At 47.7% G+C, this 72089-nt stretch overlaps 1 protein-coding gene across 4 annotated transcripts; it reads left to right on the plus strand.

The window, feature by feature from the left end:
• Positions 1 to 6734: 6734 nt before the first annotated feature.
• On the plus strand, positions 6735 to 45595 carry LOC143781275 (uncharacterized). Of its 4 annotated transcripts, none has more exons than XM_077267787.1 (7): positions 6735 to 6885; positions 24826 to 24989; positions 25487 to 25585; positions 26472 to 27945; positions 37900 to 38034; positions 38270 to 38450; positions 42833 to 45595. In XM_077267787.1, the coding sequence occupies exons 2-7, from the start codon at positions 24826 to 24828 to the stop codon at positions 43072 to 43074; spliced, it is 2295 nt and encodes a 764-aa protein (XP_077123902.1). In that variant the 5' UTR covers positions 6735 to 6885; the 3' UTR covers positions 43075 to 45595. The 4 variants fall into 4 exon arrangements, with proteins under 4 accessions (XP_077123902.1, XP_077123901.1, XP_077123900.1 ...); XM_077267786.1 differs by having other exon boundaries at positions 6755 to 6963; XM_077267785.1 differs by lacking the exon at positions 6735 to 6885 and adding an exon at positions 6910 to 6955.
• The last annotated feature ends 26494 nt before the right edge of the window (positions 45596 to 72089 follow it).

Here is a 72089-nt window from a genome sequence, read left to right on the forward strand (position 1 = left end):
AACACAAAAGAGAATTAAGCGAAAAGCAAAACATTGATCATTTCACACAAAACTCCAAAAATGGGCCAGACAAAAGTATTGGCACCCTCAGCCTAATACTTGGTTGCACAACCTTTAGCCAAAATAACTGAGACCAACCGCTTCCGGTAACCATTAATGAGTTTCTTACAATGCTCTGCTGGAATTTTAGACCATTCTTCTTTGGCAAACTGCTCCAGGACCCTGATATTTGAAGGGTGCCTTCTCCAAACTGCCATTTTTAGATCTCTCCACAGGTGTTCTATGGGATTCAGGTCTGGACTCATTGCTGGCCACCTTAGAAGTCTCCAGTGCTTTCTCTCAAACCATTTTCTAGTGCTTTTTGAAGTTTGTTTTGGGTCATTGTCCTGCTGGAAGACCCATTACCTCTGAAGGAGATGCAGCTTTCTCACACTGGGCCCTACATTATGCTGCAAAATTTGTTGGTAGTCTTCAGACTTCATAATGCCATGCACACGGTCAAGCAGTCCAGTGCCAGAGGCAGCAAAGCAACCCCAAAAATCAGGGAACCTCCGCCATGTTTGACTGTAGGGACCGTGTTCTTTGAATGCCTCTTTTTTTCTCCTGTACACTCTATGTTGATGCCTTTGCCCAAAAAGCTCTACTTTTGTCTCTTCTGACCAGAGAACATTCTTTCAAAACGTTTTAGGCTTTTTCAGTTAAGTTTTGGCAAACTCCAGCCTGGCTTTTTTATGTCTCGGGGTAAGAAGTGGGGTCTTCCTGGGTCTCCTACCATACAGTCCCTTTTCATTCAGACACCGACGGATAGTACGGGTTGACACTGTTGTACCCTCGGACTGCAGGGCAGCTTGAACTTGTTTGGATGTTAGTCGAGGTTCTTTATCCAACATCCGCACAATCTTGCGTTGAAATCTCTAGTCAATTTTTCTTTTCCGTCCACATCTAGGGGTTAGCCACAGTGCCATTGGCTTTAAACTTCTTGATGACACTGCGCACGGTAGACACAGGAACATTCAGGTCTTTGGAGATGGACTTGTAGCCTTGAGATTGCTCATGCTTCCTGACAATTTGGTTTCTCAAGTCCTCAGACAGTTCTTTGGTCTTCTTTCTTTTCTCCATGCTCAATGTGGTACACGCAAGGACACAGGATGAGTCAACTTTAATCCATGTCAACTGGCTGCAAGTGTGATTTAGTTATTGCCAACACCTGTTAGGTGCCACAGGGTAAGTTACAGGTGCTGTTAATTACACTAATTAGAGAAGCATCACATCATTTTTCGAACAGTGCCAATACTTTTGTCCACCCCCTTTTTTATGTTTGGTGTGGAATTATATCCAATTTGGCTTTAGGACAATTCTTTTTGTGTTTTTTCATTTAAGACAAATTAAATGAAGATAATAACAAAGAATTTGTGTTTGCAATCATTTTCAGGAAGAAACTGAGTATTATCTGACAGAATTGCAGGGGTGTCAATACTTTTGGCCATGACTGTATATACTTAACAAAAAAGTGTGAAACAACTGAAATTATGTCTTATATTCTAGGTTCTTCAAAGTAGCCACCTTTTGCTTTGATGACTGCTTTGCACACTCTTGGCATTCTCTTGATCAGCTTCAAGAGGTAGTTACCGGGAATGGTTTTCACTTCACAGGTGTGCCCTGTCAGGTTTAATAAGTGGGATTTCTTGCCTTATAAATGGGGATGGGACCATCAGTTGTGTTATGCAGAAGTCTGGTGGATACACAGCTGATAGTCCTACTGAATAGACTGTTAGAATTTGTATTATGGCAAGAAAAAAGCAGCTAAGTAAAGAAAAACAAGTGGCTATCATTACTTTAAGAAATGAAGGTCAGTCAGTCCGAAAAATTGGGAAAACTTTGACAGTGTCCCCAAGTGCAGTGGCAAAAACCATCAAGTGCTACAAAGAAACTGGCTCACATGAGGACCGCCCCAGGAAAGGAAGACCAAGAGTCACCTCTGCTTCTGAGGATAAGTTTATCCTGGTCAATTATTGATGGGTTCTGGTCTAGGGCACAGTACTCAGGGTGGTCCACACAGATGATGGGTTGTGGTCCAGGGCTCAGTACTGAGGGTCTGCACAGATGATGGGTTCTGGTCCAGGGCCTAGTACTGAGGGTCCACACAGATGATGGCTGCTTGTCCAGGGCTCAGTACTGAGGGTCCGCACAGATGGTTTCTGGTCCAGGGCTCAGTACTGAGGGTCCACACAGATGATGGGTTCTGGTACAGGGTCAGTACTGAGGGTCCACACAGATGATGAGTGCTGGTCCAGGGCTCAGTACTGAGGGTCCACACAGATGATGGGTTCTGGTCCAGGGCTCAGTACTGAGGGTCCGCACAGATGATAGGTTCTGGTACAGGGCTCAGTACTGTGGGTCCACACAGATGATGGGTTCTGGTCCAGGGCTCAGTACTGAGGGTCCACACAGTTGATGGCTTCAGGTACAGGGCTCAGTACTGTGGGTCCACACAGATGATGGGTTCTGGTCCAGGGCTCAGTACTGAGGGTCCACACAGATGATGGGTTCTGGTACAGGGCTTAGTACTGAGGGACCGCACAGATGATGGGTTCTGGTCCAGGGCCCAGTACTGAGGGTCCACACAGATGATGGGTGCTGGTCCAGAGCTCAGTACTGAGGGTCCTCACAGATGATGGGTGCTGGTCCAGGGCTCAGTACTGAGGGTCCGCACAGATGATGGCTGCTGGTCCAGGGCTCAGTACTGAGGGTCCGCACAGATGATGGGTTCTGGTCCAGGGCTCAGTACTGAGAGTCCGCACAGATGATGGGTGCTGGTCCAGGACTCAGTACTGAGGGTCCGCACAGATGATGGGTGCTGGTCCAGGGCTCAGTACTGAGGGTCCGCACAGATGATGGGTGCTGGTCCAGGGCTCAGTACTGAGGGTCCGCACAGATGATGGGTGCTGGTCCAGGGCATAGTACGGAGGGTCCGCACAGATGATGGGTGCTGGTCCAGAACTCAGTACTGAGGGTCCTCATAGATGATGGGTGCTGGTCCAGGTCTCAGTACTGAGGGTCCTCAGAGATGATGGCTGCTGGTCCAGGGCTCAGTACTGAGGGTCCTCACAGATGATGGGTGCTGGTCCAGGGCTCAGTACTGAGGGTCCGCACAGATAATGGGTGCTGGTCCAGGGCTCAGTACTGAGGGTCCGCACAGATGATGGGTGCTGGTCCAGGGCTCAGTACTGAGGGCCCGCACAAATGATGGGTGCTGGTCCAGGGCTCAGTACTGAGGGTCCGCACAGATGATGGGTTCTGGTCCAGGGCCTTGTACTGAGGGTCCGCACAGATGATGGGTGCTGGTCCAGGGCTCAGTACTGATGGTCCGCACAGATTATGGGTGCTGGTCCAGAGCTCAGCACTGAGGGTCCTCACAGATGATGGGTGCTGGTCCAGGGCTCAGTACTGAGGGTCCGCACAGATGATGGGTGCTGATCCAGGGCTCAGTACTGAGGGTCCGCACAGATGATGGCTGCTGGTCCAGGGCTCAGTACTGAGGGTCCGCACAGATAATGGCTGCTGATCCAGGGCTCAGTACTGAGGGTCCGCACAGATAATGGCTGCTGGTCCAGGGCTCAGCACTGAGGGTCCTCACAAATGATGGGTGCTGGTCCAGGGCTCAGTACTGAGGGTCAGCAGAGATGATGGCTCTTGGGGTCTCCATTCTTGGGGTTATGGTGGTTGCCCTCACTGGACGCTGGGGGTTGTGTGGTGCTCGCCCTCACTGGACGCTGGGGGTTGTGTGGTGCTCGCCCTCACTGGACGCTGGGGGTTGTGGTGCTCGCCCTCACTGGACGCTGGGGGTTGTGTGGTGCTCGCCTTCACTGGACGCTGGGGGTTGTGTGGTGTGGTGCTCGCCCTCACTGGACGCTGGGGGTTGTGTGGTGCTCGCCCTCACTGGACGCTGGGGGTTGTGTGGTGTGGTGCTCGCCCTCACTGGACGCTGGGGGTTGTGTGGTGCTCGCCCTCACTGGACGCTGGGGGTTGTGTGGTGTGGTGCTCGCCCTCACTGGACGCTGGGGGTTGTGTGGTGTGGTGCTCGCCCTCACTGGACGCTGGGGGTTGTGGTGCTCGCCCTCACTGGACGCTGGGGGTTGTGTGGTGCTCGCCCTCACTGGGCGCTGGGGGTTGTGTGGTGTGGTGCTCGCCCTCACTGGACGCTGGGGGTTGTGTGGTGCTCGCCCTCACTGGACGCTGGGGGTTGTGTGGTGCTCGCCCTCACTGGACGCTGGGGGTTGTGTGGTGCTCGCCCTCACTGGACGCTGGGGGTTGTGGTGCTCGCCCTCACTGGACGCTGGGGGTTGTGGTGGTCGCCCTCATGGTCGCTGGGGGTTGTGGTGCTCGCCCTCACTGGTCGCTGGGGGTTGTGGTGCTCGCCCTCACTGGACGCTGGGGGTTGGGTGGTGCTCGCCCTCACTGGACGCTGGGGGTTGTGTGGTGTGGTGCTCGCCCTCACTGGACGCTGGGGGTTGTGTGGTGCTCGCCCTCACTGGACGCTGGGGGTTGTGTGGTGTGGTGCTCGCCCTCACAGGACGCTGGGGGTTGTGGTGCTCGCCCTCACTGGTCGCTGGGGGTTGTGGTGCTCGCCCTCACTGGACGCTGGGGGTTGGGTGGTGTGGTGCTTGCCCTCACTGGACGCTGGGGGTTGTGTGGTGCTCGCCCTCACTGGACGCTGGGGGTTGTGTGGTGTGGTGCTCGCCCTCACTGGACGCTGGGGGTTGTGTGGTGCTCGCCCTCACTGGACGCTGGGGGTTGGGTGGTGTGGTGCTCGCCCTCACTGGACGCTGGGGGTTGTGTGGTGCTCGCCCTCACTGGACGCTGGGGGTTGTGTGGTGTGGTGCTCGCCCTCACTGGACGCTGGGGGTTGTGGTGGTCGCCCTCACTGGACGCTGGGGGTTGTGGTGCTCGCCCTCACTGGACGCTGGGGGTTGTGTGGTGCTCGCCCTCACTGGACGCTGGGGGTTGTGTGGTGCTCGCCCTCACTGGACGCTGGGGGTTGTGGTGCTCGCCCTCACTGGACGCTGGGGGTTGTGGTGCTCGCCCTCACTGGACGCTGGGGGTTGTGGTGCTCGCCCTCACTGGACGCAAGGGGTTGTGTGGTGCTCGCCCTCACTGGACGCTGGGGGTTGTGTGGTGCTCGCCCTCACTGGACGCTGGGGGTTGGGTGGTGTGGTGCTCGCCCTCACTGGACGCTGGGGGTTGTGTGGTGCTCGCCCTCACTGGACGCTGGGGGTTGTGTGGTGCTCGCCCTCACAGGACGCTGGGGGTTGTGGTGCTCGCCCTCACTGGTCGCTGGGGGTTGTGGTGCTCGCCCTCACTGGACGCTGGGGGTTGTGGTGCTCGCCCTCACTGGACGCTGGGGGTTGTGGTGCTCGCCCTCACTGGACGCTGGGGGTTGTGGTGCTCGCCCTCACTGGGCGCTGGGGGTTGTGTGGTGTGGTGCTCGCCCTCACTGGACGCTGGGGGTTGTGTGGTGCTCGCCCTCACTGGACGCTGGGGGTTGTGTGGTGTGGTGCTCGCCCTCACTGGACGCTGGGGGTTGTGGTGCTTGCCCTCACTGGACGCTGGGGGTTGTGGTGGTCGCCCTCATGGTCGCTGGGGGTTGTGGTGCTCGCCCTCACTGGACGCTGGGGGTTGTGTGGTGCTCGCCCTCACTGGACGCTGGGGGTTGTGTGGTGTGGTGCTCGCCCTCACAGGACGCTGGGGGTTGTGGTGGTCGCCCTCACTGGACGCTGGGGGTTGTGGTGCTCGCCCTCACTGGACGCTCACGCTGGGGGTTGTGGTGCTCGCCCTCACTGGACGCTGGGGGTTGTGGTGCTCGCCCTCACTGGACGCTGGGGGTTGTGGTGCTCGCCCTCACTGGACGCTGGGGGTTGTGGTGCTCGCCCTCACTGGACGCTGGGGGTTGTGGTGCTCGCCCTCACTGGGCGCTGGGGGTTGTGTGGTGTGGTGCTCGCCCTCACTGGACGCTGGGGGTTGTGTGGTGCTCGCCCTCACTGGACGCTGGGGGTTGTGTGGTGTGGTGCTCGCCCTCACTGGACGCTGGGGGTTGTGGTGCTTGCCCTCACTGGACGCTGGGGGTTGTGGTGGTCGCCCTCATGGTCGCTGGGGGTTGTGGTGCTCGCCCTCACTGGACGCTGGGGGTTGTGTGGTGCTCGCCCTCACTGGACGCTGGGGGTTGTGTGGTGTGGTGCTCGCCCTCACAGGACGCTGGGGGTTGTGGTGGTCGCCCTCACTGGACGCTGGGGGTTGTGGTGCTCGCCCTCACTGGACGCTCACGCTGGGGGTTGTGGTGCTCGCCCTCACTGGACGCTGGGGGTTGTGGTGCTCGCCCTCACTGGACGCTGGGGGTTGTGGTGCTCGCCCTCACTGGACGCTCACGCTGGGGGTTGTGGTGCTCGCCCTCACTAGACGCTGGGGGTTGTGTGGTGCTCGCCCTCACTGGACGCTCACGCTGGGGGTTGTGGTGCTCGCCCTCACTGGACGCTGGGGGTTGTGGTGCTCGCCCTCACTGGACGCTCACGCTGGGGGTTGTGGTGCTCGCCCTCACTGGACGCTCACGCTGGGGGTTGTCCTCCTCGCCCTCACTGGCTCCTCCCTCCACCTCTGAGCTCAGCTGTCACTGGTTTGCTCTGAGGCTGGCCGACCCGCGCTTTCTTTCTAATCTGCATAGCCCCGCCCAGTCACATGACCAAGCTGCTGTCAGTCAGCTCCGAACAGCGGGAACACTGGGCAGCGCGGAGGGAGCCGGTCACGTGTGCTGTGCGGATCCGCCCCTGGTGGCGCCACGGGAGACCCTGTGAAGGGCGGAGCCAGAGCTGCTGTCAGTCAGGACACCCGGAGGTGGGCGTGGCAAGAGAACGTTACAATGTGAGGGAAAATATCCGGGCGTGAGATGGACCGGGAACAGGAGGTCAGAGGGTGAGAGAGTGAGGGGACCCTGGCGGTGTGGAGATGGGGCGATAATATCTATAATAATATTGGGGCGATTATATATATCTACTATATAATTAAGGGTCACTTCCGTCTGTCCTTCTGTCTGTCACGGATATTCATTGGTCGCGGCCTCTGTCTGTCATGGAATCCAAGTTGCTGATTGGTCGTGGCAAAACGCCCACGACCAATCAGCGACACGCACAGTCCGGAAGAAAATGGCCGCTCCTTACTCCCTGCAGTCACTGCCCGGCGCCCGCATACTCCCCTCCGGTCACCGCTCACACAGGGTTAATGCCGGCGGTAACGGACCACGTTATGCCGCAGGTAACTCACTCCGTTACCGCCGCTATTAACCCTGTGTGACCACCTTTTTACTATTGATGCTGTCTATGCAGCGTCAATAGTAAAAACATCTAATGTTAAAAATAATAAAAAAAAAAAAATAAATTATATACTCACCTACGCCGCCTTTCCCGCTCCTCACGATGCACGCGGCACGTTCCGGTGGCACAAATGGTCTGGCAGAAGGACTTGCCATGACGTCACGGTCATGTGACCGCTACACGGTCATGTGACCGCGACGTCATCACACCCTGGGACCGGAAGCTGCCGCCTGCACCGCACACAGGCGACAGAGCTACAACGCGCCTGCGGAAGGTGAGTATATGGTTATTTTTTAACCTGTGTCATACATGGCTGGGCAATATACTACGTGGCTCTGTGCTGTATACTACGTGGGCTGTGCAATGTACTACGTCACTGGGCAATATACTACGTGGGCTGTGCAATGTACTACGTCACTGGGCAATATACTACGTGGCTCTGTGCTGTATACTATGTAACTGGGCAATATACTACGTCACTGGGCAATATACTACGTCACTCTGCAATATACTACGTCACTCAGCAATATACTACGTCACTGGACAATATACTACATGGGTGGGCAATATACTACGTGGCTCTGTGCTGTATACTACGTGGGCTGGGCAATATACTACGTGACTGTGCAATATACTACGTCACTGGGCAATATACTACGTCACTGGGCAATATACTACGTCACTGGGCAATATACTACGTGGCTCTGTGCTGTATACTACGTGGGCTGTGCAATGTACTACGTCACTGGGCAATATACTACGTGGCTCTGTGCTGTATACTACGTGGGCTGGGCAATATAGTACATAACTGGGCAATATACTACGTCACTGGGCAATATACTATGTAACTGGGCAATATACTACGTCACTCAGCAATATACTACGTCACTGGACAATATACTACATGGGTGGGCAATATACTACATGGCTCTGTGCTGTATACTACGTGGGCTGGGCAATATACTACGTCACTGTGCAATATACTACGTCACTGGGCAATATACTACGTCACTGGGCAATATACTACTGTCACTGGGCAATATACTACTGTCACTGGGCAATATACTACGTCACTGGGCAATATACTACGTGGCTGGGCAATATACTACGTCACTGGGCAATATACTACGTCACTGGGCAATATACTACGTAACTGGGCAATATACTATGTAACTGGGCAATATACTACGTCACTGTGCAATATACTACGTCACTGGGCAATATACTACGTCACTGGGCAATATACTACGTCACTGGGCAATATACTATGTAACTGGGCAATTGTTGTGATCCGCTTTTTGGGCTCCCCTAGTGGTGGCTGGTGGTACTGGAGACTTGTGTGTGCTTTTCTGCCTCAGCTCACCTGCTTCCATCAGTTTTGGGAGTTCCCTATTTAGCCTTGCTCTCCAGTCACTTCCTTGCCGGTCATCATTGTAACCTGAGTCTTTCAGTTGCATGTTCCTGCTACCAGTCTGCTGATCAGCTAAGTGGACTCTTGTCCTTTTGTTTTGTATTTTTTGTCCAGTTTACAGTTTGTCAGTTCCTGTTACTGGAAGCTCTTGTGGACTGAAATTGCCACTCCTGTGTCATGAGTTGACACAGGAGTCTTAAAGTAATTTCAGGATGGGTTTTTGAAAGGGTTTTTCAGCTGACCGTGAAGTCCTCTTTTGTATCCTTCCTCTATCTAGTAAGTGGACCTCGCTTTGCTAAATCTACCTTCATACTGTGTATGTCTTTTCCTCTGAACTCACCGTTAATATATGTGGGGGGCTGCTATCATCTTTGGGGAATTTCACTAGAGGTAAGCCAAGTCTGTTCCTTCCTCTTCCAGGCGTAGTTAGTTCTCCGGCTGGCGCATGGCATCTAGGCAGCCGTAGGAATGCTTCCTGGCTACTGTTAGTTGTGTGGTAGATTTAGGTCACGGTCAGCTTGAGTTTCCATCACCCGAGGGCTAGTCTGTTATTTTTGTGTTTCTGATGTTCCCATGCCATTGGGGAATCATGACAGTATGACCGGCCACTGTTAAAGTAATTGGCAGAAGAAAGGAGAGTAAAAGAAGTCTGTAGATTTTTTTTTTTTTTTCCTCACATGTTTGCTACTTAGTTGGCTCAGTTGTATTTCTGCTCTATTTACAGCCTTGCCTTTCTCTCCTTCTAATCCTTGAATGGCTCTGATCTCTCCGGTGTAAGGATGGACTCTCAGAGTTTGGCTGCAGGTTTAAATAATCTTGCTACGAAGGTTCAGAATTTACAAGATTATGTTATATGTACTCCTATTTCTGAACCTAAGATTCCTACACCAGAGGTATTTTCCGGAGATAGATCTCGGTTTCAGAATTTCAAATGTAATTGTAAATTATTCCTTTCTCTCAGACCTCACTCCTCTGGAGATCCTGTTCAGCAGGTTAAGATTGTGATTTCTTTGCTGCGGGGTGACCCTCAAAATTGGGCATTTTCATTGACACCAGGGGATCCTGCATTGCTCAATGTGGATGCGTTTTTTCTGGCTTTAGGGTTGCTGTATGAGGAACCTAATTTGGAGATTCAAGCTGAAAAAGCTTTAATAGCCCTGTCTCAAGGGCAAGATGAAGCCGAGATATACTGCCAAAAATTTCGTAAATGGTCTGTGCTTACTCAGTGGAATGAGTGTGCCCTAGCGGCAATTTTCAGAGAAGGCCTTTCTGATGCCGTTAAGGATGTCATGGTGGGGTTTCCTACGCCCACAGGTCTGAATGAGTCCATCACAATGGCGATTCAGATTGATCGGCGTTTGCGGGAGCGCAAACCCGTGCACCATTTGGCGGTATCTTCTGAAGGGACGCCAGAGAAAATGCAATGTGACAGAATTCTGTCAAGAAGCGAGCGGCAGAATTATAGGCGCAAAAATGGCTTGTGCTTCTACTGTGGTGATTCCGCGCATGTTATATCAGCATGCTCTAAACGTACTAGGAAGGTTGACAAGTCTGTTTCTATTGGCACTTTACAGTCTAAATTTCTTCTGTCTGTAACTCTGATTTGTTCATTATCAGTTATTACCGTGGATGCCTATGTGGACTCTGGCGCCGCTCTGAGTCTCATGGATTGGTCCTTCGCCAGGCGCTGTGGGTTTGATTTGGAGCCTCTGGAAGTTCCTATACCTCTGAAGGGTATTGATTCTACACCTCTGGCTTGTAATAGACCACAGTTCTGGACGCAAGTGACTATGCGTATGACTCCAGACCATCAGGAGATGATTCGCTTCCTCGTGTTGCATAATTTACATGATGTGTTAGTGCTTGGATTACCATGGTTACAATCTCATAACCCAGTACTGGACTGGAAAACTATGTCTGTGTTAAGCTGGGGATGTCGGGGGGCTCATGGGGACATACCTTTGGTTTCTATCTCGTCATCTATTCCCTCTGAGGTTCCGGCATTTTTGTCGGATTTTGGGGATATTTTTGAAGAGCCTAAAATTGGTTCTCTCCCTCCCCACAGAGAGTGTGATTGCGCCATAGATCTGATTCCAGGCAGTAAATTTCCAAAGGGTCGTTTGTTTAACCTATCTGTACCTGAGCATGCTGCCATGCGAGAGTATGTTAAGGAGTCCCTGGAAAAGGGACATATTCGTCCTTCTTCATCACCTTTAGGAGCTGGGTTTTTCTTTGTCTCTAAAAAGGATGGCTCGCTGAGGCCTTGTATTGATTATCGACTCCTGAATAAAATTACTGTCAAATATCAGTATCCGTTGCCGCTGCTTACTGATTTGTTTGCTCGCATAAGGGGGGCTAAGTGGTTCTCCAAGATTGATCTCCGTGGGGCGTATAATTTGGTGCGAATTAAGCAGGGGGATGAGTGGAAAACCGCATTTAATACGCCTGAGGGCCACTTTGAGTATTTAGTAATGCCCTTCGGCCTTTCTAATGCACCTTCAGTTTTTCAGTCCTTTATGCATGATATTTTCCGTGAATATCTGGATAAATTTATGATTGTGTATTTGGACGATATTTTGATTTTTTCTGAGGACTGGGAGTCTCATGTTCAGCAGGTCAGGAGGGTTTTTCAGGTCTTGCGGGAGAATTCTCTGTGTGTAAAGGGTTCTAAGTGTGTTTTTGGGGTTCAAAAGATTTCCTTTTTGGGGTACATTTTTTCCCCTTCTTCTGTTGAGATGGACCCTGTCAAGGTTCGGGCTATTTGTGACTGGACGCAGCCTACTTCTCTAAAGGGTCTTCAGAAGTTCTTGGGCTTTGCTAATTTTTATCGTCGATTTATAACTGGTTTTTCTGGTGTTGCTAAGCCTCTTACGGATTTGACTAAGAAGGGTGCTGATGTTGCCAATTGGTCCTCTGCCGCTGTGGAGGCCTTTCGGGAACTTAAGCGCCACTTTTCGTCTGCCCCTGTGTTGCGCCAGCCTGATGTCTCTCTCCCCTTTCAGGTTGAGGTCGATGCTTCCGAGATCGGAGCGGGGGCGGTTTTGTCGCAGAAAAGTTCCGATTGCTCAGTGATGAGACCTTGTGCGTTCTTTTCTCGAAAATTTTCTGCCGCCGAAAGAAATTATGATGTCGGTAATCGGGAGCTTTTGGCCATGAAGTGGGCATTTGAGGAGTGGCGTCATTGGCTTGAGGGTGCTAGACATCAGGTGGTGGTTTTGACTGATCACAAGAATCTGATTTATCTTGAGTCTGCCAGGCGCCTGAATCCTAGACAGGCGCGCTGGTCGTTGTTTTTCTCTCGGTTTAATTTTGTGGTCTCATATCTACCAGGTTCTAAGAATGTGAAGGCAGATGCCCTTTCTAGGAGTTTTGAGCCTGATTCCCCTGGTGATTCGGAACCTACAGGTATCCTTAAGGATGGGGTGATATTATCCGCTATTTCCCCAGATCTGCGACGTGCTTTGCAAGAGTTTCAGGCGGATAGACCTGATCGCTGTCCACCTGGTAGACTGTTTGTTCCTGATGATTGGACCAGTAGAGTCATCTCGGAGGTTCATTCTTCTACGCTGGCGGGTCATCCTGGAATTTTTGGTACCAGGGATTTGGTGGCTAGATCCTTCTGGTGGCCATCTCTGTCTCGAGATGTGCGTGTTTTTGTGCAGTCTTGTGATGTGTGTGCTCGGGCCAAGCCTTGTTGTTCTAGGGCTAGCGGGTTGTTGTTGCCCTTGCCTATTCCGAAGAGGCCTTGGACGCACATCTCGATGGACTTTATTTCTGATCTTCCTGTCTCTCAGAGGATGTCTGTTATCTGGGTGGTGTGTGACCGTTTTTCTAAGATGGTTCATTTGGTGCCATTGCCGAAGTTGCCTTCTTCGTCTGAGTTTGTTCATTTGTTTTTTCAAAATTTGGTTCGCTTGCATGGTATTCCTGAAAATATCGTTTCTGATAGGGGTACCCAGTTCGTTTCTAGATTTTGGCGGGCATTCTGTGCCAGGTTGGGCATTGATTTGTCTTTTTCGTCTGCCTTCCATCCTCAGACTAATGGCCAGACGGAGCGAACTAATCAGACTTTGGAGACGTATTTGAGGTGTTTTGTGTCTGCGGATCAGGATGATTGGGTTGCCTTTTTGCCGTTGGCGGAGTTTGCTCTTAATAATCGGGCTAGTTCGGCCACTTTGGTTTCCCCTTTCTTTTGCAATTCGGGGTTTCATCCCCGTTTTTCTTCTGGTCAGGCGGAGTCTTCGGATTGTCCTGGAGTAGATGCTGTGGTGGATCGGTTGTATCGGATTTGGGAACAAGTGGTGGACAATTTGAATTTGTCCCAGGAGAGGACTCAGCGGTTTGCTAACCGCCAGCGTCGGGTTGGTCCTCGCCTTCGTGTTGGGGACTTGGTGTGGTTGTCTTCCCGTTTTGTCCCAATGAGGGTTTCTTCTCCTAAATTTAAGCCTCGGTTCATCGGTCCCTATAGGATTTTGGAGATTATTAACCCTGTTTCCTTTCGTTTGGACCTCCCGGCATCTTTCGCTGTCCATAATGTGTTCCATCGGTCGTTGTTGCGGAGATACCAGGTGCAGGTGGTTCCTTCTGCTGAGCCTCCTGCTCCTGTGCTGGTTGAGGGTGAATTGGAGTACGTTATAGAGAAGATCTTGGACTCCCGTATTTCCAGGCGGAGACTCCAGTATCTGGTTAAATGGAAGGGCTATGGTCAGGAAGATAATTCTTGGGTAACTGCCTCTGATGTTCATGCCTCGGATTTGGTTCGTGCCTTTCATAGGGCTCATCCAGGTCGCCCTGGCGGTTCTTGTGAGGGTTCGGTGCCCCCTCCTTAAGGGGGGGTACTGTTGTGATCCGCTTTTTGGGCTCCCCTAGTGGTGGCTGGTGGTACTGGAGACTTGTGTGTTCTTTTCTGCCTCAGCTCACCTGCTTCCATCAGTTTTGGGAGTTCCCTATTTAGCCTTGCTCTCCAGTCACTTCCTTGCCGGTCATCATTGTAACCTGAGTCTTTCAGTTGCATGTTCCTGCTACCAGTCTGCTGATCAGCTAAGTGGACTCTTGTCCTTTTTGTTTTGTATTTTTTGTCCAGTTTACAGTTTGTCATTTCCTGTTACTGGAAGCTCTTGTGGACTGAAATTGCCACTCCTGTGTCATGAGTTGACACAGGAGTCTTAAAGTAATTTCAGGATGGGTTTTTGAAAGGGTTTTTCAGCTGACCGTGAAGTCCTCTTTTGTATCCTTCCTCTATCTAGTAAGTGGACCTCGCTTTGCTAAATCTACCTTCATACTGTGTATGTCTTTTCCTCTGAACTCACCGTTAATATATGTGGGGGCTACTATCATCTTTGGGGAATTTCACTAGAGGTAAGCCAGGTCTGTTCCTTCCTCTTCCAGGTGTAGTTAGTTCTCCGGCTGGCGCATGGCATCTAGGCAGCCGTAGGAATGCTTCCTGGCTACTGTTAGTTGTGTGGTAGATTTAGGTCACGGTCAGCTTGAGTTTCCATCACCCGAGGGCTAGTCTGTTATTTTGTGTTTCTGATGTTCCCATGCCATTGGGGAATCATGACAGGCAATATACTATGTAACTGGGCAATATACTATGTAACTGGGCAATATACTATGTAACTGGGCAATATACTACGTCACTGGGCAATATACTACGTGGCTGGGCAATATACTACGTCACTGGGCAATATACTACATAACTGGACAATATACTACGTCACTGGGCAATATACTACGTCACTGGGCAATATAGTACGTCACTGGACAATATACTATGTAACTGGGCAATATACTACGTGGCTGGGCAATATACTACGTCACTGGGCAATATACTACATAACTGGACAATATACTACGTCACTGGGCAATATACTACGTCACTGGGCAATATAGTACGTCACTGGACAATATACTATGTAACTGGGCAATATAGTACGTCACTGGGCAATATACTATGTAACTGGGCAATATACTATGTAACTGGGCAATATAGTACGTCACTGGGCAATATACTATGTAACTGGGCAATATAGTACGTCACTGGGCAATATACTATGTAACTGGGCAATATACTATGTAACTGGGCAATATATACATCACTGGGCAATATACTACGTCACTGGGCAATATACTACGTCACTGGGCAATATACTATGTAACTGGGCAATATACTACGTCACTGGGCAATATACTACGTCACTGGGCAATATACTACTTGGCTGGGCAATATACTACGTAGACATACATATTCTAGAATACCCGATGCGTTAGAATCGGGCCACCATCTAGTATATAATATTGGGGCAATTATATATAATATTGGAGTGATTATATATATAATAATGGGCAATTATACAGTACAGACCAAAAGTTTGGACACATCTTCTCATTTAAAGATTTTTCTGTATTTTCATGACTATGAAAATTGTACATTCACACTGAAGACATCAAAACTATGAATTAACACATGTGGAATTATATACTTAACCCCTTCCCGACCTGTGACGCCACGTAGGCGTCATGAAAGTCGGTGCCAATCCGACCTGTGACGCCTATGTGGCGTCATGGAGGGATCGCGTCCCTGCAGATCGGGTGAAAGGGTTAACTCCAATTTCACCCAACCTACAGGGACAGGGGGAGTGGTACCCCCGTGGCTACGATCACTCTGATTGGCTGTTGAAAGTGAAACAGCCAATCAGAGCAATTTGAAATATTTCACCTATGAAAAGTGGTGAAATATTACAATCCAGCCATGGCCGATGCTGCAATATTATCGGTCATGGCTGGAAACCCTGATGTGCCCACCACCACCGATCTCCTCCCCAGTCCTCCGTTCTGTGCTCCGCTCCCCTCCATCCCCCTGTCCGCTCCCCCGTCCTCCTGTCTGCTCCCCCTGTGCTCCGATCCCACCCCCGTGCTCCGATCCACCCCCCGTGCTCCGATCCACCTCCCCGTGCTTTGATCCACCTCCCCGTGCTCCGATCCCACCCCGTGCTCCGATCCACCCCCCGTGCTCCAATCCCACCCCCCGTGCTCCGATCCCACCCCCCGTGCTCCGATCCCACCCCCCATGCTCCGATCCCACCCCCCGTGCTCCGATCCACCCCCTGTGCTCCGATCCCACCCCCCCGTGCTCCGATCCACCCCCCGTGCTCCGATCCACCCCCTGTGCTCCGATCCCCCCCGTGCTCTGATCCCACCCCCTCATACTTACCGAGCCTCCCGGTGTCCGTCCGTCTTCTCCATGGGCGCCGCCATCTTCCAAAATGGCAGGCACACGCGCAATGCGCCCGCCGAATCTGCCGGCTGACAGATTTGTTCCAGGTACATTTTGATCACTGATAAAACCTGGCTATCACAGTGATCAAAATAAAAAAAATAGTAAATGAACCCCCCCTTTATCACCTCCATAGGTAGGGACAATAATAAAATGAAGAAAACATTTTTTTTTTTCCTCCACAAGGGTTAGGGCTAGGGTTAGAATTACGGTTAGAACTAGGGTTAGAATTAGGCTCTGTGCACACGTTGTGGATTGGCCGCTGTGGATTCGTAGCAGTTTTCTATCAGGTTTACAGCACCATGTATACCTATGGAAAACCAAATCCGCTGTGCCCATGGTGCGGAAAATACAGCGCGGAAACGCTGTGTTGTATTTTCCACAGCATGTCAATTCTTTGTGCGGATTCTGCAGCTATTTACACCTGTTCTCCAATAGGAATCCGCAGGTGAAATCCACACAAAAAACACTGGAAATCCGCGGTAAATCCGCAGGTAAAATGCAGTGCCTTTTACCTGCGGATTTTTCAAAAATGGTGTGGAAAAATCTCACACGAATCCACAACGTGGGCACATAGCCTTAGGGTTGGAATTAGTTAGGGTTGGAATTAGGGCTAGGGTTGGAAATAGAGTTAAGATTAGGCTTGTGGTTATGGTTAGGGTTAGGGGTGTGTTGGGGTTAGGGTTGGGATTAGGGTTAGGGTTGGGATTAGGGTTAGGGGTGTGTTGGGGTTAGGGTTGTGGTTAGGGTTGGGATTAGGGTTAGGGTTGGGATTAGAGTTAGGGGTGTGTTGGGGTTAGGGCTGTGATTAGGGTTATGGCTAGAGTTGGGGTTAAGGGTGTGTTGGGGTTAGTGTTGGAGTTAGAATTGAGGGGTTTTCACTATTTAGGCACATCAGGGGTCTCCAAACGCAACATGGCGCCACCATTGATTCCAGCCAATCTTGCGTTCAAAAGGTCAAATGGTGCTCGCTCCCTTCCGAGCCCCGACGTGCGCCCAAACAGTGGTTTACCCCCACATATGGGGTACCAGCATACTCAGAACAAACTAGGCAACAATTATTGGGGTCCAATTTCTCCTGTTACCCTTGCGAAAATAAAAAATTGCTTGCTAAAACATAATTTTAGAGGAATGAAAAATTATTTTTTATTTTCACGGCTCTGCGTTGTAAACTTCTGTGACGTACTTGGGGGTTCAAAGTGCTCAGCACACATCTAGATGAGTTCCTTGGGGGGTCTAGTTTCTAAAATGGGGTCACCTGTGGGGTGTTTCTACTGTTTAGGCACATCTGGAGCTCTGCAAATGCAACGTGACGCCCGCAGGCCATTCCATCAAAGTCTGCATTTCAAAAGTCACTACTTCCCTTCCGAGCCCCGACGTGTGCCCAAACAGTGGTTCCCCCCCACATATGGGGTATCAGCGTACTCAGGACAAACTGGACAACAATGTTTGGGGTCCAATTTCTCCTGTTACTCTTGTGAAAATAAAAAATTGCGGGCTAAAAAATAATTTTTGAGGAAAGAAAAATGATTTTTTATTTTCACAGCTCTGCGTTATAAACTTCTGTGAAGCACTTGGAGGTTTAAAGTGGTCACCGAACATCTAGATAAGCTCCTTCAGGGGTCTAGTTTCCAAAATGGGGTCATATGTAGGGGAGCTCCAATGTTTAGGCACACAGGGGCACTCCAAATGCGACATAGTGTCCGCTAACGATTGGAGCTAATTTTTCATTCAAAAAGTCAAATGGCGCTCCTTCCCTTCCGAGTCCTGCCGTGTGCCCAAACAGTGGTTTACCCCCACATGTGAGGTATCAGTGTACTCAGGAGAAATTGCCCAATAAATTTTAGGATCCATTTTATCCTGTTGCCCATGTGGAAATGAACAAATTGAGGCTAAAAGAATTTTTTTGTGAAAAAAAAGTACTTTTTCATTTTTACGGATCAATTTGTGAAGCACCTGGGGGTTTAAAGTGCTCACTGTGCATCTAGATAAGTTCCTTGGGGGGTCTAGTTTCCAAAATGGGGTCACTTGTGGGGGAGCTCCAATGTTTAGGCACACAGGGGCTCTCCAAACGCGACATGGTGTCCGCTAACGGAGCTAATTTTTCATTCAAAAGTCAAATGGCGCTCCTTCCCTTCCGAGCCCTGCTATGCGCCCAAACAGTGGTTTACCCCCACATGTGAGGTATCAGTGTACTCAGGAGAAATTACCCAACACATTTTAGGTCCATTTTATCCTGTTGCCCATGTGAAAATGAAAAAATTGAGGCTAAAAGAAATTTTTTGTGAAAAAAAGTACTTTTTCATTTTTACGGATCATTTGGTGAAGCACCTGGGGGTTCAAAGTGCTCACTATGCATCTAGATAAGTTCCTTGGGGGGTCTAGTTTTTAAAATGGGGTCACCTGTGGGGGAACTCCACTGTTTAGGCACACAGGGGCTCTCCAAACGTGACATGGTGTCGGCTAAAGATTGGAGCCAATTTTTCATTGAAAAAGTCATATGGCGCTCCTTCCCTTCCGAGCCCTGTCGTGCGCCCAAACAGTGATTCCCCCCCATATATGAGGTATCGGCGTACTCAGGACAAATTGTACAATAACTTTTGGGGTCCAGTTTCTCTTTTTACCCTTGGAAAAATAAAAAAATTGTTGCTAAAAGATCATTTTTGTGACTAAAACGTTAAATGTTAATTTTTTCCTTCCATGTTGCTTCTGCTGCTGTGAAGCACCTGAAGGGTTAATAAAACGTGGTTTTGAGCACCTTGAGGGGTGCAGTTTTTGGAATGGTGTCACTTTTGGGTATTTTCAACCATATAGAACCCTCAAACTGACTTCAAATGTGAGGTGGTCCCTAAAAAAAATGGTTTTGTAAATTTAGTTTTTTTGTTTCCAAAATTGTGCTGATGTAAAGTAGACATGTGGGAAATGTTATTTATTAACTATTTTGTGTCACATAACTCTCTGGTTTAACAGAATAAAAATTCAAAATTTGAAAATTGCGAAATTTTCAAAATTTTAGCCCAATTTCCATTTTTTTCACAAATAAGCACAAAAATTATCGACCTAAATATACCACTAACATGAAGCCCAATATGTCACGAAAAAACAGTCTCAGAACCGCTAGGATCCGTTGAAGCGTTCCTGAGTTATTACCTCATAAAGGGACACTGGTCAGAATTGCAAAAAACGGCCAGGTCATTAAGGTCAAAATAGGCTGGGTCATGAAGGGGTTAACTAAAAAGTGTGAAAGAACTGAAATTATGTCTTATATTCTAGGTTCTTCAAAGTAGCCACCTTTTGCTTTGATGACTGCTTTGCACACTCTTGGCATTCTCTTGATGAACTTCAAGAGGTAGTCACCGGGAATGGTTTTCACTTCACAGGTGTGCCCTGTCAGGTTTAATAAGTGGGATTTCTTGCCTTATAAATGGTGTTGGGACCATCAGTTGTGTTGTGCAGAAGTCTGGTGGATACACAGCTGATAGTCCTACTGAATAGACTGTTAGAATTTGTATTATGGCAAGAAAAAAGCAGCTAAGTAAAGAAAAACGAGTGGCCATCATTACTTTAAGAAATGAAGGTCAGTCAGTCCGAAAAATTGGGCAAATTTTGAAAGTGTCCCCAAGTGCAGTGGCAAAAACCATCAAGCGCTACAAAGAAACTGGCTCACATGAGGACCGCCCCAGGAAAGGAAGACCAAGAGTCACCTCTGCTTCTGAGAATAAGTTTATCCGAGTCACCAGCCTCAGAAATCGCAGGTTAACAGCAGCTCAGATTAGAGACCAGGTCAATGCCACACAGAGTTCTAGCAGCAGACACATCTCTACAACAACTCTTAAGAGGAGACTTTGTGCAGCCGGCCTTCATGGTAAAATAGCTGCTAGGAAACCACTGCTAAGGACAGGCAACAAGCAGAAGAGACTTGTTTGGGCTAAAGGACACAAGGAATGGACATTAGACCAGTGGAAATCTGTGCTTTGGTCTGAGGAGTCCAAATTTTAGATCTTTGGTTCCAACCACCGTGTCTTTGTGCGACGCAGAAAAGGTGAAGGATGGACTCTACATGCCTGGTTCCCACCGTGAAGCATGGAGGAGGAGGTGTGATGGTGTGGGGGTGCTTTGCTGGTGACACTGTTGGGGATTTATTCAAAATTTAAGGCATACTGAACCAGCATGGCTACCACAGCATCTTGCAGCGGCATGCCATTCCATCCGGTTTGCGTTTAGTTGGACCATCATTTATTTTTCAACAGGACAATGACCCCAAACACACCTCCAGGCTGTGTAAGGGCTATTTGACCAAGAAGAGTGATGGAGTGCTACGCCAGATGACCTGGCCTCCACAGTCACCAGACCTGAACCCAATCGAGATGGTTTGGGGTGAGCTGGACCGCAGAGTGAAGGCAAAAGGGCCAACAAGTGCTAAGCATCTCTGGGAACTCCTTCAAGATTGTTGGAAGACCATTCCCAGTGACTACCTCTTGAAGCTCATCAAGAGAATGCCAAGAGTGTGCAAAGCAGTCATCAAAGCAAAAGGTGGCTACTTTGAAGAACCTAGAATATGACATAATTTCAGTTGTTTCACACTTTTTTGTTAAGTATATAATTCCACATGTGTTAATTCATAGTTTTGATGCCTTCAGTGTGAATGTACAATTTTCATAGTCATGAAAATACAGAAAAATCTTTAAATGAGAAGGTGTGTCCAAACTTTTGCTCTGCACTGTATATACACTTTGTGAGTGATACCAGCCCCTCTCATACACTCCAGCGCTGATAGAACCTCTACCTTGTAAGAGGGGCCTGTCTCTTTAATAGATTGTGATTTGCTGCCACCCAGTGGTCTTGTGGAGAGTTGCATTGTTGTATTTTTTACTCTGTCTCCACGCGAGAATACGGCCCCCATCCTCCGCCGAGTGACATCAGAGCCTGGACATGGCCGAGGTCGGCAGATGGGAATCACTGACCGTGTAAGCTCCTCTGGTCCTGAGCTATGAGTGGGACTTTTTACTTTGTGGCCACTAGGAGAAGTCAGGGGTCTGCAGGCCGCAGGCGTTGGTGTCGGAATTTCCTGGCAGATGGATGCAGCCTCTGCAGTGAGGCCCATAGTCCTGGGGTATCTCGTGGCTGTGGCGCTGTTGGACCGTGTCGCTATCACTCTTCTCTGCTGACTTACGTCCTGGTCTTAGCCGGGGTGGGGACCGTGGCGTCTACACCTTCCTAATCACTTAGCAACACCTTGTATACGCTGCCCCATGCTGGGAGCGTGTGTGCAGCTCTGCTACTCCTCCTGTCATATCAGTTCTAGTTCATGTTATTCCTCCTGTCAGGGCTAGTCAGTGTCGCTCCCCATGACTCTGTCGCTCCGTGTGTTGTTGTCCCTCTGTGTCATTGTCGCTCCCCATGACTGTCGCTCTGTGTGTTGTTGTCCCTCTGTGTCATTGTCGCTCCCCATGACTGTCGCTCCGTGTGTTGTTGTCCCTCTGTGTCATTGTCGCTCCCCATGACTCTGTCGCTCCGTGTGTTGTTGTCCCTCTGTGTCATTGTCGCTCCCCATGACTCTGTCACTCCGTGTGTTGTCCCTCAGTGTCATTGTCGCTCCCCATGACTCTGTCGCTCCGTGTGTTGTTGTCCCTCTGTGTCATTGTCGCTCCCCATGACTGTCGCTCCGTGTGTTGTTGTCCCTCTGTGTCATTGTCGCTCCCCATGACTGTCGCTCCGTGTGTTGTTGTCCCTCTGTGTCATTGTCGCTCCCCATGACTGTCGCTCCGTGTGTCGTTGTCCCTCTGTCATTGTCGCTCCCCATGACTGTCGCTCCGTGTGTTGTTGTCCCTCTGTGTCATTGTCGCTCCCCATGACTGTCGCTCCGTGTGTTGTTGTCCCTCTGTGTCATTGTCGCTCCCCATGACTGTCGCTCCGTGTGTCGTTGTCCCTCTGTGTCATTGTCGCTCCCCATGACTCTGTCGCTCCGTGTGTTGTTGTCCCTCTGTGTCATTGTCGCTCCCCATGACTCTGTCACTCCGTGTGTTGTCCCTCAGTGTCATTGTCGCTCCCCATGACTCTGTCGCTCCGTGTGTTGTTGTCCCTCTGTGTCATTGTCGCTCCCCATGACTGTCGCTCCGTGTGTTGTTGTCCCTCTGTGTCAGTCGCTCCCCATGACTGTCGCTCCGTGTGTTGTTGTCCCTCTGTGTCATTGTCGCTCCCCATGACTGTCGCTCCGTGTGTCGTTGTCCCTCTGTGTCATTGTCGCTCCCCATGACTGTCGCTCCGTGTGTTGTTGTCCCTCTGTGTCATTGTCGCTCCCCATGACTGTCGCTCCGTGTGTTGTTGTCCCTCTGTGTCATTGTCGCTCCCCATGACTGTCGCTCCGTGTGTTGTTGTCCCTCTGTGTCATTGTCGCTCCCCATGACTCTGTCGCTCCGTGTGTTGTTGTCCCTCTGTGTCATTGTTGCTCCCCATGACCGTCGCTCCGTGTGTTGTTGTCCCTCAGTGTCATTGTCGCTCCCCATGACTGTCGCTCCGTGTGTTGTTGTTCCTCTGTGTCATTGTCGCTCCCCATGACTCTGTCGCTCCGTGTGTTGTTGTCCCTCTGTGTCATTGTCGCTCCCCATGACTGTCGCTCCGTGTGTTGTTGTTCCTCTGTGTCATTGTCGCTCCCCATGACTCTGTCGCTCCGTGTGTTGTTGTCCCTCTGTGTCATTGTCGCTCCCCATGACTGTCGCTCCGTGTGTTGTTGTCCCTCAGTGTCATTGTCGCTCCCCATGACTGTCGCTCCGTGTGTTGTTGTCCCTCAGTGTCATTGTCGCTCCCCATGACTGTCGCTCCGTGTGTTGTCCCTCTGTGTCATTGTCGCTCCCCATGACTCTGTCGCTCCGTGTGTTGTCCCTCTGTGTCATTGTCGCTCCCCATGACTGTCGCTCCCTGTGTTGTTGTCCCTCTGTGTCATTGTCGCTCCCCATGACTCTGTCGCTCCGTGTGTTGTCCCTCTGTGTCATTGTCGCTCCCCATGACTGTCGCTCTGTGTGTTGTTGTCCCTCTGTGTCAGTCGCTCCCCATGACTGTCGCTCCGTGTGTTGTTGTCCCTCAGTGTCATTGTCGCTCCCCATGACTGTCGCTCCGTGTGTTGTTGTCCCTCTGTGTCATTGTCGCTCCCCATGACTCTGTCGCTCCGAATGTCGTTGTCGCTCCCCATGTTGTCGCTCCCCATGTCGCTGTCGCTCGCCGTGTTGCTGTCGCTCCCTGTGCCGTTGTTGCTCTGTGTCATTGTCACTCACCGTGTTGCTACCGCTCCCCGTGTTGTTGTTGCTCCTCTTGTTGTTGTCGCTCCCCGTGTCGTTGTCACTCCCCATGTTATTGTAGCTGTCAGTGTCTCTGCCCATTTCGTTGTTGCTGGCCGTGTAGGTGTCCCTCCCCGTGTCGTTGTCGATCCCCTTGTGGTTGTTGCTCCTGTTGTCATTGTCACTGCCGGTGTCATTGCCGCTCCTCTTGTCATTGTCGCTTCCCGTGTCGTTGTCGCTCCTCTTGTCGTTGTCGCTCCTCTTGTCATTTTCCCTCCCCGTGTCGTTGTCTCTGATCATGTCGGTGTCGCTGCCCTTGTCGGTGTCCCTTCCCGTGTCATTGCCGCTGTCACTGAAGCTCCCTGTCTCGCCCGTGTCCTTGTCACTGTCGGTAGCGTTGTCCTTGTCACTGTTGGTGGTGCTGTCCGTGTCGTTGTCGCTGCCCATGTTGTTGTCGCTGCCCGTGTTGTCCCTCCCCTTGTCGTTGTCGATCCCCTTGTCGTTGTTGCTCCTTTTGTCGTTGTCCATCCCCTTGTCGTTGTCGCTCCTCTTGTGATTGTTTCTCCCTGTGTCCTTGTCGCTCCTCTTGTGATTGTTTTTGTGTCGTTGTTGCCCCTCTTGTCATTGTCGCTCCCCATGTCGTTGTCGCTCCTCTTGTCGTTGTACCTCTCTGTCGTTGTCTCTGATCGTGTCAGTGTCGCTACCCTTGTTGTAGCTGTCGTTGTCACTCCCCGTGTCATTGTAGCTGTCCGTGTCGCTCCCTGTATCATGGTAGCTTTCGTTAACGCTCTCCGTGTCGTTTTCACTGCCCGTGTCATCACTCCCCGTGTTGCTGTCACTGCCCATGTCTTTGTCGCTGCTGTCTCGTCTTTGTCACTTGTCGTGTCATTGTAGCTGTCGTTGACGCTCCTCATGTCGGTGTCGCTCCCCATGTCGCGGTTGCTGCCTGTGTCGTCATTCCCCATGTCGGTGTCGCTGTTAGTGTCCCACCCTGTGTCATTGTAGCAGTCGGTGTCGCTCCCTGTGTCATTGTAGCTGTCCTTGATGCTCCCCTTGACTTTGTAGCTGTCGTTAAAGCTACCTGTCTTGCCCTTGTCACTGTCGATGGTGCTGTCCGTGTCGTTGTCTCTGCTCGTGTCATTGTCACTGTCCATGTCGTTGTCGCTGCTGTATCGTCGTTCCCTGTGTCTTTGTCGCTGCCCGTGTCTTTGTCCCTGCCCGTGTCGTTGACGCTGCCCATGTCGTTGTCGCTGCCCGTGTTGTTGTCGCTGCCTGTGTCGGTGTTACTGCCCTTATCGGTGTCGCTTCTCATGTCAGTGTTGTTGCCCGTGTCACAGTTGCAGGGGTTTCTGTGATGATTGTGGGCACAGGGTGTGAGATTGCTTGTTTCTGCCACTATCTCTGATAGATTCTGTACTGTGCTTGCAGAAATCCTGGGAGTTGTACTGCATAGTAGTTTTCTGAGTGTCCACCATACTTTACACTTCTCACTTCTCTCTGCAGATGGAGCTCATGATTCGGAGGATGGACGCTCCTCTGCTCACCCAATTTATCACTGAGATTCCCAGTGCAGCTGCGACGGTTCCTCAGTCCAAGTTATACAGCAGCTGGTCTGTATGTGTGGATGATGCCGGGGCCCCCAGCACCTGGGGCCATAAGGACGAAAGGTACCGCGGGGGAAAACGGGGTCATTATATCACTGTATGTGGGGGACATTGTTGTTATATCACTGTATGGGGAGCTGGGTCATTCTATCACTGTATAGGGGAATGGGGACGTATATCACTGTGTGGTGGTACAGGGTCATTAAATCGCTATGGGGGATGGAGTCGTATATCACTGTACTGGGGGACGGGGTCATTATATCACTGTGTGGGGGTCGTTGTATCACTGTATGAGGGGACGGGGTCGTATATCACTGTGTGGGGACGGGGTCATTATATCACTGTGTGGGGACGGGGTCATTATATCACTGTGGGGACGGGGTCATTATATCACTGTGTGGGGGTCGTTGTATCACTGTATGGGGGGACAGGGTCGTATTATTCTGTATGGAGGTCGTATCACTGTATGGGGGAAACCTTGTGGAGGGTCCTCCAGGCCTATGAATGTTTTTTGTCTGTCTCTTTATCTAATGACATTAACCCTTCCTTTATTCGCATAGTTCGCCTGTAGCTTTCTCAGAGGAGCCGCGTTCCAGTGTGATTGGGTCAGAGTCACGATTTCTGGAAGAGGATAATGACAGGGATGGAGTTACAGACTGGTGAGTAAAGAGCAGAGGGGACGCCGGCGCTTAGTGATCGGGGGTGACATATATGTCATGATGGAGCTGGTTGTCATGTCTGTGTCTGCTGATCCTCAATTATGCTGCACTGCTAATGGGGGAGTTGGACATTGCTGCTGATAATGGCGGACGGGAGTCAGATGTTGCTGCCAATAACGGCAAGGTCTGGGCGGAAGTCGGACATTGCTGCCGATTACGTGACAGGGGAGTCGGACATTTGTTTCTTATCACGGGGGAGTCAGACCTTGCTGCTGATGACCGGGGGAGTCAGACGTTGCTGTGATAACGGATTTGGACTTTAGTGCTTGTACCGGGGGAGTCGGACATTGCTGCTGATAACGGAGGAGTTGGATGTTGGTGCTTGTATCGGGGGAGTCGGACCTTGCTGCTGATGACCGGGGGAGTCGGACGTTGCTGCTGATAATGGGGGAGTCGGACGTTGCTGCTGATAACGGAGGAGTTGGACGTTGGTGCTTGTACCGGGGGAGTCGGACGTTGCTGCTGATGACCGGGGGAGTCGGACGTTGCTGCTGATAATGGGGGAGTCGGACGTTGCTGCTGAAAATGGGGGAGTCGGACGTTGCTGCTGATAATGGGGGAGGCGGACCTTGCTGCTGATAATGGGGGAGTCGGACCTTGCTGCTGATAACAGGGGAGTCGGACATTGCTGCTGATAACTGGGGAGTCGGACCTTGCTGCTGATAACGGGGGAGTCGGACCTTGCTGCTGATAACGGGGGAGGCGGACGTTGCTGCTGATAACGGGGGAGTGGGGCTGGGTTGAGTGCGGCACTTCTCACGTACGTTCTTTAGGGTGCAGTCACATCTTTATCCTCCTTTCTCACTAATGTGCTTGGGATTTTCAGGAATTCACTCTCTAGACTGTTCCCTCCTCTCTGGGCCACTGCCGACCATCATCACCTTTCTGAGTCTACTCCCAGTATGGCTTCAGGACGTCCAGACTTTCCCAGTGTACTCAGCCCTCCGCTCTATGAGGAGTCAGGGAGGAAGCTGCCGGACATGGAGTCTCTTCACAGAGGGTTTGAGGACCTCGGCTTGCTGGACAATTGGATTTCCAGCCCAAAAGCCTGTAGTGCTCAAGTGGAAGATTTCCTGAAGGATCTCTACATCGAAAATCCAGCACTAGATCTCAGTACTTCTTTACAGCCGATGGAGAGAACTGACCAGTGCATGGACCGTCTGAACCCCTCAGCTAACGCTCAGTCCCAGAAGGGACCTCAGGAATATGCAGGTGTCCATAGACCCTGGTGCAGAGATGACAAGACAAAGGGAAGATTCATGAAGCAGACTCCAGTGGGTCCAAAGAACCGTTCAGGTATGAGGGACTCCTGGGATAAAGACTTGTATGGAAGGTCTGCCGGTGACTTCACACCTCTGAGCGTCCACACACCAGCGTACTACAATCCTAGAGAGTCTACGCACAGGATGCCCTACAGCGGAGCTCCCGACAGCTTCAGCACCTTTCTTAAGGTTGACAACTTTAATTATCGAGAGACGCCGCTCCTACCAAGTGAAGGGTTTCACCAGAAATGGTTAGAAATGGAGACGGCTAGAAACGAAAATCAAGCGAGCAGCCCTTTACCATCACCCGTGGGCTCCACGATGTCCGATGGATCACCTACTCATCATCCCGGACATTTCTCTGGTATACCCTTGGCCAAAAAAGAGGGGCAACAAAATGGCCCACCTTACCAAGAAAATCGAAGGAAGGCCTTCAGTCATCTGTCTCCCAGTAAGGAGGGAGTGTATTGTAACACGCCACAAAACTACCCACCCAACTGGTCCCCTCCACAGCAGACGTCTGCCCCTGGCCGCCCTGAGAGATATGCCAAAAAACCAAGCTCGCCCATTACTAATACAGAGAGAAGGGGGAGGCGAGGGTGGAACCCCCAATATGGGAAGCCGATCCCACCCATCTATAGTGGGTTCCAGAGGAAGCAGGACCCTAGCGTGGGAAATATGTCAGACTTCATCAACGCTTCCTTCCTGCCCTCCTTTTCATTAATGGCCGACCTCAAGCAAAGCCAGAACCTCCCTTTTAACCACCCATCGTTTTCTCCTCCCAGCAGCCTCCCTTTTCCTCCTCCCTTCCCATACTCTGACCTCATCGATCTGTTCCACTGTGATGATCTCGGCCCCTTTCCCCCATTTATCAGTGACTTGTTCTGCAGTGATGCTCCTCCGCCGTTTCTCCCCTTTCCTGCTCCATTCAACAAATATCGCCCATCGAGGAATCGTAGCGGCCCCGCTAATGAGCTCCACATGCAGCTGGAGGAGTGCTGCGAGCAGTGGAGAGTGCTGGAGAAGGAGAGGAAAAAGGTAACGGCATAGTAAGGAGCCCATAGCGGCAGACGCTTGGTAACTTGTATAGAAACAACACCTTGCTACCTCCTTGTCAGTAGAGGATTAAAAGGGATTTTCCAAGAACAAAAGTTGTGTTTAATCAATAGATCTTGGAATAATAAAAATTTCCACAATTGGATATGATAAATAAAATGTTCCTGTACTGATGTAATCTTATAAATGTCCCCTGCTGTACTGTGTAATGGTCGTGTCTGACCATACAGGAACATGGTCTGATCATACCACAGCTCCTGGGCAGGGGAGGAAGCACAAGAGAGTATACAGACATTACAGCATGGGATCAAAGCTGATACTTTCTTTGAGGTGAAATATTGATTAAAAACAGGCAGTCAAATGTTTTACCTCACAGAAAGAGTCAGCTGTGATCCCATACTGTAATGTGTGTATAGTCTTCTGCTTCCTCCCCCGCCCAGGAGCTGTGGTCAGACCATGTTCCTGCACGCTCAGACACCACCATTACACAGTACAGCATTTTATTGAACATAAACCTTAGAGCAGATATGACATAATAATGCTCGTTTTGCCATATTGCAGTAACTTCCCCCCATGGAGACCGTTCCCAGGGCAAACAACACTTCGTCCGTTATTAACACTTATCCAACAATATTACGGTGTACCGTGAGTTTTGTGCTACAGTAGTACAATCCTATCCAACCACGCCCGCCATAGTTTATGGAAGTGTTCCTGGTTATTCCTCTCGGTGTACATACTTCTTTCCAGTATTTCTATGGTTCGTTTGAGCAATAAATTTGCGTCTGGACGGCGGCTCCTCTCTAATCCAATATTTTACAATCGATTTTCTGGCAATAAACAATAATCTCACAATTGCTATTTTGGTCATGTTGTGTGGTGTTATTTCCTCCACACACCCTAATGTACATGTCAGTGGGTCCCTAGGGACAATGCACCCATCCACTGCTCCAATACGGCTCAACAGGGGACATTTATAAGATTATCTCGGCACAGGAACATTTTATTTAATCACAACCAATTGTGTTAATTATTATTATTCCAAGACTTATTGGTTAAAATGAACTTTTGATGGTGGGAAAACATTTTTAATGAAAGTCTTAGGACTACTGTTATGCTGAGGACAAGAGAAACAGTGAAGGGCAGGTTATATGGGGAGGCCTGGTGATGTCACACAGTGAGGGGCGGGTTATATGGGGAGGCCTGGTGATGTCACACAGTGAGGGGCGGGTTATATGGGGAGGCCTGGTGATGTCTCACAGTGAGGGGCGGGTTATATGGGGAGGCCTGGTGATGTCACACAGTGAGGGGTGGGTTATATGGGGAGGCCTGGTGATGTCACACAGTGAGGGGTGGGTTATATGGGGAGGCCTGGTGATGTCACACAGTGAGGGGCGGGTTATATGGGGAGGCCTGGTGATGTCACACAGTGAGGGGCGGGTTATATGGGGAGGCCTGGTGATGTCACACAGTGAGGGGCGGGTTATATGGGGAGGCCTGGTGATGTCACACAGTGAGGGGCGGATTATATGGGGAGGCCTGGTGATGTCTCACAGTGAGGGGCGGGTTATATGGGGAGGCCTGGTGATGTCACACAGTGAGGGGCGGGTTATATGGGGAGGCCTGGTGATGTCTCACAGTGAGGGGCGGGTTATATGGGGAGGCCTGGTGATGTCACACAGTGAGGGGTGGGTTATATGGGGAGGCCTGGTGATGTCACACAGTGAGGGGTGGGTTATATGGGGAGGCCTGGTGATGTCACACAGTGAGGGGCGGGTTATATGGGGAGGCCTGGTGATGTCACACAGTGAGGGGCGGGTTATATGGGGAGGCCTGGTGATGTCACACAGTGAGGGGCGGGTTATATGGGGAGGCCTGGTGATGTCACACAGTGAGGGGCGGATTATATGGGGAGGCCTGGTGATGTCACACAGTGAGGGGCGGGTTATATGGAGAGGCCTGGTGATGTCACACAGTGAGGGGCGGGTTATATGGGGAGGCCTGGTGATGTCACACAGTGAGGGGCGGATTATATGGGGAGGCCTGGTGATGTCACACAGTGAGGGGCGGGTTATATATGGAGGCCTGGTGATGTCACACAGTGAGGGGCGGGTTATATGGAGAGGCCTGGTGATGTCACACAGTGAGGGGCGGGTTATATGGGGAGGCCTGGTGATGTCACACAGTGAGGGGCGGGTTATATGGGGAGGCCTGGTGATGTCACACAGTGAGGGGCGGATTATATGGGGAGGCCTGGTGATGTCACACAGTGGGGGGCGGGTTATATGGGGAGGCCTGGTGATGTCACACAGTGAGGGGCGGGTTATATGGGGAGGCCTGGTGATGTCACACAGTGAGGGGCGGGTTATATGGGGAGGCCTGGTGATGTCTCACAGTGAGGGGCGGGTTATATGGGGAGGCCTGGTGATGTCACACAGTGAGGGGCGGGTTATATGGGGAGGCCTGGTGATGTCACACAGTGAGGGGCGGGTTATATGGGGAGGCCTGGTGATGTCACACAGTGAGGGGCGGGTTATATGGGGAGGCCTAGTGATGTCTCACAGTGAGGGGCGGGTTATATGGGGAGGCCTGGTGATGTCACACAGTGAGGGGCGGGTTATATGGGGAGGCCTGGTGATGTCTCACAGTGAGGGGCGGCTTATATGGGGAGGCCTGGTGATGTCACACAGTGAGGGGCGGGTTATATGGGGAGGCCTGGTGATGTCACACAGTGAGGGGCGGGTTATATGGGGAGGCCTGGTGATGTCACACAGTGAGGGGCGGGTTATATGGGGAGGCCTGGTGATTCCCTCAGATGCTTTTAAAATCTGGTAGAAATACCAGAAGAGTGGGAGTTGTTTGATCAGCAGAGAAGCGAATTCATATTAATGTCTATGGATGTAGATGAGGACAGAGAAGCCCCCGGAGGTGGATGTGGGGGGCACATACTTCCTCCATATTAATGTCTATGGATGTAGATGAGGACAGAGAAGCCCCCGGAGGAGGATGTGGGGGGCACATACTTTCTCTATATTAATATCTATGGATGTAGATGAAGACAGAGAAGCCCCCCAGAGGTGGATGTGGGGGGCACATACTTTCTCCATATTAATGTCTATGGATGTAGATGAGGACAGAGAAGCCCCCGGAGGTGGATGTGGGGGGCACATACTTCCTCCATATTAATGTCTATGGATGTAGATGAGGACAGAGAAGCCCCCGGAGGAGGATGTGGGGGGCACATACTTTCTCTATATTAATATCTATGGATGTAGATGAAGACAGAGAAGCCCCCCAGAGGTGGATGTGGGGGGCACATACTTTTCTCCATATTAATGCCTGGATGTAGATGAGGACAGCGAAGCCTCAGAGGTGCATATGGGGGGGCACATACTTTTCTACATATTAATGTCTATTGCACCATTACGCACAGTATTGTACCTGTCACGAGTCCCGAGTATTATTGCTGTGGGAAACGCTGCACACAGCAGCAAGGGAGCTGAGCAAAGCCCCGGGTTACTAACCAGGTACAAACAGGACCTGAACCATGTGACAGAGTAGGAGGTGATCGGGGGCAGAGACAGACACCAGGGAACAGAGAAAGGATAAACTCAAGAGAGTATTTGAACAAGCTAAGATCGGAGCCAGGAGATCACGAAGTGCCAAAGGGGTGAGACGGGATTGTCAGAAGTGAAGCCAGAGGTCAGAAATCCAGAAGAACAAACAGAGTAACCCACAGAGAGCAAGGAACACCATTGCAAACCTAGCACACATTCTAGAGGTCAGGCACACAGACTAGAACAGAAAGTATAGCTGACAGCGAATCCTAGTCTGGAGTGAGTATAAATACCCCTCCCAGATCGAAAGGGATTCAAAATTAACCCTGAGAGAACAGGACATTAACCATGACAAATTCCCCCTCTTAACGGGGGGCCACTGGACCCCCAGGCTTCTCAGGGTACCTGGCATGAAAAGCCCGCCCGCACCAGTCGATCAGCGTGCACAGAACTGGCCGGAACCCATGACCGATCCTCAATGGAATATCCCTTCCAGTCGATTAGGTACTGAAGCCTCCGGCGCACCCACCGTGAATCAGTGATGCGCCCTATCTCGTACTCCAGCTGACCTTCTACCAACACTGGCGGAACATTGGATGAAGAATCTTCTCTAACCTTCCCCACAGGTTTTAATAGGGACCTGTGGAAGGCATTAGATATTTTTAAGGAAGTGGGCAAGTGTAATCTGTAGGCCACCGGGTTGATCACCTCTATAATCTTGTATGGACCTAAAATGTGGGGCCCAACTTCATAGAGGGTATCTAAAGTTTGATGTTACGGGTAGACAACCACACCTCCCCCACAGCCAACACAGGAGCTGACCCCCTCCTCCTGTCCTCAAAATATTTGTACCTCTTCTGGGCTTTGGAGATGTTCCCCTGAGCCTCCCTCCAAAGGGTTCTTAACTGTTGCACCAAACCCTCAGCATCAGGACAACCAGAATCCATGCGGGAAAATTCTGCAAACTGCGGAACAAACCCATAATTGACCTGAAAAGGAGATTTGCCAATAGACTGATTAATACAACAATTGAACGCAAATTCTGCCATGGGCAATACCTCACACCAGTCCTCCTGTCTGGAAGAGGCGAGGCATCTCAAAATTTGTTTCAACGACTGGTTGGTGCGTTTAATCTGTCCGTTAGATTCCGGGTGATAAGCAGAGGAGAATGACAATGTAACCCCAACTTCTTACAAAAAGCCCTCCAAAACCTGGCCACAAATTGCACACCCCTGTCAGACACAATATTCACAGGTACCGCATGCAACCGAACTATGTGCTGTATAAACAAAGCGAGCCAAGGTTTCAGCAGAAGGTAACGACACAAAGTGGGCTTGCTTCAAAAATCTATCAACCACTACCCATACTACTGAGTTACCTTTGGAAGATGGAAGATTAGTGATAAAGTCCATGGACAGATGTGTCCATGGTTTATCCGGAATTGGCAAAGGTACCAATTCCCCGGCCGGACCAGAGAGCTCTTGGAGCGACCCCCCACGTATTTACAAATCTTTTGATACCAGTACCCATAGAGGGCCACCAAATACTAGCTACTGCACCCCGGGTAGCTGCAATCCCAGGGTGTGCACTCAACACAGAATCATGAAATTCTTGCAGGAGTGTGAGACTGAAATGTTTGGGTACAAACAATTTACCTGGGGGTTTATTCCTGGGAACTTGTGCTGCCAGAATCTCTCTCTGTAACTCATATGAGACTTCTGCCACAACCACTCCTGGTTGAAGAATGGAGGAAGGAGGTTCTGGAGGGGACACAGAATCAAAACTTTGGGATAAAACATCCGCCTTACATTTTTAGACCCTGGTCGGAACGTAATGGTAAAATGAAACCGAGAAAAAAAAGTGCCCATCGATCCTGTCTGGGAGTCAGTCTCTTAGCTGACTCGATATAGGCCAGGTTTTTATGATCAGTGATGACCATAACAGGATGAACAGCCCCCTCCATTCTTCGAAGGCCAGTTTAACCACCAACAATTCCCTGTTGCCGACCTCATAATTTCTCGGCCGATGACAATTTTTTAGAGAAAAAGGCACAGGGATTAAGGTTAGTAAGGGTGGTCAGACCCTGGGACAACACTGCTCCCACCCCCACCTCCGAAGCGTCGATCTCCACGATAAAAGGTCTTAACGTATCGGGTTGTATCAACACGGGTGCTGAAGTAAAGCATTTCTTCAGTGTCTGGAAGGAATTTTTTGCGGCCAAGGACCAATTTTTGAATCCATCCCTTTTGAGGTTGAGGATCGTCAAGGGTTTCACCACCTGCGAAAACCCTTTAATGAACTTCCTATAGAAGTTAGCGAAGCCCAGGAATCGTTGCAATCCCTTCAGGTCATGAGGTTGCACCCAATCAGAAATGGCCTGAACCTTCCCCGGATCCATTCGGAATCCCTCCCATGATACAATTAAACCCAGAAAAGACAGTTCTTGCATAAAGAATGAACACTTCTCCAGCTTAGCGTATAAATGGTTCTCCCCGAGTCTCACAAGAACCGTACGTAGATGGTATAAGTGTGACTGAGTGTCCTCTGAGTATATCAAGATGTCATCCAGGTAATTGACAACGTAGCGCCCAGTCAGGTCAGAAAAAACAACATTAATGAAATTCTGGAAAACAGCAGGGGCGTTAGTAAGACCGAAGGGCATAGCCAAATTTTCAATTAAGCCCTCGGTCGTCAGAAATGCTGTTTTCCATTCATCTCCCTCTTGGATCCTTAAGAGGTTATAAGCCCCTTTTAAGTCAAGCTTAGAAAACCATTTGGCCACAGTGAGTTGATTACATAAATCAGGAATCAGAGGGAGAGGGTACGTGTTCTTCACAGTAATCTTACGCAGTTCCCGAAAGTCGAGGCACGGTCGCAAACCACCATCTTTTTTCTTCACAAAGAAAAACCCTGCTGCCATGGGTGAGACAGGGCTGAATATGCCCCTTGCAGAGGCTCTCTGTGATGTACTCTTTCATGGCTTTGCGCTCAGGCCCAGAACAATTATACAGACGAGCCTTGGGTAATTGAGCTTCAGGGACTAAATAGCACAATCACCAGGCCGATGTGGTGGAAGCGCCTCAGCCTCGCTTTCGGAAAACACACCTTCGAAGTCTTTCAGGTACTCCGGAAAACCCTCCAGACCGACAGGTGACACAGATACAGACTTTACCGTGTTAACAAAAGGTCCCAGGTTACAACACTGACCATTACCCTTAGGGTACCGTTACACTAAACGATTTACTAACGATCACGACCAACGATACGACCTGGCCGTGATCGTTGGTAAGTCGTTGTGTGGTCGCTTGAGAGCTGTCACACAGACAGCTCTCCAGCGACCAACGATGCCGAAGTCCCCGGGTAACCAGGGTAAACATCGGGTTACTAAGCGCAGGGCCGCGCTTAGTAACCCGATGTTTACCCTGGTTACCATCGTAAATGTAAAAAAAAGCCAAACAGTACATACTCACATTCCGGTGTCAAGTCCCTCGCCGTCTGCTTCCCGCACTGACTGTGAGTGCCGGCCGTAAAGTAAAAGCAGAGCGCATCGGTGACGTCACCGCTGTGCTGTGCTTTACGGCCGGCACTCACAGTCAGCGCGGGAAGCAGACGGCGAGGGACGTGACACCGGAATGTGAGTATGTACTGTTTGGTTTTTTTTACATTTACAATGGTAACCAGGGTAAACATCGGGTTACTAAGCGCGGCCCTGCGCTTAGTAACCCGATGTTTACCCTGGTTACAAGCGAGCGCATCGCTGGATCGGTGTCACACACACCGATCCAGCGATGACAGCGGGAGATCCAGCGACGAAATAAAGTTCCAAACGATCTGCTACGACGTACGATTCTCAGCGGGGTCCCTGATCGCTGCTGCGTGTCAGACACAGCGATATCGTATGGATATCGCTGGAACGTCACGGATCGTGCCGTCGTAGCGACCAAAGTGCCACTGTGAGACGGTACCTTTACATCTCCATTGAGTAATCTCCCCCGCCACCCAATCAATGGCAGGATTGTGGCGTTGAAGTCATGGCATCCCCAGTACCAGTCCAGCAAGCAAGATTATTCATAACGAAACAACTTAATTTTTCCACGTGAGTGGAACCCACTTTCAGAGAAAAAAACATCAGTCCTGAAACAAATTCCATCCCGGGTAAGAGGGGATGAATCAACAGCCACAGTTTTAACAGGGTCTTTCAGCCTGACTGTCCCTATCTTATTACGAGTCACAAATTGGGCATCAATCAAATTAATGGAAGAACTGCAGTCAACAAAGGCGGTGGTCACCACAGGACCGCCAGCAAGTTCCAATTCCACTTGGAGTACAGTTTTTGCAAGCGAGAAAAATGTACCTGGGAGTCTGGACAACCTCCTCGATTGTTGCCCAGACTCAGTCGTTTCTCTGACGGTTTCGCTGAAGATGGGCAGGAGAGGCAGTTCTTTTTCCAATGTCCAGAGGCTCCACAGTAAAAAGCATAGTTGGTTGTCTCTATGGTTCCTTCTCTCTTTCTCCATAACCGAGACTGACCCAATCTCCATGGGCTCAGATACAGGTGCAGAGACACACAATTTGGAGTACAAGGGAGTCTCTTGTTGCATCACTCCTCTTGCACGGAGTCTCCGGTCCATCCGGACCGCCTGCGTCATGGCATCTTCCAGGGTATCAAGAGGAGGATGAAGTGCCAGAGCATCCTTCAGACAGTCAGACAGACCCTTGCGGAACAACCCCCTCAGGACGTTGTCGTTCCAAGATACTTCGACTGCCCAATGCCTAAACTCCGAACAGAACCATTCAGCGGAGTGCCTCCCATGTGTCACACTCATCACCATATCCTCTGCCAGACACACTCTATCAAGCTCATCATAAATGTGCCCCAGAGCCTCAAAGAACGGGTTCACAGACATACGTCCAGGAGCAGAGGAAGAGAGAAAGCTCATGCCTGTGGAGCCCCCCCTAACAAGGACATTACGACCCCCACCTTCTGCCTTTCATTTTCATAGGCCCTGGGACGCAACTCGAAGAACAACTTGCATCCCTCCTTAAAGACCCTAAACAATTTTTTATCTCCGGAGAAACTGTTGGGTAACTTTACCGGTGGCTCGCAGTCCGATAGGAATACATCAGTGGGGCCCCCCTCCCGGAACCCCAACGGAGCAGACCTCTGTAAAGCACCTGCCACATCTCTGCACCTGTTGGTGCGAGTGGACCAGGGCTTGCTGCTCCATGGACAGCTTCTGCATAAGCTGGGAGAGCTCATTAATGTGCCCCGTGAGAGCCTGTACCGGATCCATGGCATACCAACACCCCCCACCAGGGTCATCTATAATGTCACGGCTCCCGAGTAATACTGCTGTGGGAAATGCTGCACACAGCAGCAAGGGAGCTGAGCAAAGCGCCGGGTTACTAGCCAGGTACAAACAGGACCTGAACCATGTGACAGAGTAGGAGGTGATCGGGGGCGGAGCCAGACACCAGGGAACAGAGAAAGGATAAACTCAAGAGAGTATTTGAACAAGCTAAGATCGGAGCCAGGAGATCACGAAGTGCCAAAGGGGTGAGACGGGATTGTCAGAAGTGAAGCCAGAGGTCAGAAATCCAGAAGAACAAACAGAGTAACGCACTGAGAGCAAGGAAGACAATTGCTAACTGAGCACACACTCCAGAGGTCAGGCACACAGACTAGAACAGAAAGTATAGCTAACAGCGAATCCTAGTCTGGAGTGAGTATAAATACCCCTCCCAGATCGAAAGGGAGCCAGGAAAATTAACCCTGAGAGAACAGGATATTAAGCATGTCCTAACCATGACAGTACCGTTCTGCATAGTATTGTACGATTACGCGCAGTATTGCACCATTACGCGCAGTATTGCACCGTTACGCGCAGTGTTGTACCATTACGCACAGTATTGCACCATTCCAAACAGTATTGTACCATTACTCACAGTATTGTACCATTACCCACAGTATTGCACCGTTACGCAGTGTTGTACCATTACGCACAGTATTGCACCATTACGCACTGTATTGCACCGTTACGCACAGTATTGCACCATTACGCACAGTAGTGCACCATTACGCACAGTATTGCACCATTACCCACAGTATTGCACCATTACGCACAGTATTGCACCGTTACGCACAGTATTGCACCATTATGCACAGTATTGTATCATTATGCACAGTATTGTACCATTATGCACAGTATTGTATCATTATGCACAGTATTGTATCATTATGCACAGTATTGTATCATTATGCACAGTATTGTATCATTATGCACAGTATTGTATCATTATGCACAGTATTGTATCATTATGCACAGTGTGCTCACAGCATTGTGTGACTTAGTGATGGCGGTTTGTTCTGTTCTCACATTAGACGGAGGCAGAACTTGCGGTGAAGTTTCCAGGACACCGGATCTCCTGTTCTTATAGCTCCACAATCCCGCGACTTCCACCAAATCCCTCCCGTGTTGACCGCTTGGTTGTAGATCAGTTTCGAGAGCAGGCGCGGGTAAGTCTCTATACACATAGACCATGCGCTGATGTACATCATGCCTCCTCCTCTAGTCACCTCCACAGCTGCACTTACATTCTGAGGGTCCCTTGTTTTGATGGTTGGTCCTCGGGTGTTAGGTGACAGATCTGCTGGAAGCTCGGAGATCAATCTATTTCCTCCTGGATTTTGAAAGCAGCTCTGGATGTGATTGGAGAAGGGTCTTTCTCTCACACCTCTCTGCCTCCACCAGGCTGTTTCATTGGTGAAGATAATGGAGAGAATCCGTGGAGAGACTCTTCATGTGAACATACACATCGCCCTGGAGCACCACCTGGAAGCCGTGCACCTCACACAAGCGCGGCGGAAAGATGAGATTATTAATGCTGCCAACCGCCAGAAGCAAGGCGTCCCGCGGTACAACAACGAGAGGGGTACGGACAATGTGTGCTGTCAGCAGGTGCAGGACATGTGTGGTCCTGTAGGGGTATCCTAGAGCGAGTCTTGTCCCAGGGGCCCCATGCATTCCTACCACCAGGGTCCTGCAGCCACCTGCCCTCATCACATCGCCCTGATGATGAGGATTTGTCTGAGGGGCATGAAGCCTCAGTTCGTGGAGCAGGGTGGGAATGTGATGACAGGCGTGACTCCACTAGTGTCCATGTCACGAGAAATACTGAGTACTCCTTCCGTGGACGCTCTGGTGCACAAACAACATCTAGTCCTTAAAATGTCTTCACATTTTGTAAATCTAACCACAGACGAAGAACGAGAAATCAGAAATTACTTTGTGCCATTACCATGTGACATGTTCCCAAAACTAACCTAAAATGCGGGAGCTGTGTGATAAATTAAGTGAGATCAGTCATTTTTCGTTCCGATTTTGTGCTGCTTTTATATCTGCAGCATGTCTATTCTTTGTGGTTTTTTGCCCCGTTTTTTGTCCATTTTCTTCAATAGAGTCAGTCGAATACTCGCCAAAAATGCGTTTGTAAAAATGCGGATTTGCTGAGTTTTTTATTGCGTTTTTACGGACTTCATATCGGGTGTTTCGCACGCTGTCATCTGTGTGACAGCGCGAGAAACATCAGTGCAGTGATCGGCGGTAACGTTACTGCCGATAAAATTATTAAGAGCGCTGCATGACAGCATGACTCCGCAGATGTCACACACCCGCAGTAAAAAGCTTACTGCAGGTCACGGGCTGTCACTGATTACAGCAGGAGCAGGCAGTGGCTGATGGGTGTAGCCATCAGTCGGCCCCTGTGCTCAAACTAAAAAAAAAAAAAGTTGAAATAAATATTAACATAAAAATAAAAAAAAACACAGTTATACTCCCCTTACACCTAATCCCTGAAACACATTGTCTCCTGTAAAAAAAAAAATAAAAAAACACCATATACTTACCTTAACACCTAATCCCCGATGCCCATGTCACCTAGAAAAGCGAAAAAATAATAAACCACCATATCCCTCACCTATCCAGCGTAATCTGATGTGACTGCTCTACCCCACAGGAGCATGTAATTGTGTTACGGCACCGCTTTGTAAGAAAGTTCTCACGCAGCAGAAGTGCTGTAAATGAGGTCACCGGGGCTCATCAGCTGATGAACTCTGGTGAACTTCCTCACTGCAGCTCAGCGCTACACACTGCAGGATTACAGGCTCCTGTGTCAATGTGTAGCCTGCTGTGATCAGGATTGTCCTGGGACATTATGGATTATGTCTTCACTTCGGACAGGTGAGGATGTTAAAAAAGAAAAAAAAGCACTGGTGCTCCTGATAGTTCCTAGTGGGGGAACAAAATTGCTGAATGTAGAGTGCTGCTGGTGATTGTGACAGGTTCTGTGTAGACATGTAAAGTATATCAAATGAAAAAAAGTGGTATTCACCTGCGCTGTCTACAAAAACGAACAATAAAATGAAAAATAGATGAATAAATGAATAAGAGAGCACTTACTTATGTTGGAACACTAATACTCATCAGGGTTAACCCTCCGCACTCAGCACCACAGTGAGTACAGCATATTTTATGTGCACATAGCAGTTGTGGCATATTAGTGCTCCGACATACTAGGGGAGCATTTCTCCTCATCTCAACATATGGGCAATCAATTCTAATCACAGTACTCCTTGTCAGCCAGCACCTGACGGCCATCTTAGCACCTTAACCTAACGGAATCCTGCGCTACTCCCACCAGCAGTAAGTTTATTGTGTACTGGGAAAACTAGACCGCATTCATTTACAACCATACCTATAAAGGTTGTACATTTATTTAAGCAGCGGCATCTTCTATAAACCTCTGAAGATTAAGCAACCGTGGTCATCACAATACCCGCATCAATCGCAGATACACAGGGATCACGTCTCTTCATTGCACATTTCCATTTAATACCTGAGTGAGTATATATTATAAATCTCACTATATTCACCAATACAAACATTTACCCCTTTCTCTCTCTCATTCCCCTAAGATTCTGGTAGTACTTTAAGGACCTGTTACAACATCCACTGCATAACCAATGATTACTCATTAAGTAGGTGCTCTCTTATTCATTTATTCATCTATTTTTCATTTTATTGTTCGTTTTTGTAGACAGCGCAGGTGAGTACCACTTTTTTTCAGGTGAGGATGTTGGCTTCAGTGGACTGGGCGATGTGAGTATGGTTTAGATGCAATAAAGGAGTCGATGTCATTATTTCAAATTAAGGACTTTTTTCTGGGTGTCTGTGTTTTTATAATATTACTATGGGGTTAGTAATGGGGGCGTCTTATAGACGCCCCTCCATTACTAACTGTTGGGTTTAATGTCACTGGACAATACAAAGGTGACATCAACCCCCCCCAACTATCACCCCACATGCCACTGCACCAGGGTAAGTGAGAAGAATGAGGCTAAGTGCTAGAATTGGCACATCTTATGGGAGCTGATGTTTTTAGCCTGGGGTACCTAGATCCATGGCCCCTTCCTAGGCTATTAATATCAGCTCAGAGCTGGCTGCCTAGCCTTTGCTGGTTATTAAGTAAAAGGGGACCATACATCATTTTGTTAGGGGGGTCCCACATTTTTATAACCAGGAAAGGCTAAGTGTACAGTTGTGAGCTGATATTAATAGCCTGGGAAGCTCCATGGATATTACCCCCTTCCCAGGCTATAAACATCTGCCTCCAGCCGTCGGCTTTCCCTCAGCTGGTTAAGAAAATTATGCTGGAGCCCACGCCATTTTTTTCAGAAAAATAGTAACTAGTTACACATACAGTAAGCTGCACACCACACTGTACTAACTGTATATGTGACTGACATATTTATACCTATTCTATGTGTATATATCTATTCTGTCAGGTCACCCTGCGAGTTTACGTTTTTCAACATGAAATGTCGGGTTTTCAAGGACATGGGTGTGTAAAAATTGGACGTCACTCGCATGGTCTGAATGACGTGTGATTTTTTTTTTCTTGCACCCATTGACTTGCATTGGCGAGTCTTGTCCAATACATGAGGATTTTCGCGCCATGCTGAGTTTTTTTCCTCAGTCCAAATTCAGTTGAGAAAAAAAATTGCAGATGGGCAAAGACTCAGAGATATAAAAATCAGACGGCACTCTGACCAATGTCATCGGATTGCTCTGGTCTGTTTTTCTCGCAGATGAGTATGAGCCCTAATAGCCCCCGGCGTCTCCACCGCCAGGTATCGCCGCGCGCACCGTGCAGCCAGGTGTTTGGTTACCGCCTATTTAGGTTTATTCTGTGATAACGTGGGACAGCGCTTTAACCCTTGGATCATTGTCGGACCTGGGGTGAGAATATTGGGTTAATTTAATGATTAAAGAATGTGCCTGTTTTCTTTTATTCTCGGCGAGTTTATTTAACTCTTTCCTTTCAGGTTTAGTAGTGAGGGGTCTGGCTGATAGCTCCGGCTGCTGACCCCAACCCCTAATCCCATTACCCCGATACCACCGTACCCCGATACCACTGCACCAGGGCTTTGGGAAGAGACGGGGCAGCTGAGGGCAGGGATTTTTAGCCTGGGATGGGGCAAATAAGAATGATAAAGAAGTTATTGAACAAGGAAATTACACCACATTTTTTCTTTTCCCTTCTTAAAATATATCCAAAAGTATTCATTGCTGTAGAAAAATGCGTAAAAAACGCATGTTTTTCCTGTTGCGTTTTTGCTGTAAACAAATTTGTGGAGTTGCAGAGATTTCTGCAGTCAGATAGTCACGGTGTGCACGGAGCCTCAGAGTCTGAGCTGTAGCTCTTGGGGGTTTCTCCAGTGTCTGAGCATTGCACAGTGTGACCTTGGAGTGTATTTGCTGGGATTTCCACTCCTGGAAGATTTTCATCTGTCTTCACTTTTTGTCAATTGTGAATAATCTTTTTCTCTATGGATCGATGGACTCCAAATTGAAATGTTTTTATGACCTCCCAGATTGATGGGCAGCAGCGATGGCTTCCCTAAGATTAAGCCTTCGTTTTGTACTTGCCTCATTTACAGACTATTCTAAGGACTAGGCGTTTTTTATTATATTCTGATGCGTAAAACTATAGAATTCAGAGAAGGTTACTCAGTTTTTCCTCATGCCTGTAATAAGCCGTTACACCTATATGGTCGTCGGCCTACCTCAGTGTGGCCCTTGGACTGACAGGGTAACTCGCCCCTCCACACATCGGCGCCAGTCATAGACATGGAGCCATAAACGGCAGCGGTGAATGCGCCCCATCTGGCGCTGACTGGCGGGGTGCCTACGGGTATGGCACTTGTACCCACATTGTATGTTCTGGCGGCTCTCATTATTACTTTCTTTTCTCAGATGTCCTAGCTCTGGCAGCCGCCATTAAGGAGATGGTATTGTCCACGAGGAGGGCGCGGACGGCACTGTGGTGTTCTCTACAGATGACTTTGTCTAAGTCGTCATCGGGTGTCACTGTTAAGCAGGAAGATATCGAAAGAGCCTTACAAGAGCTGTGTCCAGCGAAGCCCCCGAGCACAGAAGTGGAGCTGCACGCAGACATAGGCTTTGGGTCTGGAAGAGGCGGCAGTACGCTCCCTTAGATCCACAGCCATGAGTCGGTTCATGAATGTAGCGCAGGCACGTCTCTCGGTGACTCCACCATCAGGTGGAAGCTTTCATGTCAATCTTTGTATGATTTCTGCTGCATTTCTAGCAGTTTAGTACTGCACCTGTGACCTGTTCTGTGCATGAAGGGAAGAGGCCTTTATCCTAGGAGTTCTCTCACAAACAAAAGCAGTTTTAATCAATAGATCTTAGGATATTAAGTCCCACAATTGGATATGTTTAAAAAAAAGTTCCTGTGCCGAGATAATCTTATTAATGTTCCCCTGCTATGTGCTATGTTTCTTGCACTGTCTGACCAAGTCGTGCATACACAGCTCCTGGCTGAAGAAAGCATAAGTGAATACACTGATACCACCACTGGGACTCTCAGATGCTTGCTTATGTAAGGGAACCCATTTCTTTGTTTGTTTCACAGCTCTGATTGTCCTGCCGAGTCACCAGCCTTATAAGCTCATCATTAATTAAATTACTGACATAGAGTTCAATGGCCAACCAAGCTTTTACATCACTGACTTGATTTGTGATGTGCTCACAGGGCTGGTAAAATGGCAGAAACAATCATACCTGTGGTAAAACAAACAAGCAGGAAAATTGTTACCTCACGCAAAAAAAGCAGCCAAAAAGCAGCCGAAATTCCCAGGTGTGTCATTACTCAAGCTTTCTTCCTTGGCCGGATGCTATGTGTGCGTGACCATGACCTGCATTAGCTCTACTTGATCAGATATAGCAGGGGAACATTCATAAGATTTTCTCGGCACAGGAACTTTTTTAAGCACAACCAGTTGTGGAACTTATTAATAATATTCCAATATTTATTGTTTAAAATGATTTTTTTTTCATGGGGCAACTCCTTTAAGGTGCTCCATTATTGTATCATTTTGTATATACACTTTATTTCTATAATAAGTTACTCTTGTTCACTTGTAATGGGACAGTTTTTACACTAAGGGTTTATGTAGACCCATAGCGGTCCTAACAATCTTCATTTTATTTCTGTGGAAAGTTACCAGTGTTCATGTATGAAGGGGACACTTTTACACTGGGGGTTTAATTTACACCCTTAGCAGACCCAATAATGTTAATTTTCCTTCTACGGTAAGTCACTACTGTCCATCTATGAAAGGGATAATTTTTACTCTTTGAGGAGTGCTTTAGACCCATAGTGGTTCCTACAATTTTATATGATTTTTATGGTAATTTACCAGTGTTCATGTATGACAGGTACAATTTTTACACTAGAGGGTTATGGTATGACCCAAAGTGGTCCCCACAATTGTCATTTTTATGGCAAGTTACCAGTGTTCATGTGTAAAGAGCATAGTTTTTACACCAGGGATTTATGTGAGACCCATTGTGGTCCCTACAATTTTCATTTCTGTGGTAAGTTACCCAAGTTCACATATGAAAGTGACAGTTTATACACTAGGAGAGTTACGTTAAACCCTTCGCAATCCCAACTTTAAATGTGGTAAGTTACCAGTGTTCATGTATGAAGGGGACAGCGCTTATACCGTGTCAAATTAGACCCATTGCAGTCCGTACCTATTTTTTTTTATTATTTCTATGGTGTTCCTCTTTGAAGGGGATCATTTTTATATTAATGCGTTACAGAAATATCCATAGTGGTCAGTACAATTTTGTTTTGTGCCAAAGGAGCAGAGCACTGACCCTGCTTACAGGAAACTGCGTCATGACTGGGTGCAGTGATCATGATCTGGATTATTATTGCTGTCCCAACCACTTGGCATAGCTGCAATCAATGCATGAGAATATACTGTAGATATATTAACCCTGTCTGCCACTAACATAGTTATACATAGGATAAGTCCTGTATTTATCTGATAGAGCAGGAGATCAGGACCGAGAAGCGCAGGAAGTGTTGGGTTCGGATCTCCCGTGACGTCTATACTATTATATACATGGGGTGTACTATCGCTCAGGACGATACTCCTGTTTTATTGTTGACCGTGGAATGACTATTTAATCTAGTTTGCACTTAATATAAGGTATAGTTAATTTACCAGATCTTATTTAAAGGGATATACATTCCGTATTTATTTTGGGTATGAATCTATTTTACTAAATGCTGTTTTTAATCTATTTACTCAGGAATTCTAGTCCGTCTATAGTAGAGGTACGTATTCTCATAGGTTTATCTGGCTGATGCAGAGTATTTAAGAGTTTACCAAAGCTTTCCTTCATTGTGTGCTGTAGATTTTATGCCCCCTGTGGTGTCACAGCAATGATCTCCGTGGCTTCAGACAATCATGTCTCCCGTGTTAATGTGAATGTGTGACTGGAGATCTGGTTTCTGTTGTCGGCACCTCATGGTTGTCAGTGTTGCCATGTTTCAAAGCTGACAGATGGCGACATCATTGCTGGGTCCGTTCACTGGTATGAGACGCCGTCTGTCCTGTTAACACTCGCATTGCCGCTTCGGTGCATGTAAAGTCTTGTGTTGTTGTATTGTTTTTTTTATGTCTGTGAGGCCTCATATGTGTCTCCACTGACTAGACCTCAGGTGATGGCTCCTGGTGCCTAAATATATGAAGTGTCTTCTATACATTCCAGCCCGTGGGTCTCCCGGCTGTGTGGCCCGTGGGTCTCCTGGGGTTGCTGCCGATGGGTGGCCCAGTGGGTGCGTGCCCCCCCCCCCGGCTGTGTGGCCAGTGGGTCTCCTGGGGTTGCTGTCCATGGGTGGCCCAGTAGGTGCGTGGCCCCACCCAGCTTTGCTGCCCGTGGGTCTTGCAGCTCCAGCTATTTGGCCTGACAGCCACCCGGCTGTGTGGCCCGGCAGGTGCATGGCCCATTGGTTCCCCCAGCTGCGCGGCCCGTGGGGGTCATACAGCTACGTGGCCTGGCTGTAACCAGGCTGTGCGGGCCGGCGTCCACCGTGCAGGGAGGGGGTCTGTGCTGTTTGCTGCTCCTGGAGTCCCACCCGTTGTTTCCAGCATTGTTACTTTATTAGTTTTTTTACATTGCCATTTCCTCTCCCAAGTTTTTTTTAGAAGAAGGCACTTCGCAAAACCACAAAACGTTGGCGCTTTTTCGCTTCAAACCTCTTTATTGCCGCCATTTTATTTTTTTGCACTTTTCCTGTGTTTTTTGAGTTTTCCAGATGTTTCTATAATTCCATACAACAATGAAGAAACTTCTATCAGTTTGTCAAGCAAAAACACTGACAAAACGCTCCAGAAGGTCAATAGCGCGTCCAAGCATCTTCCGATCGTCTCTTCCATTTGACTTTTGTTGGAAAGGATAGAGCGTCTTCAGAGTGGAGAACGGACTGGTTACATCTTTTAACTGTTTGGCATCTATGGAATCCTGAAGCGGTTAAAAGATGCTCTATAGACTGAGTGTGTGAACGGCGGGTCGTCAGTACAGAGAAATGCCAATGTTCATTCTTTTTAGCATTTCATAGACTCTTTTTTTAGTCAGATTTTGGAGCAAACACGCCTGAGAAATATGTGTGCACATACCAAACAGTATGGCGAAACTGAGGTGATGAGGGAGGATTGTGGAGAGGTTAGAGAGATAGAAGAAGAGCATGGAAGATCCTGAGTAACAAAAGAGAATTGCTGGGCTTGGGTTGTGAAGTAAAATTATGGCGAGGCTAAAGTAACTGAGGAGGCGTATAAAAAGGCTGAGGAAATTGGGTAGGATTCTGGAGTGGCCAGAGTAGTTTGGGGCCGTTTGTGGCTTGGGGCAGGTTTGATGCTGTTTTGGGCTCGGGGAAGGTTTGGTGCTGAGTTGGGCTCTGGGCACATGTACTGTGTTGGGTTCTGGGCAGGTGTGCTGTTTTGAGCTCAGGGCAGGTTTGGTGCTGTGTTGGGCTCTGGGCAGGTTTGATGCTGTTTTGGGCTCGGTGCAGGTTTAGTGCTGTGTTTGGCTCAGGGCAGGTTTGATGTTGTGCTGGGCTCGGCACTTTTGGAGCTGTGTTGGGCTTGGGGAAGGTTTGGTCCTGTGTTGGGCTTTGGGCAGGTTTGAAGCTGTGTTGAGCTTGGGGCAGGTTTGGTGCTGTGTTGGGCTCGGGGCAGGTTTGGTGCTGTGTTGGGCTCGGGGCAGGCTTGATGCTGTGTTAGGCTCGGAGCAAGATTGGTGCTGTATTAGACTCACGGCAGGTTTGGTGCAATGTTGAGCTCAGGGCAGGTTTGGTGCTGTTTGGCTCTGGGCAAGTTTTGTGCTGTTTTGAGCTCAGGGCAAGTTTAGTGCTGTGATTGGCTCAGAAAGGTTTGGTCCTGCGTTGGGCTCGGGGTAGGTTTGGGGCCGTGTTTGTTTGGCTCAGGGCAAGTTAAGGACCATGATTGGCTCGGGGCAGGTTTGGAGATGTGTTTGACTCAAGGCAGGTTGAGTTGTGTTGTGTTCGGGGCAGGTTTGGTGATGTGTTTATTTTTCGGCTCGGGGCATGTTAAGGAATATGCATGGCTCGGGGTAGGTTTGGGCTGTGTTTCGCTCAGGGCATGTTTGGTGATGTGTTTGATGTGTTTATTTTTTGGCTCGGGGCAGGTTTGGGCTGTGTTTCGCTTGGGGCAGGTTTGGTGGTGTGTTAGTTTGGCTTGTAGCAGGTTTGGTGATGTGTTTGTTCAGCTCAGGACAGGTTTGGGGCAGTGTTTGGCTCAGGGCAGGTTTGGTGATGTGTTTGTTGGGTTTGGGGCAGGTTTGGGTTATGTGTTTGTTAAGCTCAGGCAGGTTTGGTGATGTATTTGTTTGGCTCAGGACAGGTTTGGGGCCGTGTTTGGCTCGGAGCAGGTTTGTGATGTTTGTTGGCCTCGGGGCAGGTTTGGTGATGTGTTGGCTTGGGGCAGGTTTGGTGATGTGTTTGTGGGGCTGAGGTCAGGTTTGGTGATGTGTTTGTTCGCCTCTGGAAGATTTGGTGATGTGCTTGGCTCAGGGCAGGTTCGGGGCCGTGTTTGGCTCGGGCAGATTTGGTGATGTATTTGTTGGGTTTGGGGCAGGTTTGGTGATGTGTTTGTTGGCCTCGGGGTAGGTTTGGTGATATATTTGGCTCGGGACAGGTTTGGTGATGTTTGTTGGGTTTGTGGCATGTTTGGTGATATGTTTGGCTCGGGACAGGTTTGGTGATGTGTTTGTTGGGCTCGGGGCAAATTTGATGATGTGTTTGTTGGGCTCGGGGCAAATTTGATGATGTGTTTGTTGGGCTCAGGGCAGGTTTGGTAATGTGTTTGGCTCGGGGCAGGTTTGATGATGTGTTTGTTGCACTCGGGGCAGGTTTGGTGATCTGTTGGGCTCGAGGCAGGTTTGGTGATGTGTTTAGCTTCAAGGCAGGTTTGGTGATCTGTTTGGCTCAGGGCAGGTTTGATGTATTTGGCATCTGCTCTTTCTGTGTTTCTTATGAGGGGCTTGTACTTTATTTGTCTGTGTGTGGGTTTGATTATCTTTTTGTTCAGTTGTACGTGGTGTCTAAAGCCATGTTTGACTTGGGCCAGATTCTAGGACTGGAATATCTGACGTCCCACAGAATTTCTTGTCTGCAGCGGACATCCCGTCATTGCCCCCTCGCATGTAATAGTAGTATGAGGACAAGAGAAGCATTAACTCTTCATTCTCCATATTACTGTAACAGTGCGGGATACGAGGGAGATGATGTATGCGATGTGTCCTACGCTGAGGGCAAAGCACCGTTATGGGCATCATTATGAGGCCTCATTTCACTCCATTAAACAACGTAGATTGGGGTGTTGGGGTTCCAGGACCCGCCATGATTGTGTTACTAGTAGACCCCTGGACGGTGCAGCGTGTGATTGCTGCTCTGATCTGATGGTATTTATTCTATACCCAGAATTAGTGTGAAGCAGCATGCTCCAGAGCTGCACTCATACTACACAGTGTGTATTGTGGCTTCGATGTAATGATGATGGGTGAATTGCTGCTCTCTAGCTGTATTTTAATTGCCCCCATCTAATAGTGGCTCAGTGATAAACATGGTGGTCAGTTCACTTATCAACATGCAGGCATCAGGTTGTCCTTGTGAATGCAATTGCTGTATGATCTCTGCTCCGCAGCCACTGCTGGGTCCTAGAGGAGACATGATTTCTGTATCATCTGTGTTTTGTGCTTCGTTCTGAGGACGTTTGTCATCTTCTGTGGACGACAATAAAATCACTGATCGACTCTTGTTTCTTGTCTGATTCTCTGATGTCTCAGCCGCTGCGGTCCCATCACATAGAACACGTCCCCATACAGTAAGTCTGTGAGGAGGAAGAGGGACATGATCCATGGGGGGCAGAACCCGGGAGTACTCCTTTACACATAGGTGATGGTTGAGTCATCATGTCAACTTAGAGAAGTCTGCAAAGTTTTCTTCTTTATGGCCTGTGACTGAATGTAAGAGTCACGGTTTTATCCTCCAGTCACCTCCAGAGCTGCAGTCACTATTCTTATGTTACATCGTGTCTTATCCTCCAGTCACCTCCACAGCTGCAGTCACTAATCTGCTGTTACATCATGTCTTATCCTCCAGTTACCTCCAGAGCTGCAGTCACTATTCTGCTGTTACATCATGTCTTACTGTTGTTTCCCATGAATGGGAACAACTTTTGTATTCTCTATGTTATGCATTGCATTCTGTTGTTGCTAGGGAGAAGCCCTGCCCTTTGAAGTTTGCCCCTTCTCTTTTGTAGTTGATGGTGTTTAGTCTTTGCTCCTCCCTTCATTTTCATTATCAGTTTGCTGTAGCCATTTTTGGATGCACATGTATACTTCTCTATTTGGGATTACGCTTTCCACCTGCATTGTGCTTAAATACAAGATTTCAGAGACAATCAACTCTGTTTCTCCTGTACTCTTATTACAAGTCAGTGTGGCTGAGTTGGCACTATCTGAGGCTGCATCGCATGTGAGTACAACAGTCATACAGTTATCTAAGAGATTGATGGCTAAGGATTTAGATACTCTTACTGCCTTGAAGAGTCAGAATAGTGGAAATAGTGGTCTGCTTCCAAGAACAGTATACAGCTTACCATCCAGAGAAAGGAATGTCTATCAAGCTAATTGTGAAGACACAACAGCTTCATAGAGTCTGCAGACACAGCCTGTGCTGTGGATAAACAGTCACATTGTATGTGAGCTCCTCTGCAGCTAGGAGCAGAACAGCTCCCACCTTTTCATTCCTGTGTACAATGGCAAAGACAGGAAGGATCTATAATTCTCTGCCTGATTTACAACAGCAAGAAACAGACGCAGGATCTCACTCAGCCTGCAGTGAAAGATCCAAACGCTTGACTAAACCTACATGGAAGGTCAAAGACAATCTAGAAACCGCCAAATGTGAATGACTTTTCAGTGTAACTTACCTATGGCAAAGGGTTAAACACTAAATATCCCTCAAGGATAAGTTTAGTGACAGGTCACATGACTCAAACAACATAATCTGAATATACAACACCCCAAACCGGCTAATTCAAAGCACAATGGGTCTAAGAGTTTAACAATATATATTTTTATTCAACAATATTATAAATTAAAATATTACAGAGCAACACAAACTAAGCAGGCACACAAAAGGGGTCCATAAAAAAATTAACACAGTCCACATGTAAGGGAAGCAAATAAATGTTGCTAAAATTGTTCCCCACTCCAATATAAAGATGGCTCAAAGAACATCCGCTACAATTCCTGTTTAGGAGGACATCTTGTATCCCCGGGAAAGATCGCCTCCAGGCATGCGCACAAGATCCAGATGCAGAGTATAGTATCATAAGCGGTCCAAAGAGGAAGTATTCACAGATCTTAACAATTAACACCAGTCTACCCATGAACCCAGGATTTATGTATATGTGTGAAGGATGAATATAAGTGTGCTAAAAGCGATCTGTCCAATACTGTAGTAAATAGAGTAAAATGAAAAAATAATAATATAGTTAAAAAGGGATAAAAAAAAGGGAGTGACTAGACCAATAAGATAAAACTAGTAAAAAGGTGAATCTAATATATAAAGCTGAATGTGTGTGTATGTGTGTGTGTGTGTGTGTGTATGTCCGGGATTGGCATCTGAACCGTCGCAGCTACAGGCACAAAATTTTGCACAGTCACACGTCTGGACCCAGAGAGCGTCATAGGCTATGTTGTGAGGTGAAATTTTAACCCCGTGCTTTCCAATTCACCAAACAATTTTGCCCCTATCTACATAATGGGGAAAAAATGAAAGGAAAAGTGTTGGAGGCAAATTAACAGCTGCCAGATGTGAACAAGGGGGACTTAAAGAATGACAGCGATGGCGCCAAAGAGTATATACCATACAGTTGCTAAGGTGGGGCCCCGACATGGGATAATCACCACACCACCACGGGGATATGAACACACACACAAAATGCGCCACACACTACCACGTGCTCGAACACATATACCACCCTCAGCGCACATTTCACCACACATACACCAACCTCGCCACATAAAAGTCGAAACACAAAACTCGCCGCTCAAAACTCGCCACGCGCAAAACTCCCCACATGCAAAACTCGCCACACGTGCAAAACTCACCTCATGGAAAACTCGCCACACGCAAAACTTGCACACGCGGAAAAATTGCCACACGCACAAAAGTTGCAACACATGCAAAAGTTGCCTCACACAAAACTTGCACATACTCAAAAGGCACCACACATAAAACTCGCCACGCGCAAAACTCGCCATGCGCAAAACTTGCTGCACACAACTTGCTACACTAACCTGTCACATGCAACTCGACACACAAAAAGTTGCTACACACATGTCGCCACACAAAACTCATCTCACAAAAGTCGCTACATGCATGTCGCCACACGCAACTCAACACACACAACTTGACACACGAAACTCGCCCTAAAACACACACAAGTCTGGTATTATCCTTAAAAAATAAAAATCTGATTAATAAGCTGACAAACTACAAGAGCAACAAATGTACCATATAGGAATCCGGCAGCTGTCAGTCACATGACCAGTCTATTATGTGTATGTGTGAGCTAATATATACTGCTGATTTATCAGGCTGCCAATTTAGCTTACAAATACTGAGGTAAAAATACTGACCAAATAACGTGTGAACGAGGTCTAATACAGAAGGAGATGACATACAGATATATACTATATACAGGAGGAGATGACACACAGGTATATACTATTTACAGGGGAGATGACACACAGGTATATACTATATACAGGAGGAGATGACACACAGATATATACTATATACAGGAGAGATGACACACAGGTATATACTATATAGAGGAGGAGATGACATACAGGTACATACTACATACAGCAGGAGATGACATACAGGTATATACTATATACAGGAGGAGATGACACACAGGTATATACTATATACAGGAGCAGATTACCTACAGGTATATAGTATATACAGGAGGAGATGACATACAGGTATATACTATTTACAGGGGAGATGACACACAGGTATATACTATATACAGGAGGAGATGACACATATATATACTATGTACAGGAGAGATGACACACAGGTATATACTATATAGAGGAGGAGATGACATACAGGTATATACTATATACAGGAGATAACACCCAGGTATATACTATATACAGGAGCAGATTACCTACAGGTATATAGTATATACAGGAGGAGATGACATACAGGTATATACTATTTACAGGGGAGATGACACACAGGTATATACTATATACAGGAGGAGATGACACACAGATATATACTATGTACAGGAGAGATGACACACAGGTATATACTATATAGAGGAGGAGATGACATACAGGTACATACTACATACAGCAGGAGATGACATAAAGGTATGTACTATATACAGGAGGAGATGACACACAGATATATACTATATATAGGTGAGATGACACACAGGTATATACTATATACAGGAGGAGATTACATACAGGTATATACTATATATAGGAGGAGATGACATACAGGTATATACTATATACAGGGGACATGACACACAGCAGGTATATACTATATACAGGGGAGATGACATACAGGTGTATACTATATACAAGGGAGATGACAAACATGTATATACTGAGGTGAAAATGAGAGGTGTGAGGTGAAAATGAAAAGGTGTGAGTGCAAAATGAGAGGAGTGAGGGAAAATAGTGGAGTGATCGGAAAATGACAGATGTGAGGTCGAAATGACAAGTGTTAGGGGGAATGAGAGGAGTGAGGGGGAAAATAAGAGGAGTGAGGGGGAAAATGAGAGATGTGAGGGAGAAAATGAGAGATGTGAGGGGGAAAATGAAAGATGTGATGGGGAAAATGAGAGGCGTGATGGGAAAATAAGAGAAGTGAGGTGCTATAACTAACCACAGATATTTACTATGCCCAGGCAATGCCGGGCTCTTCAGCTAGTGTTAAATAAAAGTGGCTCAAGTGACTGACTTTGAGTGTACATATAACAAAGCTGGGTGCATAACAATTGTATAAAATACCACATTACTAAAAGCGACATAATAAATATCAAACATTGTACACAAGTACAAATAGAAGGAAAAAAATTAACATAAAACATAACATACATAGAAAAATTGAAGTCCCACGTAGTTCCTTAGAAGAACCCTAAGATGAGTCCATCCATAAGCCAAATTATGTGTCATAGGTAGGCTTGTGTTATGCTGTAAGAATCAGGCTGCACTCAGATGTCATCCGAGTGCAGTCCTATTGTGAGTGACGATTCAAAGGAAAAACGGAAAGTGGACCCTCTAGACCGCGACGACGAACCCCTCACGGACGAGCTGACCAGATAGACCGCCCCCTATACAGGGAGAGTTAGGGGCAGGCCCGTGAGGGACTATCGCCACGGAAGCTGGAGGACCAGGACGGGAGAAGACCAAGAAGAGGCGGAGATAGTAGGACCACAGGATAGGTGAGTACTGCAGAGACGCAGGACTGGTGGGTAAACTGCAGCAGGGGCTGGCGGAGGAACTGAGGGAGCGCAGAGGCTACCAGGATACAGGAAAGAGGATAAACCCAAAGTCAGAGGGAAAACGAACTTCACAGAGACTAAGAGCGGCCAGGAACACCTGAAGGAACAAATGATAACCAGGCACAGAGGGATGGCAGGAAGCAGTTTAAATACCTAAAGGCAGGGTAGCACTTCCGGGTAACAGACCTCCAGAACCATAGAGAGGACAATAAGGAGGACCGACTTCCAGGTACTAGTCCTTCAGGACTATAGAGGAGACGAAGAGGAGCGCCGACAGAAGATCAGAAGTGCACACGCGCAGCACTGAACCTGGTATGCGCGCGCGCTCGAGAAGCAGAGGCCGGGAGCGAGCGAGGAGGCGGCAGCAGCGGTATGATAGCTTGAATCAATATTTCTATCCGAGACGGATCCAGTTAGAAGTGAAATATCCCCAGAAGAAATAATTGTTGAACTGCACAAAGGCCCTATACTTAGGGAACCAAACTACATCCTGAAGCAGAATGGTCATCTCAACCAGGCAACAAAACAAACATCTGAAAAAATAAAAGAATAATTAAAAACGTAGAAAAAACTATTGATATACTAAAAAGCCAAAGCTAGATAAAAAGCCCATTAATCTACAAAAAGGACCCAAACCCGTGATTTTCATTTAACCCCTCCCATACCATAGTATTAAGCCTACAGATCCATCGACTTTCTACTTGGGACAGTATTTTAAATAGGTCCCCACCCCTAGTACCCAACGATACCTGATCTATCTCCATAACGGGGAGGACATTTGCATCAGAGTTGGATGACTTGAAATGCCTAGGGAGGGTCTTTAATTGTTCCTCTTCCTTAGCCTCCCTGGACTTCTCGATGTCCCGCACATATTCCCGTATCCTTATTCGTAATTATTTTGTAGTCATTCCAATATATAACTTATCACATGGACATCTTGCCAAATAGATCACTCCTTTTGAAGAGCATGTTAAACATTTCCTAATGCAAAGAGTGCGGGTATGATCACTGTTTTGGAAATCCTGGCCCTTAACCATATTGGCACAGGCCTTGCACCATCGACAGGGGGAAAAAAAACCCTGAATCTCACCAAAAAGACAACTTTGAACACTTTTTAGAAGAAAAGTAATGACGCCACACCAATAGATCTGACAGGTTCTTAGACCTTTTTGGCTGTAATGATGGGTTTGTCTGAGATTTTTTTTTAAGAATAGGGTCAGAGAGTAAGATATGCCAATGCTCATGTATGATATTGGAAAACTCCACTGTTCATTGAAGGGTGTAATTAGCCTGACCTTGTTAATGTTGGTATCCCTATCGTTGTTCTGTATATATATATATATATATTCTGTGGCCTCCCAGCTAACTTTCTTGCACCGCTCCAGTCCTCAACTCTGCTGCCCGGCTAATCCACTTCTCCCCTCTGTAAATCCCTCCACTGTCTCCCAATTCCCCAACAAATCCAATTCAAACTACTAACACTGACCTACAAAGCCATCCACAACCTGTCCCCTCCCTACATCTCTGAACTAACCTCCCGATATCTTCCCTCACGGAATCTTCGATCCTCCCAAGACCTCCTACTCTCTCCACTTATTCGTTCCTCACACAACCGCCTCCTAGATTTCTCCCAAATGTCCCCCATCAGTAGAGAATATATATTTTTTGCCCGCAAGTACTGTCCCACTGGTATGGAACATATTGTAGACCGTAAGTGCGATGATTTGGCATGTAAGATAGAATTAGTGGCCGTCGGCTTCCGGAAAATATCTGTAAGAATTGTACCATCCTCTCTAACCGTTATATCAATGTCAAGGAAACTAACCTTATGCCCATATGTAGAAGTCAAATAAATATTTAGGTCATTATTGTTTAATGTGGACATCAATGTATGAAGTTCACTCGTCCCAAACAAACATGACGTCAATATATCTGATCCAGTGGTGTATCTTATCGATTCTGGCAATGGGTATGCATTGAAAGATTTCTTTCCCAAAAGCCTAAAATGAAATTGGCGTAAGAAGGGGCACATTCTGCCCCCATTACCGTACCCTGTAATTGCAGAAATATCTGATCATTAAATATAAAGAAATTATGCATCAACAAATTCCAAAAGAGTCATGATCAAAGATGCAAGAGAAGGCTCCAAATTACTATTTTTAAGAAACCAAGAGACGGCATTGAGACCCTGGGAATGGCGGATGGAGGTGTAAAGTGCCTCCACATCCGCTGTGACCAGGATCATGCCATCTTCAAGGTGAAGTTGATCCAGTCTTCTCAAAGCTGCTGTGGTGTCCAATATATGAGAGGGTAGGGAGGTAACCAATGGCTTTAAAAAGTGATCAATAATTTGTCAGATTAATTCACTTAACCCCTCATTGCCCGACACAATGGGTCAGCCCGGGGAATCTTTAGGGTTTTAATGAACTTTAGGGATGAGATAAAATGTGGGTAATTTTGGTTTAAGAGACTCCAGCAATTTTTTTGGAATAATGCCTCCTGTTATGATCTGGTGACCTTGGAGCCGCATGAAACTTTCTCTGGAGTCGGTGGAACCTGTACTGACCGCAAATCCTGAACTAACAGCGCAACTAGAAGTAGCCGTGGGGTGTGCCTAACGGACCGTAGACACCTCGACACAGCCGGAGGACTAAATACCCCTATAGATGGAAATAGGAATGCTACCTTGCCTCAGAGCAGACCCCCAAAGGATAGGCAGCCCCCCACGAATAATGACTGAGTAGGAGAAGAATAGACACACGCAGGTAGAAAACAGGATTTAGCAAAAGAGGCCACGCTAGCTAAATAGGAAAGGATAGGACAGATTACTAGGCGGTCAGTATTAAAACCCTTCCAAAAATATCCACAGCAGATAATACAAAAAGTTCCACAATCTAACTAAAGACATGGAATGTATATCTGCCACTCCAGAGAATCCAAGACTGAGAAAATACTGACACAATCTACCGTAAGCTGGACAAGAAAACACAAAGAATAGCACTGAATTGTGAAGCACATAGCATGTGTGCCACAGGAAAAAAAAACAGACACTTATCTTTGCTGATTTGGCAGAAAGGCAGGAGGAACCAAGCAGAGGTCCAACACCTCCCAACAACAATTGACAACTGGCAAGGACTAATGAATCCTGCACGCCTAAATACCCCAGTCAGAACTGCAATCAGCAGATACACCTGACCAGGACTGCAACTCAGGGGCAACTGCATTACCACCTACAACCACCGGAGGGAGCCCAAAAGCAGAATTCACAACAGTACCCCCCCCCCCTTGAGGAGGGGTCACCGAACCCTCACCAGGGCCCCCAGGCCGATCAGGACGAGCCAGATGAAAAGCATGAACCAAATCAGCAGCATGGACATCAGAAGCAAAAACCCAGGAATTATCCTCCTGGCCATAACCCTTCCATTTGACAAGGTACTGAAGCCTCCGCCTCGAAAAACGAGAATCCAAAATCTTCTCAACCACATACTCCAACTCCCCATCAACCAACAGAGGGGCCGGAGGATCAACAGAGGGAACAACGGGCACCACATATTTCTGCAATAAAGATCTATGGAAGACATTATGGATAGCAAAAGAGGCCGGAAGCGCCAATCGAAAAGACACCGGATTAATAATCTCAGAAATCCTATAAGGACCAATAAACCGAGGCTTAAACTTAGGGGAAGAGACCTTCATAGGAACATGACGGGAAGACAACCAAACCAAATCCCCAACCCGAAGCCGGGAACCAACACACCGACAACTGTTAGCAAAACGTTGAGCCTCCTCCTGAGACAACACCAAATTGTCCACCACATGAGCCCAAATCTGCTGCAACCTGTCAACCACAGAATCCACACAGGACAGTCAGAAGGCTCAACCTGCCCAGAAGAAAAACGATGATGAAAACCAAAATTACAAAAAAAAGGCGAAACCAAAGTAGCCGAACTAGCCCGATTATTAAGGGCAAACTCGGCCAATGGCAAAAAGGCCACCCAATCATCCTGATCGGCAGACACAAAGCATCTCAAATAAGTCTCCAAAGTCTGATTAGTTCGCTCGGTCTGGCCATTTGTCTGAGGATGAAATGCAGAAGAAAAAGACACATCAATGCCCAGCCTAGCACAAAAGGCCCGCCAAAACCTAGAAACAAACTGGGAACCTCTGTCGGACACAATATCCTCCAGAATACCATGCAAACGAACCACATGCTGAAAAAACAACGGAACCAACTCTGAAGAGGAAGGCAATTTAGGCAAAGGCACCAAATGGACCATCTTAGAAAAGCGGTCACAAACAACCCAGATAACCGACATCCTCTGGGAAACCGGAAGATCAGAAATAAAATCCATAGAAATATGTGTCCAGGGCCTCTCAGGGACCGGCAATGGCAAAAGTAACCCACTAGCACGGGAACAACAAGGCTTGGCCCGCGCACAAGTCCCACAGGACTGCACAAAAGAACGCACATCATGTGACAACGAAGGCCACCAAAAGGACCTACCAACCAAATCTCTGGTAACAAAAATACCAGGATGACCAGCCAACACAGAACAGTGAACCTCAGAAATCACTCTAGTAGTCCATCTGTCAGGAACACACAATTTCCCCACAGGACAGCGGTCAGGTCTATCAGCCTGAAATTCCTGAAGAACCCGCCGTAAATCAGGGGAAATGGCAGAAAGGACCACCCCTTCTTTCAGAATGCCGACCGGTTCAAGGACCTCAGGAGAATCACGCAAAAAACTCCTAGAAAGGGCATCAGCCTTAATATTCTTAGAACCCGGAAGATACGAAACCACGAAATCAAAACGGGAAAAAAACAAGGACCATCGAGCCTGTCTAGGACTCAGCCGTTTGGCAGACTCGAGGTAAATCAAATTCTTATGATCAGTCAGGACCACAATACGGTGCTTAGCTCCCTCAAGCCAATGTCGCCACTCCTCAAACGCCCACTTCATAGCCAACAACTCCCGATTGCCGACATCATAATTGCGTTCAGCAGGCGAAAACTTGCGGGAGAAGAAGGCACAGGGTTTCATCAAAGAACCAACAGAATCCCTCTGAGACAAAGCGGCCCCTGCCCCAATCTCAGAAGCATCAATCTCAACCTGAAACGGAAGAGAAACATCTGGTTGGCGCAACACCGGAGCAGAAGTAAATCGGCGTTTAAGCTCCTGAAAGGCAGAGACAGCCGCAGAGGACCAATTCGCCACATCAGCGCCTTTTTTCGTCAAATCAGTCAAGGGTTTAACCACGCTGGAGAAGTTAGCAATGAAACGGCGATAAAAATTTGCGAAACCCAGAAATTTCTGAAGGCTCTTCACGGATGTGGGTTGAATCCAATCATGAATGGCCTGAACCTTAACCGGATCCATCTCCATAGATGAGGGAGAAAAAATAAAGCCCAAAAAAGAAACCTTCTGCACCCCAAAGAGACACTTAGACCCCTTCACAAACAAAGCATTGTCACGAAGGATCTGAAATACCATCCTGACCTGTTCCACATGAGACTTCCAATCATCGGAAAAAATCAAAATATCGTCCAAATATACAATCAAGAATTTATCAATATAAGTCCGGAAGATATCATGCATGAAGGATTGATAAACAGATGGAGCATTAGTGAGCCCGAATGGCATCATAAGGTATTCAAAATGGCCTTCGGGCGTATTAAACGCAGTTTTCCATTCATCACCCTGTTTAATACGAACAAGATTATATGCCCCCGAAGGTCAATCTTCGTAAACCAACTAGCCCCCTTAATCCTAGCAAACAAATCGGAAAGCAAAGGTAAAGGGTATTGAAACTTGACCGTGATCTTATTCAAGAGGCGATAATCAATACAAGGTCTCAAGGAGCCATCCTTCTTAGCAACAAAAAAAAACCTGCTCCCAACGGTGAAGAAGATGGCCGAATATGCCCTTTCTCCAAAGACTCCTTAACATAACTCCGCATGGCGGTATGTTAAGGCACAGACAGGTTGAAAAGTCGTCCCTTAGGAAACTTACTGCCTGGAATCAAGTCAATCGCACAATCACAGTCCCTGTGCGGTGGAAGGGAACTGGACTTGGGCTCATCGAATACATCCTGAAAGTCAGACAAAAACTCTGGAATTTCAGAAGAGGAAGAAGAGGAGATTGACATCAAAGGAACATCATTATGAACCCCCTGACAACCCCAACTAGTCACAGACATAGATTTCCAATCCAACACAGGATTATGTACCTGCAACCACGGGAAACCCAGCACGATAACATCATGCAAATTATGCAACACCAGAAATCGACAATCTTCCTGATGGGCTGGCGCCATGTGCATGGTCACCTGTGTCCAAAACTGGGGCTTATTTTTAGCCAAAGGTGTAGCATCAATCCCCCTTAAAGGAATAGGGTTCTGCAAAGGCTGCAAGGGAAAACCACAATGCCTGGCAAACTCAAAATCCATTAAGTTCAAGGCAGCGCCTGAATCCACAAATGCCATGACAGAAAATGATGACAATGAGCAGATCAAGGTCACAGATAACAGAAATTTAGGTTGTACAGTACTGATAGTAAATGAACTAGCGATCCTTTTTGTCCGCTTAGGGCAGACTGAAATTACATGAGAAGCGTCGCCACAATGACTTTGCTCTAAGGACGACGCCACAGCGCGCACAGTTTGACGCTCCCGCAAGCGCCGGTCAATCTGAATGGCCAGAGACATAGAATCACTCAGACCGGAAGGCGTGGGAAACCCCACCATAACATCTTTAACGGATTCAGAAAGACCCTTTCTGAAAATTGCCGCCAAAGCATCATCATTCCATTTAGTCAACACAGACCATTTTCTAAATTTCTGACAATACAATTCTGCCGCCTGTTGACCCTGAGACAGGGCCAACAAGGTTTTCTCTGCTTGATCCACAGAATTCGGTTCATCATGTAATAATCCTAAAGCCTGAAAAAAGGAATCTACATTAAGCAAGGCCGGATTCCCAGATTCCAGGGAAAATGCCCAATCTTGTGGATCGCCACGCAGCAGGGAGATGACAATTTTAACCTGGTAAATGGAATCACCGGAGGATCGCGGTCTCAGAGAAAAAAACAGTTTACAATTATTTTAAAACCCAAAAATTTGGACCTATCACCAAAAAACAAATCAGAAGTAGGAATCTTCGGCTCTAAAGCAGGAGTTTGAACAATATAATCAGAAATACCCTGTACCCTAGCAGCAAGCTGGTCTACACGAGAAGCTAATTCCTGAACATCCATGCTGGCACAAGACTCCTCAGCCACCCATAAATAAAGAGGGAAGAAAAGACAAAACAGACTACAGAAAAAAAAATGGCTCAACACCTTTCTTCCCTTCTTCTGAGATGCATTTAACTCATTAATGGCCAATTGTACTGTTATGATCTGGTGACCTTGGAGCCGCATGAAACTTTCTCTGGAGTCGGTGGAACCTGTACTGACCGCAAATCCTGAACTAACACCGCAACTAGAAGTAGCCGTGGGGTGTGCCTAACGGACCCTAGACACCTCGACACAGCCGGAGGACTAAATACCTCTATAGATGGAAATAGGAATGCTACCTTGCCTCAGCCCCCCACGAATAATGACTGTGAGTAGGAGAAGAATAGACACACGCAGGTAGAAAACAGGATTTAGCAAAAGGGGCCACTCTAGCTAATAGGAAAGGATAGGACAGATTACTAGGCGGACAGTATTAAAACCCTTCCAAAAATATCCACAGCAGATAATACAAAAAGTTCCACAATCTAACTAAAGACATGGAATGTATATCTGCCACTCCAGAGAATCCAACAAGACTGAGAAAATACTGACACAATCTAAGCTGGACAAGAAAACACAAAGAATAGCACTGAATTGTGAAGCACATAGCATGTGTGCCACAGGAAAAAAAAAAAACAGACACTTATCTTTGCTGATTTGGCAGAAAGGCAGGAGGAACCAAGCAGAGGTCCAACACCTCCCAACAACAATTGACAACTGGCAAGGACTAATGAATCCTGCACGCCTAAATACCCCAGTCAGAACTGCAATCAGCAGATACACCTGACCAGGACTGCAACTCAGGGACAACTGCATTACCACCTACAACCACCGGAGGGAGCCCAAAAGCAGAATTCACAACAGCCTCCCTCATATGCATCTATCAGAATCTCAACTAGTTCCTTTTGCTATTCCATGAGGGGAATATATATGAGCTGTTTATAACACTTAGAGTTTCAAAAGCAATTTATACGCCTGCTTCTCATAAAGTTCCTGAGGCCAGATGACCAAGTTCCCTCCCTTGGCGGATAATTTAAAAACTACATCCTTCCACCCCTGCATCTCCAGAAATAGTTTCTTTTCTCTTGCATTAACAGGGTAAAAATAATAATTTTTATTTTCTATATGTCCTGAGTAACTTGTATACCACATTACAAAAAGTGACATAATAAATATCAAACATTGTACATAAGTACAAATAGAAGGAAAAAACTTTACACATAACATCCATAGAAAAAAGGAAGTCCCACATAGTTCCTTAGAAGAACCCTAAGGTGAGTCCATCCATAAGCCAAATTCTTTGTCATAGGTAGGCTTGAATCAATATTTCTATCCGAGACGGATCCAGTTAGAAGTGATATACCGCCGTAAGAAATAATTGTAATATTTTAACCTATAATATTGTTTAATAAAAATATATTTGGTAAAAAAAACCTCTTTGACCCCTTGTGCTTTGGATTAGCAGGTTTGGGGTGTTGTATATTCAGACTATGGCAAAGGGTTCAGAATCAAATGACTGTCTCATCTATGCCTGGCGCTCATGAGTTACCACCAGAGGGAGCCCTGGAACAATTGTGCTCAGCATAACAGTTTTTCAAGGACATTTGTGAGAAAACACGCCAGAGTCTCTAAAAGCACTTCAGAGCTTTCAACAACTCAATTCTGAACGAGACTGCACTGTGCGCGACATCGTGAATAAAACGGAAGCAAAAATCACACAGACGTTGGAATTGTCATTTCACAAATCCAGGTCCGCTAAGTACTCAAAGCACTCATCCACATCAAGTGCACCAAAATTCTCTAACCTCAGTGATATAATGAAAAATTCTACCAATCCAAAAATTAGCTGCCAGCAAGGTAGTAATGGTAATAATAATGTTAAAAATTAACCTTTAATAATAATATTAAAATCTGGTTGAGACAAAAACAACAAACCAACATATAATACACTGAGAACCACCCACTGAGCCCAATTGTTTCTGGTAAATATGGGCGCAAGTTATTGCTTAATCAATTCAAAATTATCCCTTAGAGGGTAACTTTATCTACACTATATTATTTCAAAGCAATATAAGAACAGGTGCTCTTTTTATCATACCAATTCTCACTAAAGCAAATGTGATTGTATCAGATGTTTTCAATAGTCCACAGAGGTCGGATATTACCCTACAGGAACCTTATGTCTGTTACATCTGTGCCACATTGCTAGATATATAGCCGCATGATAATTTCAAAAAAGCAACTGTAAAATGGAACAATCTCACCCGGTTCTCATGTAAGACAGACTCTCCCGGTCTTTGTGAGATGCTCGATACAATTCCTCTGTTGGTCCGTAGATGGGGGATAGATGTGCGCACCATCAAACTTTCAGCCCACCAAGCCGGTATTCAACTCAAGGTAATTGTAACCCCCTGGCCTCCCGACGCGTTTCCTTTCATCATCAGGGGAGGATTCAGAACACTGCCACCTCGGGGAGAAGGTGTTTTCCTCACGGGGAATAAACAACCTTCCTATTTAGATTACTCTTGCGGTCTGCCGCCGCTCATGTCTCCACCATTTATCTAAAATCCCCACCTCTTCATTTCCGGAATCCGGGCTCCACGTGTGTTTCCTCCAAAGGACGCCATATAGAATCAGACATTCACTGCCCGCGTCCCACGTACGCCCCCTTCCTACGTCATCACTGAACGCCTGTGTAAATTTGCGTTCCAGGCGGCTGAGAAATGCCTAACTTCCGGTGTGCAGAACCGGGTGTAACAAAAAATGCTCTCCCCGCTGCAACTTGGAAATCCCGGAACCTCCAATTGGCAATATTTTTACCGCTCCTGGAAATAACCCACAGAGCTGTGAACTATCCTCTTTTTAAGGAAAACCGAAAAAGAAGAGAAAAGAAGAGAAAAGGATTCCATATTTATAAACATAGTGCATTCAACTGAAATTATATTTTCATTTTTCAAAATCAATTTTGACATTAATATCAATGTCCTACTACCTCAAAAAGTGAGGGAGGACAAAAGAAAACATGTACTAAATCCGGCTAGGACCCATAAAACACGGCTTGCATGGATATGAAGGAAGAATAGGTACAAGTGTGCAGATACTACAATGCCCCTACTCATTACTCTCTATGCCCTACCTGACTGCGGAGGTTGGCACCCTAACAAACGAGATGGCGCCCCCGCTCACCGGAGGCTAACCCTAACTATCCCTCTAACGCCCTATCTCATAGTGATGAAAGATAGAAAAGACAACTTACTTCTACTAGTACAAATTGCACTTCATTTCTCAGAAATCATGGGAACCGGGATTGTATGCCTTTTATCAAAGCTATACTATAGCCTGCCTACACAGTGGAGGTCGGCACCCTACCAGATACGACAAATATGGTGCCCCCACTCCAACGGCGGCTAAGCCCTATATCACCCTAGCCTAAGAAGTTTACAGCAGTCAGCTCATAAAAAACAGCTAAAGGTGAGGATCTCATTAAGGCCGGTGGGCGATTGTGTCTTTAGGCGATGTATCCACCTAGCTTCACACTGTAAAACCTTCTGATCCCAATCGCCCCCCCTTTTTGGTTTTTCAACTTTGTCGATCCCCATAAATCTCAATTGGGAGTAGTTCCCATTGTGTATGGTGTTAATGTGTCTAGAAAGCGGAGTATCTCTCTTGAGTTCTATATCCCTCAGATGTTCACCTACTCTCCTCCGTAGTTCTCTGATCGTCTTTCCAATGTACTCTAGACCACAACCACAGTCTGCCTTATACACCACTCCCTTTGTCCTACAATTTATGAAATGTCTTATTTCAAATTCCTTTTTAGTGTTATTACTCTCAAAAGATTTGCCTTTTGTCATCACTGGACAGGCCACACATCCACTACAAGTATAGCACCCTTTTAGCTCCTGTGTAAGCCACATTTCCTTTTTTGGTGCCACAAAGGCAAATCTTTTGAGAGTAATAACACTAAAAAGGAATTTGAAATAAGACATTTCATAAATTGTAGGACAAAGGGAGTGGTGTATAAGGCAGACTGTGGTTGTGGTCTAGAGTACATTGGAAAGACGATCAGAGAACTACGGAGGAGAGTAGGTGAACATCTGAGGGATATAGAACTCAAGAGAGATACTCCGCTTTCTAGACACATTAACACCATACACAATGGGAACTACTCCCAATTGAGATTTATGGGGATCGACAAAGTTGAAAAACCAAAAAGGGGGGGCGATTGGGATCAGAAGGTTTTACAGTGTGAAGCTAGGTGGATACATCGCCTAAAGACACAATCGCCCACCGGCCTTAATGAGATCCTCACCTTTAGCTGTTTTTTATGAGCTGACTGCTGTAAACTTCTTAGGCTAGGGTGATATAGGGCTTAGCCGCCGTTGGAGTGGGGGCACCATATTTGTCGTATCTGGTAGGGTGCCGACCTCCACTGTGTAGGCAGGCTATAGTATAGCTTTGATAAAAGGCATACAATCCCGGTTCCCATGATTTCTGAGAAATGAAGTGCAATTTGTACTAGTAGAAGTAAGTTGTCTTTTCTATCTTTCATCACTATGAGATAGGGCGTTAGAGGGATAGTTAGGGTTAGCCTCCGGTGAGCGGGGGCGCCATCTCGTTTGTTAGGGTGCCAACCTCCGCAGTCAGGTAGGGCATAGAGAGTAATGAGTAGGGGCATTGTAGTATCTGCACACTTGTACCTATTCTTCCTTCATATCCATGCAAGCCGTGTTTTATGGGTCCTAGCCGGATTTAGTACATGTTTTCTTTTGTCCTCCCTCACTTTTTGAGGTAGTAGGACATTGATATTAATGTCAAAATTGATTTTGAAAAATGAAAATATAATTTCAGTTGAATGCACTATGTTTATAAATATGGAATCCTTTTCTCTTCTTTTCTCTTCTTTTTCGGTTTTCCTTAAAAAGAGGATAGTTCACAGCTCTGTGGGTTATTTCCAGGAGCGGTAAAAATATTGCCAATTGGAGGTTCCGGGATTTCCAAGTTGCAGCGGGGAGAGCATTTTTTGTTACACCCGGTTCTGCACACCGGAAGTTAGGCATTTCTCAGCCGCCTGGAACGCAAATTTACACAGGCGTTCAGTGATGACGTAGGAAGGGGGCGTACGTGGGACGCGGGCAGTGAATGTCTGATTCTATATGGCGTCCTTTGGAGGAAACACACGTGGAGCCCGGATTCCGGAAATGAAGAGGTGGGGATTTTAGATAAATGGTGGAGACATGAGCGGCGGCAGACCGCAAGAGTAATCTAAATAGGAAGGTTGTTTATTCCCCGTGAGGAAAACACCTTCTCCCCGAGGTGGCAGTGTTCTGAATCCTCCCCTGATGATGAAAGGAAACGCGTCGGGAGGCCAGGGGGTTACAATTACCTTGAGTTGAATACCGGCTTGGTGGGCTGAAAGTTTGATGGTGCGCACATCTATCCCCCATCTACGGACCAACAGAGGAATTGTATCGAGCATCTCACAAAGACCGGGAGAGTCTGTCTTACATGAGAACCGGGTGAGATTGTTCCATTTTACAGTTGCTTTTTTGAAATTATCATGCGGCTATATATCTAGCAATGTGGCACAGATGTAACAGACATAAGGTTCCTGTAGGGTAATATCCGACCTCTGTGGACTATTGAAAACATCTGATACAATCACATTTGCTTTAGTGAGAATTGGTATGATAAAAAGAGCACCTGTTCTTATATTGCTTTGAAATAATATAGTGTAGATAAAGTTACCCTCTAAGGGATAATTTTGAATTGATTAAGCAATAACTTGCGCCCATATTTACCAGAAACAATTGGGCTCAGTGGGTGGTTCTCAGTGTATTATATGTTGGTTTGTTGTTTTTGTCTCAACCAGATTTTAATATTATTATTAAAGGTTAATTTTTAACATTATTATTACCATTACTACCTTGCTGGCATCTAACCTCAGTGAGCAGCTTATAAGAGCATGTGCCGAAGCGGAAACTACGAAAGTGCAAGCTGTTTTCACCCAAAAGAAAGCAGAGATGGAAGCCGAATCTTCACACAAGAAGGCAGACATAGAAGCTGAATCTGCACGCAAGAAGGCAGAGATGGAAGCTGAATCTGCAAGCAAGAAGGCAGACATGGAAGCTGAATCTACATGCAAGAAAGCATAGATGGAAGCCGAATCTGCACCAAGAAGGCAGACATGGAAGCTGAATCTTCACGCAGGAAGGCAGACATGGAAGCTGAATCTACATGCAAGAAGGCAGACATGGAAGCTGAATCTGCACGCAGGAAGGCACAAATATAAGTCATAGAGAAGGAATGCGAACATGCGACAGCCATGGCAAGATTAAGGTCTTCGAACAAGCTCTAAGTGGGAGTCAAGGGGACAGTATCAGCTTCGATCAATACAGAAAACCCCTTTAAGTGCACAAGAGACTATGTACTAAGCCAAAATAATGAACCACTTATCACCACTAACATTCCTGTTGGTTCCGACACTTCACCAAGGCACTAAGACGCTGATCCGCCTGCAGCTCCCAGCTTTCAAGGTCAGTCCAACGCGCCACCAATGTCCAAACCTAAAGCTCATTCACGCTCCAACACGCAGCCGAACACTGGACCTCAGCAAACTTCATATGCCAATGTCTACATGCAACCTAACATGACGGCAAGTCACTATACCTTTGACAACTGCATGGCTGCATCCTTGCATATGACAGAGACTGTATACACCAAACCGGTTGCTGGGTTAAACTTTTATGCCACTCCATACCTTTCCATGTTTCTGAACCAAGAAACTACAACCAAAGCCAACAGCACTACTCAGCCATCAAGTGTGCTCCCAAAGTCAGAACAGACATGTCCGAATTTGCAAGGTACATGATTCGCCTAGAACTCACCAACAGCAGTCTCACAAAGTTCGATGACCAACCCGAAAACTACAGAGGGTGGAAGTGTGCCTTTAAAACTGCAACTAGGGACCTCGGTATTACTGCTGCTGAAGAGATGGACCTGCTGATCAGGTGGCTGGGACCACGATCTACAGAGCGAATCAAGATACTCATCCGTTTACATCAGCGATCCAGCGGCTGGTCTCACGACCGCATGGGACAGACTAGAGAAAGGTTTCGGCAGTCCTGAAGCTATAGAAGACGCATTGCTCAAACAATTACAGGATGTTCCTAAAATATCCAGCAAGGGCGCCTCAAAATTCCAGGAACTCAGCGACCTGCTGTTCGAACTCCAGCTAGCCAAGACAGACAAACATCTACCTGGCCTTAGTTACGTGGACACCACACGTGGGGTGAAACCCAAAGTCGCCAAGCTGCCATATAACGTGCAAGAAAGATGGACTACCCTATTATTATTTATTGTTATAGCACCAATTATTCCATGGCGCTTTACATGTGAGAAGGGGTATACATAATAAAAAACAAGTACAATAATCTTAATACAAGTCGCGACTGGTACATGAGGAGAGAAGACCCTGCCCGCGAGGGCTCGCAATCTATACGGGATGGGTGAGGATACAGTAGGTGAGGGTAGAGCTGGTCATGCAGCGGTTTGGTGGATCAGTGGTTACTGCAGGTTGTAGGCTTGTCGGAAGAGGTGGGTGTCATGATTTCCCCAATGGCAGGGAAATCAAAAATAACGAACGGACTAGCTCTCGGGTGATGGGAACTAAAGTGACCGTGACCTGAACCTGACACAACACTGGAAGTAGCCGGGGAGTGTTTCCTACGATGCCCTAGACACCACGCACCAGCCGGAGATCTAACTACCCCTATCAGAGGAATATACAGGCCTGCCTTACCTCCAGAGATGAACCCCAAAAGGAGATAGCAGCCCCCCACAAATATTGACGGTGAGTCAAGAGGAAAAGACATACGTAGGATGAACAGCAGATTTAGCACAGTGAGGTCCGCTTTCTAGATAGCAGAAGTACAGGAAAGAGTTACTTCACGGTCAACTTCAAAACACTACTCAAAAACACCATCCTGAAATTACTTTAAAACTCCAGTGACAACTCATGCCACTGGAGTGGCAATTTCAGTCCACGAGAGCTTCCAGCTACAGAGAGTCACATTGCAGATAGCTGGACAAAAATAGCATAAACAAGAAACAGAATTCAACTTAGCTGAACAGGAGCTTGAGGCAGGAGAATGCAACAGAATGCTACTGATACATTGTTGGCCGGCATAGGACCAGCAGCCAAGCAGCCTTAAATAGGAAACTCCCCTAATGGGTGGCAACAGGTGATCAAGGATAGAAGAAGGCAAATAAGTGGCACTACCATAAAACACCACCGGGGGAGCCCACAAACAGAATTCACAACAGTACCCCCCCCTTAAGGAGGGGGCACCGAACCCTCACCAGAACCACCAGGGCGATCTGGATGAGCACTATGAAATGCACGAACCAAATCAGGAGCATGAACATCAGATGCTATCACCCAAGAATTATCCTCCTGACCATAGCCTTTCCACTTAACCAGATACTGAAGTTTCCGTCTGGAAACACGGGAGTCCAAGATCTTTTCCACCACATACTCCAATTCACCCTCAACCAGCACAGGAGCAGGAGGATCAGCAGAAGGAACAACCGGCACCTCATACCTCCGCAATAATGACCGATGAAAAACATTATGAATAGTAAAAGATGCTGGGAGGTCCAAACGAAAGGACACAGGATTGAGAACCTCCAGAATCCTATAAGGGCCGATAAACCGAGGCTTAAACTTAGGAGACGAGACCTTCATAGGAACAAATCGAGAAGACAACCAAACCAGGTCCCCAACACAAAGACGAGGACCGACACGCCGATGACGATTAGTGAACTGCTGAGTCTTCTCCTGGGACAACTTCAGATTGTCCACAACCTGTCCCCAAATCTGATGTATTCTATCAACCACAGCATCTACTCCAGGACAATCCGAAGACTCCAATTGACCGGATGAAAAGCGAGGGTGAACCCCTGAATTACAAAAAAAATGGAGAAACCAAAGTGGCAGAACTAGCCCGATTGTTAAGGGCAAACTCTGCCAATGGCAAAAAATCAAGCCAATCGTCCTGATCAGCGGACACAAAACACCTCAAGTAAGTCTCCAAGGTCTGATTAGTACGCTCAGTCTGGCCATTAGTCTGAGGATGGAATGCAGACGAAAAAGACAAGTCGATGCCCATCCTGGCACAGAACGCCCGCCAAAATCTAGACACAAACTGAGTGCCCCTGTCAGACACTATATTCTCAGGAATACCATGCAAACGCACCACATTCTGAAAAAATAGAGGGACCAGCTCAGAGGAGGAGGGCAATTTGGGCAAAGGTACCAAGTGAACCATCTTGGAAAAACGGTCACACACCACCCAGATGACGGACATCCTACGAGAAACAGGAAGGTCAGAAATAAAGTCCATAGAGATGTGCGTCCAAGGCCTCTTAGGAATAGGCAAGGGCAACAGCAACCCGCTGGCCCGGGAACAGCAGGGCTTAGCCCGAGCACAAACATCACAAGACTGCACAAAAATACGCACATCTCGAGACAAGGAAGGCCACCAGAAGGACCTAGACACCAGATCCCTGGTGCCAAAAATTCCAGGATGACCTGCCAACGCGGAAGAGTGAACCTCCGAAATAACTCTACTGGTCCAGTCATCAGGGACAAACAGTCTACCAGGCGGACAGCGATCAGGCCTATCCACCTGAAACTCCTGCAAAGAGCGCCGCAGGTCTGGGGAGACAGCTGACAATATCACCCCATCCTTCAGGATGCCAGTAGGTTCGGAATCACCAGGCGAGTCAGGCTCAAAACTCCTAGAGAGGGCATCCGCCCTCACATTCTTAGACCCAGGCAGATATGAAACCACAAAGTTAAATCGAGAGAAAAACAACGACCAGCGCGCCTGTCTAGGATTCAGACGCCTGGCTGACTCAAGATAAATTAGATTCTTGTGGTCAGTCAAGACCACCACCTGGTGTCTAGCACCCTCAAGCCAATGACGCCACTCCTCAAATGCCCACTTCATGGCCAAGAGCTCCCGATTTCCAACATCATAATTTCGCTCAGCGGGCGAAAACTTTCGAGAGAAAAACGCACATGGTCTCATCACTGAGCAGTCAGGACCTTTCTGCGACAAAACTGCACCTGCTCCGATCTCGGAAGCATCTACTTCAACCTGGAACGGGAGCGACACATCAGGCTGGCGCAACACAGGAGCAGAAGAAAAGCGGCGCTTAAGCTCCCGAAAGGCCTCCACAGCCGCAGAGGACCAATTAGCAACATCAGCACCCTTCTTGGTCAAATCAGTCAAAGGTTTAGCAATGGCAGAAAAACCCGCTATGAATCGGCGATAGAAATTAGCAAATCCCAAGAATTTCTGAAGACTCTTTAGAGCAGAGGTCCCCAACCTTTTTTGCACCAGGGACCGGCTTTAAGCAAGACCAGTTTTCCATGGCCCGGTGGGGGTGGGGCAGGGGCGGGGCTTTGGTCATATGGGGGTGGGGTTATGGAGGGATGGAGCTTAGTGCATACTTATCATATAATTATGACATTTATAATGAGAATGTGATTCAACTTACCATAGGTTCAGAATGAGTGGGAGCACCATGCTTGTTTCCCTGGTGCTTTGCACCATTATTGCCCCATAGCTGTGCCATATAGTGCTCTGCACCATTATTGCCCCATAGCTGTGCCATACAGTGCTCTGCACCGTTTATTATTGCCCCATAGCTGTGCCATACAGTGCTCTGCACCGTTCATAATTGCCCCATAGCTGTGCCATATAGTGCTCTGCACCGTTCATA

Source organism: Ranitomeya variabilis, chromosome 6 (genome assembly GCF_051348905.1).
Source record: "Ranitomeya variabilis isolate aRanVar5 chromosome 6, aRanVar5.hap1, whole genome shotgun sequence".
NCBI lineage: Eukaryota > Metazoa > Chordata > Amphibia > Anura > Dendrobatidae > Ranitomeya > Ranitomeya variabilis.

Bases quoted from the DNA above. Each gene is read 5' to 3' on its own strand.
- LOC143781275 (XM_077267785.1), top strand. The intron at 27,946-37,899 runs GTAACGGCATAG...TTCTCACATTAG, and splicing joins TGGAGAAGGAGAGGAAAAAG to ACGGAGGCAGAACTTGCGGT. The intron at 38,035-38,269 runs GTAAGTCTCTAT...TGCCTCCACCAG, and splicing joins AGTTTCGAGAGCAGGCGCGG to GCTGTTTCATTGGTGAAGAT.